Source organism: Rutidosis leptorrhynchoides, chromosome 10 (assembly GCF_046630445.1).
Source record: "Rutidosis leptorrhynchoides isolate AG116_Rl617_1_P2 chromosome 10, CSIRO_AGI_Rlap_v1, whole genome shotgun sequence".
Classification (NCBI taxonomy): domain Eukaryota; kingdom Viridiplantae; phylum Streptophyta; class Magnoliopsida; order Asterales; family Asteraceae; genus Rutidosis; species Rutidosis leptorrhynchoides.
The window spans coordinates 213,836,164-213,908,252 of NC_092342.1; the positions used below are offsets into that span (position 1 = coordinate 213,836,164).

Here is a 72,089-nt window from a genome sequence, read left to right on the forward strand (position 1 = left end):
CTTCAAATACAGTCATGCTAACTTCTCCATCTTGTCATCTTCTCTTATTGGCAGGAAGTGTGCTGATTTGGTGAGACGATCAACTATTACCCAAATTGTATCAAAACCACTTACAGTCCTTGGCAATTTAGTGATGAAATCTATGGTAATATTTTCCCATTTCCATTCCGGGATTTTGGGTTGTTGAAGTAGACCTGATGGTTTCTGATGCTCAGCTTTGACCTTAGAACACGTCAAACATTCTCCTACGTATTTAGCAACATCGGCTTTCATACCCGGCCACCAAAAATGTTTCTTGAGATCCTTGTACATCTTCCCCGTTCCAGGATGTATTGAGTATCTGGTTTTATGAACTTCTCTAAGTACCATTTCTCTCATATCTCCAAATTTTGGTACCCAAATCCTTTCAGCCCTATACCGGGTTCCATCTTCCCGAATATTAAGATGCTTCTCCGATCCTTTGGGTATTTCATCCTTTAAATTTCCGTCTTTTAAAACTCCTTGTTGCGCCTCCTTTATTTGAGTAGTAAGGTTATTATGAATCATTATATTCATAGATTTTACTCGAATGGGTTCTCTGTCCTTCCTGCTCAAGGCATCGGCTACCACATTTGCCTTCCCCGGGTGGTAACGAATCTCAAAGTCGTAATCATTCAACAATTCAATCCACCTACGCTGCCTCATATTCAGTTGTTTCTGATTAAATATGTGTTGAAGACTTTTGTGGTCGGTATATATAATACTTTTGACCCCATATAAGTAGTGCCTCCAAGTCTTTAATGCAAAAACAACCGCGCCTAATTCCAAATCATGCGTCGTATAATTTTGTTCGTGAATCTTCAATTGTCTAGACGCATAAGCAATCACCTTCGTTCGTTGCATTAATACACAACCGAGACCTTGCTTTGATGCGTCACAATAAATCACAAAATCATCATTCCCTTCAGGCAATGACAATATAGGTGCCGTAGTTAGCTTTTTCTTCAATAACTGAAACGCTTTCTCTTGTTCATCATTCCATTCAAATTTCTTCCCTTTATGCGTTAATGCAGTCAAGGGTTTTGCTATTCTGGAAAAGTCTTGGATGAACCTTCTATAGTAACCAGCTAGTCCTAAAAACTGGCGTATGTGTTTCGGAGTTTTCGGGGTTTCCCACTTTTCAACAGTTTCTATCTTTGCCGGATCCACCTTAATACCTTCTTTGTTCACTATGTGACCGAGGAATTGAACTTCTTCCAACCAAAATGCACACTTTGAAAACTTAGCGTACAATTCTTCCTTCCTCAATACTTCTAACACCTTTCTCAAATGTTCACAGTGTTTTTGGTCATTCTTTGAGTAAATAAGTATGTCATCAATGAAAACAATGACAAACTTGTCAAGGTATGGTCCACACACTCGGTTCATAAGGTCCATGAACACAGCTGGTGCATTAGTTAAACCAAACGGCATGACCATAAACTCGTAATGACCGTAACGTGTTCTGAAAGCAGTCTTTGGAATATCATCTTCTTTCACCCGCATTTGATGATACCCGGAACGTAAGTCAATCTTTGAATAAACAGACGAGCCTTGTAGTTGATCAAATAAGTCGTCGATTCTCGGTAGTGGGTAGCGGTTCTCTATGGTAAGTTTGTTCAACTCTCGGTAGTCGATACACAACCTGAATGTACCATCTTTCTTCTTGACAAACAAAACAGGAGCTCCCCACGGTGATGTGCTTGGTCGAATGAAACCACGCTCTAAAAGTTCTTGTAATTGGCTTTGCAGTTCTTTCATCTCGCTGGGTGCGAGTCTCTAAGGAGCACGAGCTATTGGTGCAGCTCCTGGTACAAGATCTATTTGAAATTCAACGGATCGATGTGGGGGAAATCCCGGTAATTCTTTCGGAAATACATCGGGAAATTCTTTTGCAATGGGAACATCATTGATGCTCTTTTCTTCAGATTGTACTTTCTCGACGTGTGCTAGAACAGCATAGCAACCTTTTCTTATTAGTTTTTGTGCCTTCAAATTACTAATAAGATGTAGCTTCGTGTTGCCTTTTTCTCCGTACACCATTAAGGGTTTTCCTTTTTCTCGTATAATGCGAATTGCATTTTTGTAACAAACGATCTCTGCTTTCACTTCTTTCAACCAGTCTATACCGATTATCACATCAAAACTCCCTAACTCTACTGGTATCAAATCAATCTTAAATGTTTCGCTAACCAGTTTAATTTCTCGATTCCGACATATATTATCTGTTGAAATTAATTTACCATTTGCTAATTCGAGTAAAAATTTACTATCCAAAGGCGTCAATGGACAACTTAATTTAGCACAAAAATCTCTACTCATATAGCTTCTATCCGCAACCGAATCAAATAAAACGTAAGCAGATTTATTGTCAATAAGAAACGTACCCGTAACAAGCTCCGGGTCTTCCTGTGCCTCTGCCGCATTAATATTGAAAACTCTTCCGCGGCCTTGTCCATTCGTGTTCTCCTGGTTCGGGCAATTTCTAATAATGTGGCCCGATTTTCCACATTTATAACAAACTACATTGGCATAACTTGCTCCGACACTACTTGCTCCGCCATTACTCGTTCCGACACCATTTGTTCCTTTCGTTCTATTAACCCCTGGTCCATAGACCTCACACTTCGCCGCGCTATGACCATTTCTTTTACACTTGTTGCAAAATTTGGTGCAAAACCCCGAGTGATACTTTTCACACCTTTGGCATAGCTGCTTCTGATTGTTGTTGTTGTTGTTGCGGTTGTTATTGTTGTTGGGATGATTGTTGTAGTTGCTGTTGTTGTTGTTGTTGTTGTTGTTGGGCCGTTTGTTGTAGTTGCGATTGATGTTGTGATTGTTGGTATAATTGTTGCGATTATTGTTGTAATTGCTGCTGTTGTTGTATTGGTGATTCTTATCACCGTTTTCCTCCCACTTTTTTTTTGACTTGCTTCACATTGGTCTCTTCAGCAGTCTGTTCTTTAATTTTTACTTCAATCTGGTTCACTAGTTTGTGAGCCATTCTACATGCCTGTTGTATGGAGGCAGGCTCGTGTGAACTTATATCTTCTTGGATTCTTTCCGGTAATCCTTTCACAAATGCGTCGATCTTCTCTTCCTCATCTCCGAATGCTCCCGGACACAATAGGCACAATTCTGTGAATCGTCTTTCATACGTGGTAATATCAAATCCTTGGGTTCGTAACCCTCTAAGTTCTGTCTTGAGCTTATTGACCTCGGTTCTGGGATGGTATTTCTCGTTCATCAAGTGCTTGAATGCTGACCACGGTAGTGCGTACGCATCGTCTTGTCCCACTTGCTCTAGATAGGTATTCCACCATGTTAACGCAGAACCTGTGAAGGTATGCGTAGCGTACTTCACTTTGTCCTCTTCAGTAAACTTACATATGGCAAACACCGATTCGACCTTCTCGGTCCACCGTTTCAATCCAATCGGTCCTTCGGTTCCATCAAATTCCAAAGGTTTGCAGGCAGTGAATTCTTTGTAGGTGCATCCTACACGATTTCCTGTACTGCTAGATCCAAGGTTATTGTTGGTATGTAGCGCAGCCTGTACTGCGGCTATGTTTGAAGCTAGAAAAGTACGGAATTCCTCTTCATTCATATTCACGGTGTGTCGAGTAGTCGGTGCCATTTCTTTCAAAATAGTCAAATGGAACAAGTTAATCATACAGAATATTAAGAGTAGTTAATAGTATTTCGTAGCATAATATGAACTCATTTATAAAAGCTTTTTCTTCATATTAGCGTTTTATAAGTTTAAATTCGGGTAGTACCTACCCGTTAAGTTCATACTTAGTAGCTAATATACTATTCAACTACTACAATTCTATATGAAAAACTGATTATAATAATATTTCGCGTTCAAACTTTTACACAATATTTTACAAACTTACAATACCACTTATTTTACATATAGCATGAAATATAGCACACAATAAATTTGATACAAGATGGTTGTGAAGATAATTCTAGCTAGTACACAAGTCGTTCAGCAAAGGCAATAAAGACACGTAATTCATACGTCCAGAAACAAGTCATGCATTCTGGTTTTACTAGGATTACTTCCCATCCTTGGTCTTGTGGAACATAACCGTTATGGCCGTTGATAAGACATCGTGTTGTAACGTCGTCAAAGGGACGAGGGTTACGTAATGTCCAACAGTCCCGTAACAATCTAAAAACCACATTTCTTACCCCAATTACCGACTCCGTCACTTGTGGGAACGTTTTGTTTAATAGTTGTAGCCCGATGTTCTTGTTCTCACTTTGGTGAGAAGCGAACATTACTAATCCGTAAGCATAACATGCTTCTTTATGTTACATGTTAGCCGCTTTTTCTAAATCACGAAGTCCAATATTCGGATATATTGAGTCAAAATAATTTCTTAACCCATTGCGTAAAATAGCATTTGGGTTCCCCGCAATATATGCGTCAAAGTAAACACATCGTAACTTATGGATTTCCCAATGTGATATCCCCCATCTTTCGAACGAAAGCCTTTTATAAACCAAGGCATTCTTGGAACGTTCTTCGAATGTCTTACAAACTGATCTCGCCTTAAATAGTTGTGTCGAAGAATTCTGACCGACTCTAGACAAGATTTCATCAATCATGTCTCCGGATAGGTCTCTTAAAATATTGGGTTGTCTATCCATTTTGTGTTTTTATACTGCAAAATAGACAAGAGTTAGATTCATAAAAAAAACTTATTAATACAAGCAATTTTTACATATATCATAAAGCATAAGCACACTATATTACATATATTACACCACACGAATACAACTATCTTATTCTGACTCGCTTGTTTCTTCTTCTTCGGTTTTGGTTCGTTTTGCCAAGTTTCTAGGGATATATGATGTTCCCCTAATACGAGCCGTCGTTTTCCACATTGGTTTAGAAAAACCTGGTGGTTTAGAGGTTCCCGGGTCATTGTTACAACTTAAGGACTTCGGGAGTTGACGATACATATAAAGTTCATCGGGGTTGGAATTAGATTTCTCTATTTTTATGCCCTTTCCCTTATTATTTTCTTTTGCTTTTTTAAATTCAGTTGGGGTAATTTCTATGACATCATCGGAATTCTCGTCGGAATCCAATTCATCGGAGAATTGGTAATCCTCCCAATATTTTGCTTCCTTGGCGGAAACACCATTGACCATAATTAACCTTGGTCGGTTGGTTGAGGATTTTCTTTTACTTAACCGTTTTATTATTTCCCCCACCGGTTCTATTTCTTCTTCCGGTTCTGATTCTTCTTCCGGTTCCGATTCTTCTTCCGATTCCGACTCTTCTTCCGGTTCCTCTTCGGGAACTTGTGAATCAGTCCACGAATCATTCCAATTTACATTTGACTCTTCATTATTATTAGGTGAGTCAATGGGACTTGTTCTAGAGGTAGACATCTATCACATAATATCAAACGCGTTAAGAGATTAATATATCACATAATATTCACATGTTAAAAATATATAGTTTCCAACAAAATTTGTTAAGCAATCATTTTTCAAGTAAACACGGTCGAAGTCCAGACTCACTAATGCATCCTAACAAACTCGATAAGACACACTAATGCAAAATTCTGGTTCTCTAAGACCAACGCTCGGATACCAACTGAAATGTCCCGTTCTTATTGATTAAAAACGTTCCATATTAAATGATTTCGTTGCGAGGTTTTGACCTATATATGAGACTTTTTTCAAAGACTGCATTCATTTTAAAACATCAATAAAGGTTTAAAAAGCTTTACGTAGATTATCAAATAATGATAATCTAAAATATCCTGTTTACACACGACCATTACATAATGGTTTACAATACAAATATGTTACAACAAAATAAGTTTCTTGAATGCAGTTTTTACACAATATCATACAAGCATGGACTCCAAATCTCGTCCTTATTTAAGTATGCGACAGCGGAAGCTCTTAATAATCACCTGAGAATAAACATGCTTAAAACGTCAACAAAAAATGTTGGTGAGTTATAGGTTTAACCTATATATATCAAATCATAATAATAGACCACAAGATTTCATATTTCAATACACATCCCATACATAGAGATAAAAATCATTCATATGGTGAACACCTGGTAACCGACATTAACAAGATGCATATATAAGAATATCCCCTATCATTCCGGAAAATCCTTCGGACATGATAAAAACGAATTCGAAGTACTAAAGCATCCGGTACTTTGGATGGGGTTTGTTAGGCCCAATAGATCTATCTTTAGGATTCGCGTCAATTAGGGTGTCTGTTCCCTAATTCTTAGATTACCAGACTTAATAAAAAGGGGCATATTCGATTTCGATAATTCAACCATAGAATGTAGTTTCACGTACTTGTGTCTATTTTGTAAATCATTTATAAAACCTGCATGTATTCTCATCCCAAAAATATTAGATTTTAAAAGTGGGACTATAACTCACTTTCAAAGATTTTTACTTCGTCGGGAAGTAAGACTTGGCCACTGGTTGATTCACGAACCTATAACAATATATACATATATATCAAAGTATGTTCAAAATATATTTACAACACTTTTAATACATTTTGATGTTTTAAGTTTATTAAGTCAGCTGTCCTCGTTAGTAACCTACAACTAGTTGTCCACAGTTAGATGTACATAAATAAATCGATAAATATTATCTTGAATCAATCCACGACCCAGTGTATACGTATCTCAGTATTGATCACAACTCAAACTATATACATTTTGGAATCAACCTCAACCCTGTATAGCTAACTCCAACATTCACATATAGAGTGTCTATGGTTGTTCCGAAATATATATAGATGTGTTGACATGATAGGTCGAAACATTGTATACGTGTCTATGGTATCTCAAGATTACATAATATACAATACAAGTTGATTAAATTATGGTTGGAATAGATTTGTTACCAATTTTCACGTAGCTAAAATGAGAAAAATTATCCAATCTTGTTTTACCCATAACTTCTTCATTTTAAATCCGTTTTGAGTGAATCAAATTGCTATAGTTTCATATTGAACTCTATTTTATGAATCTAAACAGAAAAAGTATAGGTTTATAGTCAGAAAAATAAGTTACAAGTCGCTTTTATAAAGGTAGTCATTTCAGTCGAAAGAACGACGTCTAGATGACCATTTTAGAAAACATACTTCCACTTTGAGTTTAACCATGATTTTTGGATATAGTTTCATGTTCATAATAAAAATCATTTTCTCCGAATAACAACTTTTAAATCAAAGTTTATCATAGTTTTTAATTAACTAACCCAAAACAGCCCGCGGTGTTACTACGACGGCGTAAATCCGGTTTTACGGCGTTTTTCGTATTTACAGGTTTTAAATCATTAAGTTAGAATATCATATAGATATATAACATGTGTTTAGTTTATTTTAAAAGTCAAGTTAGAAGGATTAACTTTTGTTTGCGAACAAGTTTAGAATTAACTAAACTATGTTCTAGTGATTACAAGTTTAAACCTTCGAATAAGATAGCTTTATATGTATGAATCGAATGATGTTATGAACATCATTACTACCTTAAGTTCCTTGGATAAACCTACTGGAAAAGAGGAAAATGGATCTAGCTTCAACGGATCCTTGGATGGCTCGAAGTTCTTGAAGCAGAATCATGACACGAAAACAAGTTCAAGTAAGATCATCACTTGAAATAAGATTGTTATAGTTATAGAAATTGAACCAAAGTTTGAATATAATTATTACCTTATATTAGAATGATAACCTACTGTAAGAAACAAAGATTTCTTGAGGTTGGATGGTTACCTTACAAGATTGGAAGTGAGCTAGCAAACTTGAAAGTATTCTTGATTTTATGTAACTAGAACTTGTAGAATATATGAAGAACACTTAGAACTTGAAGATAGAACTTGAGAGAGATCAATTAGATGAATAAAATTGAAGAATGAAAGTGTTTGTAGGTGTTTTTGGTCGTTGGTGTATGGATTAGATATAAAGGATATGTAATTTTGTTTTCATGTAAATAAGTCATGAATGATTACTCATATTTTTGTAATTTTATGAGATATTTCATGCTAGTTGCCAAATGATGGTTCCCACATGTGTTAGGTGACTCACATGGGCTGCTAAGAGCTGATCATTGGAGTGTATATACCAATAGTACATACATCTAAAAGCTGTGTATTGTACGAGTACGAATACGGGTGCATACGCGTAGAATTGTTGATGAAACTGAACGAGGATGTAATTGTAAGCATTTTTGTTAAGTAGAAGTATTTTGATAAGTGTATTGAAGTCTTTCAAAAGTGTATAAATACATATTAAAACACTACATGTATATACATTTTAACTGAGTCGTTAAGTCATCGTTAGTCGTTACATGTAAGTGTTGTTTTGAAACCTTTAGGTTAACGATCTTGTTAAATGTTGTTAACCCAATGTTTATAATATCAAATGAGATTTTAAATTATTATATTATCATGATATTATCATGTATGAATATCTCTTAATATGATATATATACATTAAATGTCTTTACAACGATAATCGTTACATATATGTCTCGTTTAAAAATCATTAAGTTAGTAGTCTTGTTTTTACATATGTAGTTCATTGTTAATATACTTAATGATATGTTTACTTATCATAGTATCATGTTAACTATATATATATATATATATATCCATATATATGTCATCATATAGTTTTTACAAGTTTTAACGTTCGTGAATCACCGGTCAACTTGGGTGGTCAATTGTCTATATGAAACATATTTCAATTAATCAAGTCTTAAAAAGTTTGATTGCTTAACATGTTGGAAACATTTAATCAAGTAAATATCAATCTCAATTAATATATATAAACATGGAAAAGTTCGGGTCACTACAGTACCTACCCGTTAAATAAATTTCGTTCCGAAATTTTAAGCTGTTGAAGGTGTTGACGAATCTTCAGGAAATAGATGCGGGTATTTCTTCTTCATCTGATCTTCACGCTCCCAGGTGAACTCGGGTCCTCTACGAGCATTCCATCGAACCTTAACAATTGGTATCTTGTTTTGCTTAAGTCTTTTAACCTCACGATCCATTATTTCGACGGGTTCTTCGATGAATTGAAGTTTTTCGTTGATTTGGATTTCATCTAATGGAATAGTGAGATCTTCTTTAGCAAAACATTTCTTCAAATTCGAGACGCGGAAAGTGTTATGTACAGCCACGAGTTGTTGAGGTAACTCAAGTCGGTAAGCTACTGGTCCGACACGATCAATAATCTTGAATGGTCCAATATACCTTGGATTTAATTTCCCTCATTTACCAAATCGAACAACGCCTTTCCAAGGTGCAACTTTAAGCATGACCATCTCTCCAATTTCAAATTCTATATCTTTTCTTTTAATGTCAGCGTAGCTCTTTTGTCGACTTTGGGAGGTTTTCAACCGTTGTTGAATTTGGATGATCTTCTCGGTAGTTTCTTGTATAATCTTCGGACCCGTAATCTGTCTATCCCCCACTTCACTCCAACAAATCGGAGACCTGCACTTTCTACCATAAAGTGCTTCAAACGGCGCCATCTCAATGCTTGAATGGTAGCTGTTGTTGTAGGAAAATTCTGCTAACGGTAGATGTCGATCCCAACTGTTTCCGAAATCAATAACACATGCTCGTAGCATGTCTTCAAGCGTTTGTATCGTCCTTTCGCTCTGCCCATCAGTTTGTGGATGATAGGCAGTACTCATGTCTAGACGAGTTCCTAATGCTTGCTGTAATGTCTGCCAGAATCTTGAAATAAATCTGCCATCCCTATCAGAGATAATAGAGATTGGTATTCCATGTCTGGAGACGACTTCCTTCAAATACAGTCGTGCTAACTTCTCCATCTTGTCATCTTCTCTTATTGGCAGGAAGTGTGCTGATTTGGTGAGACGATCAACTATTACCCAAATTTTATCAAAACCACTTGCAGTCCTTGGCAATTTAGTGATGAAATCTATGGTAATATTTTCCCATTTCCATTCCGGGATTTCGGGTTGTTGAAGTAGACCTGATGGTTTCTGATGCTCAGCTTTGACTTTAGAACACGTCAAACATTCTCCTACGTATTTAGCAACATCGGCTTTCATACCCGGCCACCAAAAATGTTTCTTGAGATCCTTGTACATCTTCCCCGTTCCAGGATGTATTGAGTATCTGGTTTTATGAGCTTCTCTAAGTACCATTTCTCTCATATCTCCAAATTTTGGTACCCAAATCCTTTCAGCCCTATACCGGGTTCCGTCTTCCCGAATATTAAGATGCTTCTCCGATCCTTTGGGTATTTCATCCTTTAAATTTCCCTCTTTTAAAACTCCTTGTTGCGCCTCCTTTATTTGAGTAGTAAGGTTATTATGAATCATTATATTCATAGATTTTACTCGAATGGGTTCTCTGTCCTTCCTGCTCAAGGCATCGGCTACCACATTTGCCTTCCCCGGATGGTAACGAATCTCAAAGTCGTAATCATTCAACAATTCAATCCACCTACGCTGCCGGATGCTTTAGTACTTCGAAATTTATATCATATCCGAAGGGTGTCCCGGAATGATAGGGATATTCTTATATATGCATCTTGTTAATGTCGGTTACCAGGTATTCACCATATGAATGATTTTTATCTCTATGTATGGGATGTGTATTGAAATATGAAATCTTGTGGTCTATTATTATGATTTGATATATATAGGTTAAACCTATAACTCACCAACATTTTTGTTGACGTTTTAAGCATGTTTATTCTCAAGTGATTATTAAGAGCTTCCGCTGTCGCATACTTAAATAAGGACGAGATTTGGAGTCCATGCTTGTATGATATTGTGTAAAAACTGCATTCAAGAAACTTATTTTGTTGTAACATATTTGTATTGTAAACCATTATGTAATAGTCGTGTGTAAACAGGATATTTTAGATTATCATTATTTGATAATCTACGTAAAGCTTTTTAAACCTTTATTGATGAAATAAAGGTTATGGTTTGTTTTAAAATTACATTCGTTTTTAAAAGACAAACTTTCTTTACATCGAAAATTGACAGGCATGCATACCATTTCATAATATCCACTATGCAACTATAAATTGATTTAATAATAATCTTTGATGAACTCAATGACTCGAATGCAACGTTCTTCGAAATATGCTATGAAAGACTCCAAGTAATATCTTTAAAATGAGCAAATGCACAGCGGAAGATTTCTTTAACACCTGAGAATAAACATGCTTTAAAGTGTCAACCAAAAGGTTGGTGAGTTCATTAGTTTATCATAATCATTTATTTCCATCATTTTAATAGACCACAAGAATTTCATTTCCAGTTCTCATAAATATACGTCCCATGCATAGAGACAAAAATAATCATTCATATGGTGAACACCTGGTAACCGACATTAACTAGATACATATAAGAATATCCCCTATCATTCCGGGATCCTCCTTCGGACATGATTTAAATTTCGAAGTACTAAAGCATCCGGTACTTTGGATGGGGTTTGTTAGGCCCAATAGATCTATCTTTAGAGTTCGCGTCAATTAGGGTGTCTGTTCTCTAATTCTTAGATTACCAGACTTAATAAAAATGGCATATTCGATTTCGATAATCCAACCATAGAATGTAGTTTCGATCACTTGTGTCTATTTCGTAAAGCATTTATAAAAGCAGCGCATGTATTCTCAGTCCCAAAAATATGTATTGCAAAAGCATTTAAAAAGGGAGCAAATGAAAACTCACGCATATAAATATTGTAAAATAGTTAATAAAGTATTTGCATGTATTCTCAGCCCAAAAATGTAATGAGTAAAAAGGGAGCAAATGAAACTCACGCATATAAATATTGTAAAACAGTTAATAAAGCATTTGCATGTATTCTCAGCCCAAAAATGTAATGAGTAAAAAGGGAGCAAATGAAACTCACACATATAATTATTGTAAAATAGTTAATAAAGCATTTGCATGTATTCTCAGCCCAAAAATGTAAAGAGTAAAAGGGAGCAAATGAAACTCACCATACTGTATTTCGTAGTAAAAATACATATAACGTCATTGAACAAGTGCAAGGTTAGCCTCGGATACACGAACCTAAATTAATTATATATATTTATGTGTTGGTCAATATTTGTCTAACAAATTAGGTCAAGTCATAGTGTACCACAATCCTAATGCTCGAGACTAATATGCAAAAGTCAACAAAAGTAAATTTGACTCAAAATAATTTCTAAAAATCTATACATGATTAATATATAGTTTAAATATCGTCGTTTTATATTTTTTAATATTTTTAAAAGATTTATTAGAGTAAATAATATAATTTATTTATTAATAAATAAAATTTTATATTAAATTTATATAATAAAATATACTTTTATATATATTAAGTAATAAAATTTATAGGGTTCATTTAATATCATAAAGATAATATGATAAGTATTATTAAAGTAAGTTATTACACGTAGTAAAATATGTTTGTATCACATATTTATTTGATAAAATAATATCTATAATGATAGTAAGTAAAAGTTGTATTATTTTGTAATAATAATTATTATTATAAAAATATCAATATTTATAATTACTAAGATGACATTATGATAAAACGATAATTCTAATTATGATAACTTTAATATTTACGATAATTTTTAATATTATATATAAAATAATAATTCTATTTAAAATAATAATAATAATGATATTTTATAGTAACAATGACATTTCTATTAAAATGATAATTTTTGTTAAAATAATAGTTTTAATACTAACGATACTTTTAATAATAATAGTAATGATAAAAATAATAAGAACGATAATTTTATCTAAATCAATATCTTATAATATTTTAATTTCATCATGATACTCTTACTCATTATTTCCTAATCGTTTCGTTTAATAGCTTTTTATCGTCTTTTATATCGTGTTCATAATAATGATAATAATAGTAAGCAAAATAATTAGGTGTTACAAATATTTGTTTTAATTACACTAATATTAATAATGATAGTTACTATAACATTATTAACGATAATACTAATAATTATCTTAATGATAATATAGTAATAATAATAATAACAATAACAATAACCATTTTTAAATAATGATATATATATTAATAATGATAATAATAATAATAATAATAATACTAATAATAATAATAATAATAATTGGATAATAATAATAATACTAATTATAACTTTAACGATAATAACGATAGTAATAATAATAAAAAAAAAACAATTTTTAATGATAAATCCCTTTTATTGATAAAGATAATAATAATGATAATAATAAGATAAAACTAGAACGACGATAAAAACGACGATAATAATAATCATTTTTAATAAAAATATCGAAAATTCAATTGATTATAAATTCTAATCCGTTCATCGAAACCATTCGATATCTAAAGGAAAAGTTCTTAATTTTTCGCTAGCTTTCCAAGGACATGCATATCTTATACCTTATCTCAACCGCAAGTGTAACTAATTCAAGATTCAACCTAACCTGTCTAAGGGCAATATCAAAAGTACAAGCATGCATAATCCTAAATACTCGAGCACTAGTCAGGGATACACTATTAGTATGTAAAAGTTAAATTATGAGTACTCACGTATCAATATTGAGATTCAATATTTCATGAAAGGTACGTAGAAGCAACGGAAATGATAAACACTATATTGACCTCACGAGCATACCTATGTACCATACTCAATCACCTCCATAGCTATAACCCATAATTTCCTTAATCCTATCCTACTCGAAAAACAATTTCGAAATCACTCGGACAGCACTCCGTCGTAATATTTTATGTATACTAATAATATCTTGAAATAATACAGAGTAAATATATATATGTAAATCGATTGAGAGAGTTTAGAGAAAAATCTTTTCAAGTTTCTATGAAATAATGAAACCTATTGAATTCTATTTATAATAGATTTTTGAATTATTAAAGTGAATTATTAAAGTATGAATTATTAAAGTGAATTATTAAAGTATGAATTATTAAAGTGAATTATTAAAGTATGCTAACTTAATGATTTAAAACCTGGAAATACGAAAAACACCGTAAAACCGAATTTACGCCGTCGTAGTAACACCGCGGGCTGTTTTGGGTTAGTTAATTAAAAACTATGATAAACTTTGATTTAAAAGTTTTTATTATGAGAAAATGATTTTTATTATGAACATGAAACTATATCCAAAAATCATGGTTAAACTCAAAGTGGAAGTATGTTTTCTAAAATGGTCATCTAGACGTCGTTCTTTCGACTGAAATGACTACCTTTACAAAAACGACTTGTAACTTATTTTTCTGACTATAAACCTATACATTTTCTGTTTAGATTCATAAAATAGAGTTCAATATGAAACCATAGCAATTTGATTCACTCAAAACGGATTTAAAATGAAGAAGTTATGGGTAAAACAAGATTGGATAATTTTTCTCATTTTAGCTACGTGAAAATTGGTAACAAATCTATTCCAACCATAACTTAATCAACTTGTATTGTATATTATGTAATCTTGAGATACCATAGACACGTATACAATGTTTCGACCTATCATGTCGACACATCTATATATATTTCGGAACAACCATAGACACTCTATATGTGAATGTTGGAGTTAGCTATACAGGGTTGAGGTTGATTCCAAAATGTATATAGTTTGAGTTGTGATCAATACTGAGATACGTATACACTAGGTCGTGGATTGATTCAAGATAATATTTATCGATTTATTTATGTACATCTAACTGTGGACAACTAGTTGTAGGTTACTAACGAGGACAGCTGACTTAATAAACTTAAAACATCAAAATGTATTAAAAGTGTTGTAAATATATTTTGAACATACTTTGATATATATGTATATATTGTTATAGGTTCGTGAATCAACCAGTGGCCAAGTCTTACTTCCGGACGAAGTAAAAATCTGTGAAAGTGAGTTATAGTCCCACTTTTAAAATCTAATATTTTTGGGATGAGAATACATGCAGGTTTTATAAATGATTTACAAAATAGACACAAGTACGTGAAACTACATTCTATGGTTGAATTATCGAAATCGAATATGCCCCTTTTTATTAAGTCTGGTAATCTAAGAATTAGGGAACAGACACCCTAATTGACGCGAATCCTAAAGATAGATCTATTGGGCCTAACAAACCCCATCCAAAGTACCGGATGCTTTAGTACTTCGAAATTTATATCATATCCGAAGGGTGTCCCGGAATGATGGGGATATTCTTATATATGCATCTTGTTAATGTCGGTTACCAGGTGTTCACCATATGAATGATTTTTATCTCTATGTATCGGATGTGTATTGAAATATGAAATCTTGTGGTCTATTATTATGATTTGATATATATAGGTTAAACCTATAACTCACCAACATTTTTGTTGACGTTTTAAGCATGTTTATTCTCAGGTGATTATTAAGAGCTTCCGCTGTCGCATACTTAAATAAGGACGAGATTTGGAGTCCATGCTTGTATGATATTGTGTAAAAACTGCATTCAAGAAACTTATTTTGTTGTAACATATTTGTATTGTAAACCATTATGTAATGGTCGTGTGTAAACGGGATATTTTAGATTATCGTTATTTGATAATCTACGTAAAGCTTTTTAAACCATTATTGATGAAATAAATGTTATGGTTTGTTTTAAAATGAATGCAGTCTTTGAAAAACGTCTCATATAGAGGTCAAAACCTCGCAACGAAATTAATTAATATGGAACGTTTTTAATCAATAAGAACGGGACATTTCAACTACAGGGCTGTTGGCTGGAAGAGCAAGCGTACAGGATCTTTGTGAGTGAAGATAAACTTAAAAACTTGCCAGTAGCTGAAAGGTTCAAGCCAACCGGGTGCTATGATTTTCTTAATGACAAGGACAAGTTGACAATGTACCGTTATCAAAGGCGGGTTTATAAGAACTGGGATGAGTTTGACATGGAAGACCAGAAAGAGAATCCGATTATTGTCATAAACAGTGTGTTCTGCAGGTCATTGTCAAAGAGACAGTTTTCCCCATTTTTTAGAGTGATTCGTTCGAACGACCAAGAGTACACGTTCTCGGAGTTTGATCTGATTGAACTCAATCCGGTTGATGTGTTATTCCTATACAATTGGTTGAGGGACAAAATAAGAAAGACTTGGGTTATCGAAACAACAATCGAAAGGGTGAGAAGGTTCATGAAAGACAGAATTAACTTGCCTCCCAATATGATCTTCAGCTAGGTGTCGAATCGATTCGAAAGAAGATCCTGCTCTCCGCGCCTAATCAAACCATCGACACTCTGGATTTGTCTCAATTTAAGATATGCTATTGCTTGGACACCCCTGAAGAAGGCTTCATTTTTCGCAACAAAATCAAAAAGCCCATATTCATTCGCAAATCCGAGCTGCCAAAATACTCTGATGGAACCCTCAAGCGTGCCCTAAAGTTCTTCGACATTTGCAAATGAACAGAGAACGTAGGGAACTATCAAAAGCTGATGACGAACGAGATGGCTAATCACATCAATGAACTTCTTGAATTCAGGCTATACATGAGGCAATTTGATACTTCATTGGGGATTAACAGGAATAAGAACTACTTCACAGGTTCTCAATATGTACCACGATTTGAATACAAAATCACCAATCTCAAACAGTTCATCATTCCCAAACACTATGAAAGGAACTACACACCGGGAAGTGACGTGATTAAGGCGATGAAAGCTGAGGAAGAAGCAAAGAAGAAGGCCTCAGAAGGTGCAAGCCAAAGCTGATGATTGGGAGGTGATATTTTTTGAAAACCGCACTCCAAGGGGGAGATTGTTGACATATATTTATGTAATATTTTAGTGGCGCACGGTTTTAACTTTAGTTTGTAATGTATTTGTTTGTATTTATCATGGTAACAATGTAACTTATGTAACTTGGGAGGTTGTCATATATAAACAACCTCACCACATCTTTTATTACTAGTTATCCATTTTGCACCTAAATATCCTATCTTGTTTCTCTCAAGTGTTCTTGAATAACTAATACCTCTAACCCACTAATAACTACACAAACCGGTCGATCTAGGCATCATTAGGGACTAACAAGTAGTATCGTACTTACAATTTACAACGTAGTGGGGTATTTTCCTTATCGGAGTTTGCTAACGACAGCTGAAATGTCCCGTTCTTATTGATTAAAAACGTTCCATATTAATTGATTTCGTTGCGAGGTTTTGACCTCTATATGAGACGTTTTTCAAAGACTGCATTCATTTTTAAAACAAACCATAACCTTTATTTCATAAATAAAGGTTTAAAAAGCTTTACGTAGATTATCAAATAATGATAATCTAAAATATCCTGTTTACACACGACCATTACATAATGGTTTACAATACAAATATGTTACATCGAAATCAGTTTCTTGAATGCAGTTTTTACACAATATCATACAAACATGGACTCCAAATCTTGTCCTTATTTTAGTATGCAACAGCGGAAGCTCTTAATATTCACCTGAGAATAAACATGCTTTAAACGTCAACAAAAATGTTGGTGAGTTATAGGTTTAACCTATATATATCAAATCGTAACAATAGACCACAAGATTTCATATTTCAATACACATCCCATACATAGAGATAAAAATCATTCATATGGTGAACACCTGGTAACCGACAATAACAAGATGCATATATAAGAATATCCCCATCATTCCGGGACACCCTTCGGATATGATATAAATTTCGAAGTACTAAAGCATCCGGTACTTTGGATGGGGTTTGTTAGGCCCAATAGATCTATCTTTAGGATTCGCGTCAATTAGGGTGTCTGTTCCCTAATTCTTAGATTACCAGACTTAATAAAAAGGGGCATATTCGATTTCGATAATTCAACCATAGAATGTAGTTTCACGTACTTGTGTCTATTTTGTAAATCATTTATAAAACCTGCATGTATTCTCATCCCAAAAATATTAGATTTTAAAAGTGGGACTATAACTCACTTTCACAGATTTTTACTTCGTCGGGAAGTAAGACTTGGCCACTGGTTGATTCACGAACCTATAACAATATATACATATATATCAAAGTATGTTCAAAATATATTTACAACACTTTTAATATATTTTGATGTTTTAAGTTTATTAAGTCAGCTGTCCTCGTTAGTAACCTACAACTAGTTGTCCACAGTTAGATGTACAGAAATAAATCGATAAATATTATCTTGAATCAATCCACGACCCAGTGTATACGTATCTCAGTATTGATCACAACTCAAACTATATATATTTTGGAATCAACCTCAACCCTGTATAGCTAACTCCAACATTCACATATAGAGTGTCTATGGTTGTTCCGAAATATATATAGATGTGTCGACATGATAGGTCGAAACATTGTATACGTGTCTATGGTATCTCAAGATTACATAATATATAATACAAGTTGATTAAGTTATGGTTGGAATAGATTTGTTACCAATTTTCACGTAGCTAAAATGAGAAAAATTATCCAATCTTGTTTTACCCATAACTTCTTCATTTTAAATCCGTTTTGAGTGAATCAAATTGCTATGGTTTCATATTGAACTCTATTTTATGAATCTAAACCAAAAAAGTATAGGTTTCTAGTCGGAAAAATAAGTTACAAGTCGTTTTTGTAAAGGTAGTCATTTCAGTCGAAAGAACGACGTCTAGATGACCATTTTAGAAAACATACTTTCACTTTGAGTTTAACCATAATTTTTGGATATAGTTTCATGTTCATAATAAAAATCATTTTCTCAGAATAACAACTTTTAAATCAAAGTTTATCATAGTTTTTAATTAACTAACCCAAAACAGCCCGCGGTGTTACTACGACGGCGTAAATCCGGTTTTACGGTGTTTTTCGTGTTTCTAGGTTTTAAATCATTAAGTTAGCATATCATATAGATATAGAACATGTGTTTAGTTGATTTTAAAAGTCAAGTTAGAAGGATTAACTTTTGTTTGCGAACAAGTTTAGAATTAACTAAACTATGTTCTAGTGATTACAAGTTTAAACCTTCGAATAAGATAGCTTTATATGTATGAATCGAATGATGTTATGAACATCATTACTACCTTAAGTTCCTTGGATGAACCTACTGGAAAAGAGAAAAATGGATCTAGCTTCAATGGATCCTTGGATGGCTCAAAGTTCTTGAAGCAAAATCATGACACGAAAACAAGTTCAAGTAAGATCATCACTTGAAATAAGATTGTTATAGTTATAGAAATTGAACCAAAGTTTGAATATGATTATTACCTTGTATTAGAATGATAACCTACTGTAAGAAACAAAGATTTCTTGAGGTTGGATGATCACCTTACAAGATTGGAAGTGAGCTAGCAAACTTGAAAGTATTCTTGATTTTATGAAACTAGAACTTTTGGAATTTATGAAGAACACTTAGAACTTGAAGATAGAACTTGAGAGAGTTCAATTAGATGAAGAAAATTGAAGAATGAAAGTGTTTGTAGGTGTTTTTGGTCGTTGGTGTATGGATTAGATATAAAGGATATGTAATTTTGTTTTCATGTAAATAAGTCATGAATGATTACTCATATTTTTGTAATCTTATGAGATATTTCATGCTAGTTGCCAAATGATGGTTCCCACATGTGTTAGGTGACTCACATGGGCTGCTAAGAGCTGATCATTGGAGTGTATATACCAATAGTACATACATCTAAAAGCTGTGTATTGTACGAGTACGAATACGGGTGCATACGAGTAGAATTGTTGATGAAACTGAACGAGAATGTAATTGTAAGCATTTTTGTTAAGTAGAAGTATTTTGATAAGTGTATTGAAGTCTTTCAAAAGTGTATAAATACATATTAAAACACTACATGTATATACATTTTAACTGAGTCGTTAAGTCATCGTTAGTCGTTACATGTAAGTGTTGTTTTGAAACCTTTAGGTTAACGATCTTGTTAAATGTTGTTAACCCAATGTTTATAATATCAAAAGAGATTTTAAATTATTATATTATCATGATATTATGATGTACGAATATCTCTTAATATGATATATATACATTAAATGTCGTTACAACGATAAACGTTACATATATGTCTCGTTTCAAAATCATTAAGTTAGTAGTCTTGTTTTTACATATGTAGTTCATTGTTAATATAATTAATGATATGTTTACTTATCATAATATCATGTTAACTATATATATAACCATATATATGTCATCATATAGTTTTTTTTTTTACAAGTTTTAACGTTCGTGAATCACCGGTCAACTTGGGTGGTCAATTGTCTATATGAAACCTATTTCAATTAATCAAGTCTTAACAAGTTTGATTGCTTAACATGTTGGAAACATTTAATCATGTAAACATCAATCTCAATTAATATATATAAACATGGAAAAGTTCGGGTCACTACAGTACCTACCCGTTAAATAAATTTCGTCCCGAAATTTTAAGCTGTTGAAGGTGTTGACGAATCTTCTGGAAATAGATGCGGGTATTTCTTCTTCATCTGATCTTCACGCTCCCAGGTGAACTCGGGTCCTCTACGAGCATTCCATCGAACCTTAACAATTGGTATCTTGTTTTGCTTAAGTCTTTTAACCTCACGATCCATTATTTCGACGGGTTCTTCGATGAATTGAAGTTTTTCGTTGATTTGGATTTCATCTAACGGAATAGTGAGATCTTCTTTAGCAAAACATTTCTTCAAATTCGAGACGTGGAAAGTGTTATGTACAGCCGCGAGTTGTTGAGGTAACTCAAGTCGGTAAGCTACTGGTCCGACACGATCAATAATCTTGAATGGTCCAATATACCTTGGATTTAATTTCCCTCGTTTACCAAATCGAACAACGCCTTTCCAAGGTGAAACTTTAAGCATGACCATCTCTCCAATTTCAAATTCTATATCTTTTCTTTTAATGTCAGCGTAGCTCTTTTGTCGACTTTGGGCGGTTTTCAACCGTTGTTGAATTTGGATGATCTTCTCGGTAGTTTCTTGTATAATCTCCGGACCCGTAATCTGTCTATCCCCCACCTCACTCCAACAAATCGGAGACCTGCACTTTCTACCATAAAGTGCTTCAAACGGCGCCATCTCAATGCTTGAATGGTAGCTGTTGTTGTAGGAAAATTCTGCTAACGGTAGATGTCGATCCCAACTGTTTCCGAAATCAATAACACATGCTCGTAGCATGTCTTCAAGCGTTTGTATCGTCCTTTCGCTCTGCCCATCAGTTTGTGGATGATAGGCAGTACTCATGTCTAGACGAGTTCCTAATGCTTGCTGTAATGTCTGCCAGAATCTTGAAATAAATCTGCCATCCCTATCAGAGATAATAGAGATTGGTATTCCATGTCTGGAGATGACTTCCTTCAAATACAGTCGTGCTAACTTCTCCATCTTGTCATCTTCTCTTATTGGTAGGAAGTGTGCTGATTTGGTGAGACGATCAACTATTACCCAAATAGTATCAAAACCACTTGCAGTCCTTGGCAATTTAGTGATGAAATCCATGGTAATGTTTTCCCATTTCCATTCCGGGATTTCGGGTTGTTGAAGTAGACCTGATGGTTTCTGATGCTCAGCTTTGACCTTAGAACACGTCAAACATTCTCCTACGTATTTAGCAACATCGGCTTTCATACCCGGCCACCAAAAATGTTTCTTGAGATCCTTGTACATCTTCCCCGTTCCAGGATGTATTGAGTATCTGGTTTTATGAGCTTCTCTAAGTACCATTTCTCTCATATCTCCAAATTTTGGTACCCAAATCCTTTCAGCCCTATACCGGGTTCCATCTTCCCGAATATTAAGATGCTTCTCCGATCCTTTGGGTATTTCATCCTTTAAATTTCCCTCTTTTAAAACTCCTTGTTGCGCCTCCTTTATTTGAGTAGTAATGTTATTATGAATCATTATATTCATAGATTTTACTCGAATGGGTTCTCTGTCCTTCCTGCTCAAGGCATCGGCTACCACATTTGCCTTCCCCGGGTGGTAACGAATCTCAAAATCGTAATCATTCAATAATTCAATCCACCTACGCTGCCTCATATTCAGTTGTTTCTGATTAAATATGTGTTGAAGACTTTTGTGGTCGGTATATATAATACTTTTGACCCCATATAAGTAGTGCCTCCAAGTCTTTAATGCAAAAACAACCGCGCCTAATTCCAAATCATGCGTCGTATAATTTTGTTCGTGAATCTTCAATTGTCTAGACGCATAAGCAATCACCTTCGTTCGTTGCATTAATACACAACCGAGACCTTGCTTTGATGCGTCACAATAAATCACAAAATCATCATTCCCTTCAGGCAATGACAATATAGGTGCCGTAGTTAGCTTTTTTTTCAATAGCTGAAACGCTTTCTCTTGTTCATCATTCCATTCAAATTTCTTCCCTTTATGCGTTAATGCAGTCAAGGGTTTTGCTATTCTGGAAAAGTCTTGGATGAACCTTCTGTAGTAACCAGCTAGTCCTAAAAACTGGCGTATGTGTTTCGGAGTTTTTGGGGTTTCCCACTTTTCAACAGTTTCTATCTTTGCCGGATCCACCTTAATACCTTCTTTGTTCACTATGTGACCGAGGAATTGAACTTCTTCCAACCAAAATGCACACTTTGAAAACTTAGCGTACAATTCTTCCTTCCTCAATACTTCTAACACCTTTCTCAAATGTTCACCGTGTTCTTGGTCATTCTTTGAGTAAATAAGTATGTCATCAATGAAAACAATGACAAACTTGTCAAGGTATGGTCCACACACTCGGTTCATAAGGTCCATGAACACAGCTGGTGCATTAGTTAAACCAAACGGCATGACCATAAACTCGTAATGACCGTAACGTGTTCTGAAAGCAGTCTTTGGAATATCATCTTCTTTCACCCGCATTTGATGATACCCGGAACGTAAGTCAATCTTTGAATAAACCGACGAGCCTTGTAGTTGATCAAATAAGTCATCGATTCTCGGTAGTGGGTAGCGGTTCTTGATGGTAAGTTTGTTCAACTCTCGGTAGTCGATACACAACCTGAATGTACCATCTTTCTTCTTGACAAACAAAACAGGAGCTCCCCACGGTGATGTGCTTGGTCGAATGAAACCACGCTCTAAAAGTTCTTGTAATTGGCTTTGCAGTTCTTTCATCTCGCTGGGTGCGAGTCTGTAAGGAGCACGAGCTATTGGTGCAGCTCCTGGTACAAGATCTATTTGAAATTCAACGGATCGATGTGGGGGTAATCCCGGTAATTCTTTCGGAAATACATCGGGAAATTCTTTTGCAATGGGAACATCATTGATGCTCTTTTCTTCAGTTTGTACTTTCTCGACGTGTGCTAGAACAGCATAGCAACCTTTTCTTATTAGTTTTTGTGCCTTCAAATTACTAATAAGATGTAGCTTCGTGTTGCCCTTTTCTCCGTACACCATTAAGGGTTTTCCTTTTTCTCGTATAATGCGAATTGCATTTTTGTAACAAACGATCTCCGCTTTCACTTCTTTCAACCAGTCCATACCGATTATCACATCAAAACTCCCTAACTCTACTGGTATCAAATCAATCTTAAATGTTTCGCTAACCAGTTTAATTTCTCGATTCCGACATATATTATCTGCTGAAATTAATTTACCATTTGCTAATTCGAGTAAAAATTTACTATCCAAAGGCGTCAATGGACAACTTAATTTAGCACAAAAATCTCTACTCATATAGCTTCTATCCGCACCCGAATCAAATAAAACGTAAGCAGATTTATTGTCAATAAGAAACGTACCCGTAACAAGCTCCGGGTCTTCCTGTGCCTCTACCGCATTAATATTGAAAACTCTTCCACGGCCTTGTCCATTCGTGTTCTCCTGGTTCGGGCAATTTCTAATAATGTGGCCTGGTTTTCCACATTTATAACAAACTACATTGGCATAACTTGCTCCGACACTACTTGCTCCGCCATTACTCATTCCGACACCATTTGTTCCTTTCGTTCTATTAACCCCTGGTCCGTAGACCTCACACTTCGCCGCGCTATGACCATTTCTTTTACACTTGTTGCAAAATTTGGTGCAGAACCCCGAGTGATTCTTTTCACACCTTTGGCATAGTTGCTTCTGATTGTTGTTGTTGTTGCGGTTATTATTGTTGTTGGGATGATTGTTGTAGTTGCTGTTGTTGTTGTTGTTGTTGTTGTTGTTGTTGGGCCGTTTGTTGTAGTTGCGATTGATGTTGCGATTGTTGGGATAATTGTTGCGATTATTGTTGTAATTGCTGTTGTTGTTGTATTGGTGATTCTTATCACCGTTTTCCTCCCACTTTCTTTTGACTTGCTTCACATTGGCCTCTTCAGCAGTCTGTTCTTTAATTCTTTCTTCAATCTGGTTCACTAGTTTGTGAGCCATTCTACATGCCTGTTGTATGGAGGCGGGCTCGTGTGAACTTATATCTTCTTGGATTCTTTCCGGTAATCCTTTCACAAACGCGTCGATCTTCTCTTCCTCATCTTCGAATGCTCCCGGACACAATAGGCACAATTCTGTGAATCGTCTTTCGTACGTGGTAATATCAAATCCTTGGGTTCGTAACCCTCTAAGTTCTGTCTTGAGCTTATTGACTTCGGTTCTGGGACGGTACTTCTCGTTCATCAAGTGCTTGAATGCTGACCACGGTAGTGCGTACGCATCATCTTGTCCCACTTGCTCTAGATAGGTATTCCACCATGTTAACGCAGAACCTGTGAAGGTATGCGTAGCGTACTTCACTTTGTCCTCTTCAGTACACTTACTTATGGCAAACACCGATTCAACCTTCTCGGTCCACCGTTTCAATCCGATCGGTCCTTCGGTTCCATCAAATTCCAAAGGTTTGCAGGCAGTGAATTCTTTGTAGGTGCATCCTACACGATTTCCTGTACTGCTAGATCCAAGGTTATTGTTGGTATGTAGCGCAGCCTGTACTGCGGCTATGTTTCAAGCTAAAAAAGTACGGAATTCCTCTTCATTCATATTCACGGTGTGTCGAGTAGTCGGTGCCATTTCCTTCAAAATAGTTAAATGGAACAAGTTAATCATACAGAATATTAAGAGTAGTTAATAGTATTTCGTAGCATAATATGAACTCATTTATAAAAGCTTTTTCTTCATATTAGCTTTTTATAAGTTTAAATTCGGGTAGTACCTACCCGTTAAGTTCATACTTAGTAGCTAATATACAATTCAACTACTACAATTCTATATGAAAAACTGATTGTAATAATATTTCGCGTTCAAATTTTTATACAATATTTTACAAACTTACAATACCGCTTATTTTACATAAAGCATGAAATATAGCACACAATAACTTTGATACAAGATAGTTGTGAAGACAATTCTAGCTAGTACACAAGTCGTTCGGCAAAGGCAATAAAGACACGTAATTCATACGTCCAGAAACAAGTCATGCATTCTGGTTTTACTAGGACTACTTCCCATCCTTGGTCTTGTGCAACATAACCGTTATGGCCGTTGATAAGACAGCGTGTTGTAACGTCATCAAAGGGACGAGGGTTACGTAATGTCCAACAGTCCCGTAATAATCTAAAAACCTCATTTCTTACCCCAATTACCGACTCCGTCACTTGTGGAAACGTTTTGTTTAATAGTTGTAGCCCGATGTTCTTGTTCTCACTTTGGTGAGAAGCGAACATTACTAATCCGTAAGCATAACATGCTTCTTTATGTTGCATGTTAGCCGCTTTTTCTAAATCACGAAGTCCAATATTCGGATATATTGAGTCAAAATAATTTCTTAACCCGTTGCGTAAAATAGCATTTGGGTTCCCCGCAATATATGCGTCAAAGTAAACACATCGTAACTTATGGGTTTCCCAATGTGATATCCCCCATCTTTCAAACGAAAGTCTCTTATAAACCAAGACATTCTTGGAACGTTCTTCGAATGTCTTACAAACTGATCTCGCCTTAAATAGTTGTGCCGAAGAATTCTGGCCGACTCTAGACAAGATTTCATCAATCATGTCTCCGGGTAGGTCTCTTAAAATATTGGGTTGTCTATCCATTTTGTGTTTTTAAACTGTAAAATAGACAAAAGTTAGATTCATAAAAAAAATACTTATTAATACAAGCAATTTTTACATATATCATAAAGCATAAGAACACTATATTCCATATATTACACCACACGAATACAACTATCTTATTCCGACTCGCTCATTTCTTCTTCTTCGGTTTTGGTTCGTTTTGCCAAGTTTCTAGGGATATATGATGTTCCCCTAATACGAGCCGTCGTTGTCCACATTGGTTTAGAAAAACCTGGTGGTTTAGAGGTTCCCGGGTCATTGTTACAACTTAAGGACTTCGGGGGTTGACGATACATATAAAGTTCATCGGGGTTGGAATTAGATTTCTCTATTTTTATGCCCTTTCCCTTATTATTTTCTTTTGCCTTTTTAAATTCAGTTGGGGTAATTTCTATAACATCATCGGAATTCTCGTCGGAATCCGATTCATCGGAGAATTGGTAATCCTCCCAATATTTTGCTTCCTTGGCGGAAACACCATTGACCATAATTAACTTTGGTCGGTTGGTTGAGGATTTTCTTTTACTTAACCGTTTTATTATTTCCCCCACCGGTTCTATTTCTTCATCCGGTTCCGATTCTTCTTCCGGTTCCGATTCTTCTTCCGGTTCCGACTCTTCTTCCGGTTCCTCTTCGGGAACTTGTGAATCAGTCCACAAATCATTCCAATTTACATTTGACTCTTTATTATTATTAGGTGAGTCAATGGGACTTATTCTAGAGGTAGACATCTATCACATAATATCAAACACGTTAAGAGATTAATATATCACATAATATTCATATGTTAAAAATATATAGTTTCCAACAAAAATGTTAAGCAATCATTTTTAAAGAAAACACGGTCGAAGTCCAGACTCACTAATGCATCCTAACAAACTCGATAAGACACACTAATGCAAATTTTCTGGTTCTCTAAGACCAACGCTCGGATACCAACTGAAATGTCCCGTTCTTATTGATTAAAAACGTTCCATATTAATTGATTTCGTTGCGAGGTTTTGACCTCTATATGAGACGTTTTTCAAAGACTGCATTCATTTTTAAAACAAACCATAACCTTTATTTCATAAATAAAGGTTTAAAAAGCTTTACGTAGATTATCAAATAATGATAATCTAAAATATCCTGTTTACACACGACCATTACATAATGGTTTACAATACAAATATGTTACATCGAAATCAGTTTCTTGAATGCAGTTTTTACACAATATCATACAAACATGGACTCCAAATCTTGTCCTTATTTTAGTATGCAACAGCGGAAGCTCTTAATATTCACCTGAGAATAAACATGCTTTAAACGTCAACAAAAATGTTGGTGAGTTATAGGTTTAACCTATATATATCAAATCGTAACAATAGACCACAAGATTTCATATTTCAATACACATCCCATACATAGAGATAAAAATCATTCATATGGTGAACACCTGGTAACCGACAATAACAAGATGCATATATAAGAATATCCCCATCATTCCGGGACACCCTTCGGATATGATATAAATTTCGAAGTACTAAAGCATCCGGTACTTTGGATGGGGTTTGTTAGGCCCAATAGATCTATCTTTAGGATTCGCGTCAATTAGGGTGTCTGTTCCCTAATTCTTAGATTACCAGACTTAATAAAAAGGGGCATATTCGATTTCGATAATTCAACCATAGAATGTAGTTTCACGTACTTGTGTCTATTTTGTAAATCATTTATAAAACCTGCATGTATTCTCATCCCAAAAATATTAGATTTTAAAAGTGGGACTATAACTCACTTTCACAGATTTTTACTTCGTCGGGAAGTAAGACTTGGCCACTGGTTGATTCACGAACCTATAACAATATATACATATATATCAAAGTATGTTCAAAATATATTTACAACACTTTTAATATATTTTGATGTTTTAAGTTTATTAAGTCAGCTGTCCTCGTTAGTAACCTACAACTAGTTGTCCACAGTTAGATGTACAGAAATAAATCGATAAATATTATCTTGAATCAATCCACGACCCAGTGTATACGTATCTCAGTATTGATCACAACTCAAACTATATATATTTTGGAATCAACCTCAACCCTGTATAGCTAACTCCAACATTCACATATAGAGTGTCTATGGTTGTTCCGAAATATATATAGATGTGTCGACATGATAGGTCGAAACATTGTATACGTGTCTATGGTATCTCAAGATTACATAATATATAATACAAGTTGATTAAGTTATGGTTGGAATAGATTTGTTACCAATTTTCACGTAGCTAAAATGAGAAAAATTATCCAATCTTGTTTTACCCATAACTTCTTCATTTTAAATCCGTTTTGAGTGAATCAAATTGCTATGGTTTCATATTGAACTCTATTTTATGAATCTAAACCAAAAAAGTATAGGTTTCTAGTCGGAAAAATAAGTTACAAGTCGTTTTTGTAAAGGTAGTCATTTCAGTCGAAAGAACGACGTCTAGATGACCATTTTAGAAAACATACTTTCACTTTGAGTTTAACCATAATTTTTGGATATAGTTTCATGTTCATAATAAAAATCATTTTCTCAGAATAACAACTTTTAAATCAAAGTTTATCATAGTTTTTAATTAACTAACCCAAAACAGCCCGCGGTGTTACTACGACGGCGTAAATCCGGTTTTACGGTGTTTTTCGTGTTTCTAGGTTTTAAATCATTAAGTTAGCATATCATATAGATATAGAACATGTGTTTAGTTGATTTTAAAAGTCAAGTTAGAAGGATTAACTTTTGTTTGCGAACAAGTTTAGAATTAACTAAACTATGTTCTAGTGATTACAAGTTTAAACCTTCGAATAAGATAGCTTTATATGTATGAATCGAATGATGTTATGAACATCATTACTACCTTAAGTTCCTTGGATGAACCTACTGGAAAAGAGAAAAATGGATCTAGCTTCAATGGATCCTTGGATGGCTCAAAGTTCTTGAAGCAAAATCATGACACGAAAACAAGTTCAAGTAAGATCATCACTTGAAATAAGATTGTTATAGTTATAGAAATTGAACCAAAGTTTGAATATGATTATTACCTTGTATTAGAATGATAACCTACTGTAAGAAACAAAGATTTCTTGAGGTTGGATGATCACCTTACAAGATTGGAAGTGAGCTAGCAAACTTGAAAGTATTCTTGATTTTATGAAACTAGAACTTTTGGAATTTATGAAGAACACTTAGAACTTGAAGATAGAACTTGAGAGAGTTCAATTAGATGAAGAAAATTGAAGAATGAAAGTGTTTGTAGGTGTTTTTGGTCGTTGGTGTATGGATTAGATATAAAGGATATGTAATTTTGTTTTCATGTAAATAAGTCATGAATGATTACTCATATTTTTGTAATCTTATGAGATATTTCATGCTAGTTGCCAAATGATGGTTCCCACATGTGTTAGGTGACTCACATGGGCTGCTAAGAGCTGATCATTGGAGTGTATATACCAATAGTACATACATCTAAAAGCTGTGTATTGTACGAGTACGAATACGGGTGCATACGAGTAGAATTGTTGATGAAACTGAACGAGAATGTAATTGTAAGCATTTTTGTTAAGTAGAAGTATTTTGATAAGTGTATTGAAGTCTTTCAAAAGTGTATAAATACATATTAAAACACTACATGTATATACATTTTAACTGAGTCGTTAAGTCATCGTTAGTCGTTACATGTAAGTGTTGTTTTGAAACCTTTAGGTTAACGATCTTGTTAAATGTTGTTAACCCAATGTTTATAATATCAAAAGAGATTTTAAATTATTATATTATCATGATATTATGATGTACGAATATCTCTTAATATGATATATATACATTAAATGTCGTTACAACGATAAACGTTACATATATGTCTCGTTTCAAAATCATTAAGTTAGTAGTCTTGTTTTTACATATGTAGTTCATTGTTAATATAATTAATGATATGTTTACTTATCATAATATCATGTTAACTATATATATAACCATATATATGTCATCATATAGTTTTTTTTTTTACAAGTTTTAACGTTCGTGAATCACCGGTCAACTTGGGTGGTCAATTGTCTATATGAAACCTATTTCAATTAATCAAGTCTTAACAAGTTTGATTGCTTAACATGTTGGAAACATTTAATCATGTAAACATCAATCTCAATTAATATATATAAACATGGAAAAGTTCGGGTCACTACAACAGCCCTTAGGGCCGTCGTTAAGAATTAAATTTGTGCATAAAACAGTAGTACATAAAAAGTAGTTTTTCACAGGAGTGGGTGGTTACTTTAAAGGTACAAATATTTCAAACGTGTCTGAATGGCTTAAAGACAGCCCTAAGGCTGTCATTAGTATTTTTCTTATCTTAATTAACCAAGACATAATATTTCGTTAATTTATACGGATTCTAAACTTTATGTCCAAGTTATAAACACACTCGATATGTTTATTTATTTTATTACTTTTCCGTATAAACCCAACAACCAGATCTACCCCAAACTAAACTAAACTAAACTAAACTAATCACATCAAAATCATGACAACAAAGAAACCCCATCACTAAAAATCCCTTTGAGTAGGGTTTGTGTAAGATTCTGTTTATATTCAAGAAAAAAAAAAAAAAAAACAGGGGAAAAATGGCTGGTAAAGAAGAAATACCAGAAGGAACAATACAGAATGTATTGGAACAAGATAGTTTAAAATGGGTATTTGTAGGTGGTAAAGGTGGTGTTGGTAAAACTACTTGTAGTTCTATTTTATCAATCTTATTGGCTTCTGTTAGATCCTCTGTTCTTATTATTTCAACTGACCCTGCTCATAATTTAAGTGATGCTTTTCAACAAAGATTCACAAAGTCTCCTACTTTGGTTAATGGCTTCTCTAATTTGTATGCCATGGTTAGTCTTTCCATACTTTTTTTTTTTTTTTTTTATATATATAATATTACAATTATGGATTTTAGACTTGTTTCAATTATTTTATCAATTAGGTTGTTGAATGGTGGTTATTTACATGTAAATAAAGTTATGATCTTGGGTGATGGGTCTTAATCTTGAATTTCTGTTTTTTTGGTTGACTTTAGGAGTTATGCGAATTGGGTGAGATTTAGGTTTTATTGTGAACTTAGTCAATTTTCAGATAAGAAAAAAATTGAAGTTTGCTTACAGTTATTAATATATCAAAGACTCCTCATTAGGGTGTCATTATGACATTATCCCTAAATAACTAGAAAATATGAATTTTAGTTAGTTCTTGCTTGAGCACCAATGACCTAATAGCTTAGTGTCAGCCGTTGCCTTAGAAGCTTGGGCCCACCATGTGGAAGCCTTTACCAAAATGGGTGCAGGTTCGAGTTCTACTCTTGGCAAAGATTTACAACCTTTGACCAAGTGGGATGATACTCTTCCTGCCACATGGGAGTATTCGGTGGAGGTATTTTACAGGCATTTGACTCTTATGCGTTGGGTTTGGTGGGTTTCCAAAGGTAACACAGGGTTTGGGTGTCGCTGACGATCTACACCTTTTGCCAACTCTTTCTTTTTTTTTGGAAAAAGGGGACGGTACCCCGGAGAATTTTAAATCAACAAAAAACGAAGAGTACATGGGGGGATGATTTTTAGTGAACCATCCGAAACACTTTTACACTTTTCAACCAAACTAGAAAGCATAGAAATCTATACATTCACCATAAATCATCCCTAAACCAATAAAAGACAAAGTCTATACAATCACCAATTCCATTCCTATATGACCTATGACTCATAACCAATTGAAGAACCACCTGCAAGAAATGACATTTTAAATTCAAATCACAATGCATACCTTTATACTTCAAAGTGATCCATATCCTTGGACATGACTCTAAAGTATCCTGCTCTTGATCTTTCAAATCTTTTAAACCTTTAATCTTTGACTCAAGAAAGACTTTGCTCCAAAAGACACACCAACATTTCCAGAATGGGATACCTACAAAATTTAACAAACAAAAATACCAAGTAACCATATAATGTTCTAATTTTACACATATTCCTTAAAATTCCTAACCAATGACCACGAACAGTTTGACTAATATAAGTCAAACCTGCATATAACCAAAAAACCCTATACCACAAGATCCACCTACATATCCAGCAGTAAATTGACTCAACCATTTAAACTAGTATTTATTTGAACCATGACACTCTCCATACCAAAATTCCAAATACCAGCTGCATTTCTGACCTGATCTGAGTTGTTTATTTTAAGACCCTCTAGCCTTAACCTAATCACTTCTTGAATAACACTACAAACGACATCAACTGTTCTTCGTTCACCTTTAAAAATTCTGAAATTTCTTTCCTGCCAAATGAAGTATATCAGCTACCACCAATCTCCCAATAATACTCCATATGGACTTGTTACATGGGATTTTAGCCAACTCTTTCTTTAGCTAACAAGTTTACCAACTTTTATGCTACAATGAGTGTTTTGTAACTGATATAACATTAAGAATTGATTAAAGCATTTTGGCGTTATGTTAACTTATGGTTTACATGATCTGGATTAAGAGTAATCGATTTACCAATTGATAAAAACATGTTAATTTTCCGTTCTGTCTTGCAGGAGGTGGATCCCACAGTGGAGAATGAAGATACGGGTAGTTCGGATGGAATGGATGGTTTCCTGTCAGATTTAGCAAATTCAATTCCTGGTATTGATGAGGCTATGAGCTTTGCTGAGATGCTAAAGTGAGTGTCGGTTTTCAATAAATTTCAAAAGGACAAAAATAACTAACTAAGCTTCAAAAAGCTGTTAAATAGTTACTTACTGTCTTATATCAATCCAAGTTATCCTGTTATTTAAGGTTGCAATAATCGCTCTCCGTGGAGTATTCGGTCGGGACTTTTTAGGGAGTGTTCGGCAACTCGAGGAGTACTTGTATGCTGACCAAGTTTGAATTTGACCGATTTTGACTATTTCCTGAGCAATCCCGAGTTTTAGCCGGCTTTGTCCGAGTACCCTCGCCGAGTTGAAAAACCAAGTACTTTGAGTTCCACAACTCTGGAAATTAATCCTCTTTTCGTTTTATAAAAGGTTTGAAACCTTGGATCTTTTAAAAAGTTAGAGGATAGGAACCTTTTAAGCCTTCAGATGTTACGTTTTCCCTAATAGCATTGCTGAAATGTGAAAGAAAGTACTATTTTAGGTATGAGTTGTATTTAGCAGAAATATTCGGATGTTATTAAGATGTCTCAAGTACCCTTCGATGAAGGTGGAAGAAAAGATTTGTTTTACCAAAAGCGATATCATGTTTTATTTTCAGATAGGCTAAGGGTAACTAGGTATCCTGCCTTTGAAATTTACTAGCCGAATATTTAGGTGACATTGTTGGTGCAAATATATTTCCCTCGAAATGCCTAATGTTTTATAATCAGGTAAAGATTTGTACAATTCTAGTCTTTATCTTAAATATTTATTGATTGTGTTTTTAGGTTGGTGCAGACCATGGATTACTCGGTAATTGTTTTCGATACTGCTCCCACTGGTCATACACTTCGTTTACTGCAGTTTCCGTCAACATTAGAGAAAGGTCTTTCCAAAATGATGTCTTTAAAGAGTAAATTTGGTGGCTTGATTGGTCAGGTATATCTTTTGCCTTCCACAAAAATATATAAAAATAATTAATAAAAATAATTTACAGGACAAAGTAAGATGTTCAACACATGTGAGAATTTCAATTTTGCACTAGCCAAATTACTAGTTGAACTTATACCTACTTGTGTTGGGATTTCCTTTAACAATTTAAATTTGTCGATCACATGTTTATGGTGTGATAAGAAACGAAGATGTGATTACATGTCCCATTTGTATGATGTTGGTTGACATTAAGATCTGATTGTGGGTCCCACTTAACTATTAAATGAGTAGAACCTCTAAATACTCCGTATTTACGATCCTTTGTCCTAAGAACAAGCACTGGGTAGTTGGGTACCAACAGTCAAATCTTTATTTTTCCTCGGGGTGGTGATTTGTATACCAAAGTTATAGTATGTTGTAATTGTACCATCAGCTTTAACTCTTGTACATTTTGGTGTATCAATCACGTTTGTTGTTCTGCAACCCACTTCTTGGTTTTGGAAGTTCTCGCGATAATTCTTGTTTTCTTAAGTGCTCTTAAATGGGATTATAAAAGACATAATTCTTGTTTTCTTAAGTGCTCTTAAATGGGATTATAAAAGACTTGATATATGTAGTTTTGTTAATGCAACTCAACTTTTGCATATTGATAACAATTAATGGCAGATGACTCGTATGTTTGGTGTTGGAGAAGAGTTTGGCGAGGATGCAATCTTGGGAAGACTCGAGGGTATGAAAGACGTTATAGAACAAGTGAACAAGCAATTCAAAGATCCGGTACTCTTTTATCGGTTAAATCCTATAATACCCTTAAGTTGCAACAAGTCGAAATGAATCTTGTAACAATAAACATGGACAAATAAGCTAATTTTAACATATAAAATAATTCCTCTCTAATGCAGGATTTGACGACTTTCGTGTGCGTGTGTATCCCTGAATTCCTCTCGTTATATGAGACGGAGAGACTAGTGCAAGAACTCACAAAATTTGAGATCGACACACATAATATTATTATAAACCAAGTGCTTTTCGATGAAGAAGGTACAGCCTCTCAATTTCTCATGTTTTTTGTGAGGTTAGATTTAGGGATTGAGTTCTTGATTTTGTAGGTGTCTTTTTTATATGAATGCAATATGTTAATTGAGATTTGAAATATAATGCGTACACGAATCTTTTTATGGCTTTTAATTCAAGGTGTTGAATCGAAGCTGCTCAAAGCTCGGATGAAAATGCAACAAAAATATCTAGACCAGTTCTATATGTTGTATGATGATTTCAATATTACAAAGTTACCATTGCTGCCACAAGAGGTACATGATTCATTACTAGTTACGAGTTAGCATTTTCTTGATTAACTATATCTGTAAATGACTAAATGGTACTTTCTGTTTCAAAAAGTCAAAAGTTTGACTTTTGAGAGTCAATTGACACTTTTTTTTTTTTTTTTTTTTTCATTTTGGTCATTAATTATGCATGAGGGTCTTTCTTTTTCATTTTGAGCAATGTTTATTTACATTAAATCGTAACTACCTTTAAAATATCTAGATTTTGAAACTAAAAGCAATAGCTCCAAGAGCAACCATTGTTGCTGAACCCGGAATTACTCGGCGAGTACTCGGTTTTTGCAAGTCTGGAGTACTCTGCGAGTACTCGGTTAAACTCAGCCAAAACCCGGGATTACTCGGAAAATGGTTCAATATTCGGCCAAAACTCATTCAAAATCGGTCAAAGTCAAGCTTGGTCAACATCCGAGTACCTCCAGTTTCCGAGCATTCCCTAAAAGGTCCGGACCCCGAGTAGCGTTTTTTGCAACCTTGGCTTTAATTTGGTTTTAGAAATTCCAAATGTAAAAGGTTTGACTCCCAAAAGTGGACTTCCTTCTTGGAGTTAATCAAACATCAAAAGGATTTTGTTTTTCATAATCCAAGATGGAACCTTTTTAAAGTAAATGGACTAATCTACCCTCAGAAACTTCTCGGTGTTTTCTTCTGATTGTATCAAGCATTTTACTTTGTTTCCTTTGTTGATTGCTAGTAGCAGTCAGTTGTTCTTTCTCTTAAAAGCTTTGTATTTATCCGTATGGAATTTCCTATTTTCAGTCTGTTTCTCAGCACATTTTTTTAGTTACCTTTCGGGCCCCACGTGATCCAAATCGCTATGCGTATGGAATTTCCTAATCTCGAGACGACAACTCGTTTTGCGAGTTGCATGGAGTCGTGCATGGTGAACCTCCGTGGCCGCAAGGTGGCAATTCACTTTGCGAATAAATTGACACGACCTGTTGAGTAGTCAACCCTATTGGCAACCTAGGAATGCCACTCCGCAACCCCTTACGGTTTAATTTCTCAGCACATATGGTGAACCCGAAAATTGAATTTTTTGTAATGATGGGCTAATGAACATCTGTTTTAACTAACAGGTTTGTGGAGTTGAAGCATTAAAAGCATTTTCACAACATTTTTTGAAACCGTATCAACCGTTGGTTACTCGAGGTACAGTAGAAGAGTTAGAAGTAAGAATTTTGAGACTCCGAGAACAACTTAAAGAAGCTGAGTCTGAACTAGAAAAGGCAAGGAAAGGGAAACAACCCATTAATTAATTAATTAATTAATGATTGGAATGTTATGCCCTACTAGAGTTTCGTACATCAAAATTATGATAAATTATGTATAATTCCTATTTTTGTTTGGTCTATTTCTGTCATGGAAAATCGTTTTGATGATGATAATGAATTAAACACATAACGTGCTCAAATTAACAAGTTGTTTATATGAGAAGAGTTGAATAATCAAGTGTTTAAAGTTTCCTATTTCCGAAAAGAACTATATTAAACAAAGGAGACTTTCATCACATGATAAAAGAAACCCAGAAACATATGAGACACGGACGAACCGAAACACAACAAAAACAAAAACACAAACCAACAACAATCAAGACAACGAGAGAAAACAAGGCGCGGACGAAACTAACCAACACAACAAACCAACAAACAAACAAAAAGAGAAAAAAAGAAGAAAGTAACCTCACCCACTTTAGCCTTCTTTTTTTGACCAAATCCGACAAAGCTTAAACGGACATGTAAACATCTTGAGCCTTTTCCACTGAGATTTGAACATTTTCGTTGATCGAATCACCTTTAGATGCATCCACAAAACCCACATTACGTCCCGCCACATAAAATCTCATAAAGTGTTTAAAGTGGAAACATTGTTTATCGAAAATCTTAATCATTTTAGGGTGCGTTTGATAAAACTGAATGATTTAGTGCTGAATGGTTCAGAACCTCTGAATAAAGTTTGCTCTGAATGAAAATAAGCTGTTTGATAATTATTTAGAATAAACGATATAAAATGAGTAAAACTACCTTATTAACGTGTTACATTAATAAAAAATTTAATATACTTATTAGTTAAGTGATCAGGATATGATTTCAGGACAACATTACAGAAAATTTAGGCTCTTAATGGTTAAGAGAGTGTTTCTGCTCTGAATTCTGAATCATTCAGCACCATATGTCATTCAGATGTCAGAAACAAACGCACTGAATGTTGAATGGTTCAGCATTCAGTGCTGAACCATTCCATTAAGAGGTAAACAAACGCACCCTTAGTTCGTGTTATAAGTTATGAAACACAACTTTTGTATGTAATAGAATATTTTTTTTTTTTTTTTTTTTGAAAGGCAATGTTAGTGGTTAGAAGTTAATTCACGAAAATCCCCCCCCCCCCCCCCCCCGAGACTCGAACCCTGGTCTCCTCGAACACCATGTTAACATGGTGACCAATGAGGCAAAGCCCCATTGGCGTATGTAATAGAATATGCAAGTAGGATAAACTAGTTTGATGCTTTTGAATGAAAAGAGTTAGAATATTCATATTTATAGATTGTTGTTGTTCAATCTTCAATTGAAGTCGATATTAATAACATATATCCAGGGACGGGCCTAGGGTAGGGTGGCGTGGCATGTGCAACTGCACTGGGCATCACAAATTCAGGGACATCAAATTTTCAAGATCCGTTATTCTGAAATTTTGAAATAAACATTAGAATTTTTGAAAGAAAAACTCGAATTTTTGAGTAAGTTTAATTTAACTCGCAGGAGGTGAGATGAAAAAGATGGTAAGATGGAAAGTAATGGTAATCGGGGATGATAGAAACGTGGGCCCTGACTACTATTGCCTTTTCTTTGATTATTTTATTTTTATTTTATAATATAATAATAAAGGCTAGGGGAGTATATCGATGCGATGAGTTCACGCACTCATCAACGTAATAAATTATTTTTTTTCTTCATATTTTATTGTTATTTATCTATAAAAAAGAAAATTAATATATTGCTTATCGCTAAAATGTTACGGTCTTACGGAGTAGTACCTAATAAGCTGTGAGACTTTTATTCAAAATACATTTTTATTAATTTTTTCTTAATTCATAATTCGTAATCTTATTAACGATTAGTATTAGAATTACATGTTATAGTTATTTTTTAATCAATACGATTCATCTATCTATTGAAATTTAATAATAAAAGCAAAGCTAGTGAATTCATTTTAACTCAATAAACATATAAAGTTAACATTTAAATACAGATAGATTGGATTGCATTTCTCTCTACAAATTGTATTGTATATATTCATTAAAAATCGACTAATTTGACTAGGTTCCAAACACTTAAAAATATTGTGTTTTTGTTGGATAAAACTTTTGTCAAAGGGCATATTTTCGACAATCCTGCACTGTAATCCAAATTCTTAGGACCAGCCATGCATATACGATATGAGCATATTGATTATTACTGGTACAGAATAAAACTGTTGCTATTGTTCAAATATTTTATTTTCAAAAATAGTTGATAAAACGTTGAGATGGCCGAGTTGGTCTAAGGCGCCAGATTAAGGTTCTGGTCCGAAAGGGCGTGGGTTCAAATCCCACTCTCAACAAAATACTTTTTTTAGTTTTTTCTGTTTTCAAGACCTCTTGAAACAACCGAAATCTAGCCTTTCCCCCTCATGTTTCAGCACATATAATGGAACTTTTAGTAGGATACAAGTGCCCATTTGACTCTTGACATACTAATGACTGAACTTTTCGGTTGTGTTTACAGGTCGGTTCAAATGTTTTACAAGTCCTAAATCTTGGAATTTGATTGATGGAGATCAATATATAAACGGAAATATACAACTTCAAACAGGACATAAAGATCTCTATTTGCAACAAACAACCGAAAATAACACTATACACCAAAATTCGTTCTGCAGACGCAAGCTGTTAATCTAGAAAAAACCTGAATATCTCAAGAACCCTAATCCTAACAAGTAAAATACTATCCAAAAACGGATCCACTCATCAAATAGTCAAATTCTCTTGAATGCCAAGGAACGACCCGATGATTTGACCGCCCACATCTGGGAAATTTACATGTCCTGGAAGAGATTTAACCTTCCCCTTTTGATCGACTTCGACGGGATATTTCAAAAGATGGCCCCTCATTTCAGTTACCTCATCAGCTGCAAATTGTTTCCAGTTAGCTTCGGATAACGCTCTCACATGTCGTACACACTCGATAGATTCTGGTTGTGTAAAACGGTCATCAACAAGACCAAGATGCTCCGCCCAAAGAGACATTCGGTACCCATATACCTAGAAAAGAAAATCATAATAAATTTTTTATAAGATTTTAGAATTTCGATGCCAACTTTCAGCGTGGGATAATAAGTTCTACTAATAATAAAAAAAATAAAATAAATGGTTACCTGTCCTCGCGGACTGGAGAGTTTGGTCCCCCATGTATGATTTGGTTGGTAAGCTCCCATTGCAATCTCCGTGTCTCGAGTTCCCTCCATAGAGCGTTGATTTATGTTAGCGGATCCGATTATTACATATTCGTCATCAACTATCATACCTTTTGAATGAACGTAAATCATGAATCTCCGGTTCTTACGAGCAAGACCCTGCAATAAAAATAATAACAACTTTGTTAGCTTTAATGAAGTTCAAGGATATGAGTAAAGGGTCGTTAAAAATCAATATTTTTTTTGAGAATTAATGATGAATATAATGTGATGCTAGAGGTTACAACACAGACACAATCGTTATTTATATTTTTTTCGCAGTTTGATAATTTAATCAAATATTAATGTAGCCTAATAGTGCTTCATAGATGATATCGGTTTCACGTGGTGTCGACTTGTAGCATGACGTTTAAAAAGGTCAAAGAGACTAATTACAAATCAAGATGGTATGATAAATACTAATCACAATAATCACTATAAAAATGCACATCCAAACATCCATGATATATATGTCTACAAAAGCAGATAAATACTCGCTCCGTCCAAAATAACTGTCAGTGTCAGTTTCCAACTTTGACTTTAAATATTTTCTTTGTGATATATATTCGATGAACTTTATATAATATTTAAATTTAAATATAATAATAGACAAAAAGTTATAGTAGAAAAATAGGTCAAACCTGCGGTGAATTTCCGGTACCGGGGCTCTCCACAGCGATATTAACCTGTGGAACAGTGTCTTCACGGTTCCCAAGACAAAAAAAATTCAAATAATCTTGCGGTGAAAATGCTCCCTCGAGCCCTACTTCTACTAACGCCTTATGTATGGTCTCATACATCATTGTCATCGTCTTGTTCTGCAAAGTAAAAAGGATTTTCAACATTTCATATTAGCATTTCATAAACAAACAATGCTAATTGACCATTTGAAGTCAAACATACCAATTTTCAACATCAAGATTATATCTATTCTTTAGTGTTTTCATCAAGAAAAATTATATAAATTGAAATTTTAGAAATTTATAGCATTATAGAGAACAAAAAAGTTGCATAATATTGGTATTAATTTAGTCAAAGCTATATATGTGTGTATACCTGCCAAAATAGAATACGTTGTGTAGCAGAGCCTGTAGGGACACCCTCAGGCCACATAGGGATAACGACATATACAGCGAACCTTTCATGTGCTCTAATTTTACTAGCGATTTTAAGCGCAATTTCCATAGGAATCAAATTGTTGGCACCTAAGACACAAAATATTATGGCAAAGAGTGATTAATAATACTCATGAGTTCATATGCAATGAGTATAATTTAAAAGAAATTTTTCTTACCCACGTCTTTATATGAACTCCAATTGTATGACGATCCAATGAAATATTGATTTTCAATATAAATGAAATGTTGGGCAGAACGGATAGCCTTTACGTATGCCGAATGTATGCTCATATCAATCATCACATTCTTCCCACAAACCAAATTCTGTTTATACAAGTTTAATTTCAGGAATTTATTCATTGCTGAAGACAATATCTATCTATAAATAGAGAAAAGCACACTATATATTACATATATTAAATGGGGGCTAATCAAGAGGGAAGTGAATTTTAGAAGGGAAGAGGGAAGTAATTTTTTCTTAATTTTAAAAAAAAAAGTTAGTTATGAACGTTAAGATATGGAGAAAATATCAACATTTAAAAAAGACACTTAGTGATTAATGTTATTATTTTGACCGGAAAATGCTCGAAAAATAACATTCATCGTTATTCCTGATGACGTATGGTATAATATTCATCGTGATGAATGTTATTCTTCGAGCGTTTAGTGGTCAAAATAATAACATTCATCACAAAGTAAGTGTCTTTTTTAAATGTTCATATTTTCACCTGATCTTAACGTTCGTGAAATTTTTCTAAAAACAATAAAAAAAATTACTTCCCACTTCCCTCCTAAAATCTTTTATTCTTCGAGTGTTTTCTGGTCAAAATAATAACATTCATCACGTCTTTTTTAAATGTTCATATTTTCACCTGATCTTAACGTTTGTGAAATTTTCTAAAAACAATAAAAAAGAATTACTTCCCACTTCCCTCCTAAAATCTACTTCCCTCTTGATTAAAACACATATATTATATTATATTTATATTTTATATTTTATATACTACTTAATAGTAAAGCAAAAATAGAAGACACAAAATAGTACTACAAGTAAATCCGACGATTTCGACCCATAACTATATGAATGAGTCAATTCGGGTTATGTGTTAGTTATGATGGATCAAACATGTCAAATAAAAATTAAAGAATCTTAAAAGAAAGTGAGTCGAAAGTCACTAAAAGTGTATTACAAAGCGAAACAGCTCCTAAATCACTTAAAACATATTGTGTGATTAGAAGAATATTATAAAAAAGAACTACTTCCCACTTCCCTCCTAAAATCTACTTCCCTCTTGATTAAAACACATATATTATATTATATTTATATTTTATATACTACTTAAAAGTAAAGCAAAAATAGAAGACACAAAATAGTACTACAAGTAAATCTGACGATTTCGACCCATAACTATATGAATGAGTCAATTCGGGTTATGTGTTAGTTATGATGGATCAAACATGTCAAATAAAAATTAAAGAATCTTAAAAGAAAGTGAGTCGAAAGTCACTAAAAGTGTATTACAAAGCGAAACAGCTCCTAAATCACTTAAAACATATTGTGTGATTAGAAGATCTATTTTTGTAAAGATATTTGACACACTAATTATTTATTACAGAAAAAACTAAATAATTTGGACAAAAAAAGATTTTCAGGTCATCATGTCCCATTAGAACCTCGTAAATTACCCATTACAAACTCAACTGGTTTTATCCCGGTAGCCTGTTACCCAACGGCATAACCCGCCTATTTTTACTTCTATACTATTTAATTTTTTGAAAAGACTTAAAATTCCAAATAAAATGTTCATAACTCGCACCTTGGTGGTAGCTTCGATTGGATCCTTCGGAAAGCCTTTAACAGAGTTTGAATCAATTGACCGAAAAATCTGCATTGGGTAACAACAAATTATATCATTCGAAAAATATTAATGACAAAAAATAATAATGAAGAAAAATGTCGTCTAAGATGATATCGATTGATTCACCTGTACATGCCACCCTTCGGGATCATGGTCATTAACGTAAGGTAGCTCATTTATACCCAATAGTTCTGGCACCCTTTCTATTCTAAGTAATGCATCATCATATGAAGTCTTTAGTTTTTTCAGACCATGAGGTTTTGAAGCCTTTAACCATCGCTCTTCAAAGTTGGTTAAGACGTCGTAGGCAGCTGGACCATCAATTTTACTATGCATATCATGCCATGGTTCTCTTGGACAGCCCGTAAGATTCGTCTATTCAAAAAAATAATGTTATGTCCTCAATAAAAATCTATCTTTATATAGTCTAACTTGAATTAATCAAACTAGAAGTTAGAAAGAATAAAAATGAAAAAGAAAATAGAGTTATCACCGTGAAAGTAGGATTATGAAAGTCATCTGCATGCACTGTTTGTAGTGTTCTAAATAGCGGATGTTGTGGAGAGTCGTATCGGCCATCACATAGGTCAAGTCCTCCAACAAAAGCTATAATTCTTTTTTTACCATTTCCGGCATCAGTATCAACAATTACGGTTTTCTGGTGATGAGTATAGATAGCTCCAACTTCCTAAAAACAAAATAGAAGAAGAAATTATTAGCAGTCCCATTTAAAATATTTGGAAACAAATGAATAATTAAGACCTATCATTAATGATAAAATGCTTGCTTAATCATACTTGAATATTTTTATATGCCCATATGGTTGATACAGTTTAAGAAATGATGGTCTATGTCATGAGTTAGTTAATACACGTGCAGAACATGTGCAAAGTAGTTAACTGGTGTGCAAGTCACGAGAGAATAACATAATGTAATTGACTAACAGCATTAGTTACAGTTAGCTGGTTAACGATTGGATCTATAAATACCTAATGATCATGTTATAGTAGTTATCTTATGAATTGTGCAGTGTGTAAACACTCGTTCCCCCTCCTACTCTGTAATCTTTTGTGATTATCTTGATTCTCAATTAAGTATTCATTTTGTATCAATACTCAAGGCCTGATTCTGATTTCTAAGGCTTTCGATTTGATTACAACAACTCGATTTGTATGAATTCAGGAAGTTCATATCAGCCCATTATAAAAGGTGTAACCTTCTCATATCCATAAGAAGATTTCTAGTTATTACGTTATTAAAGATGTATAATTGATGCCTAATAGGCTAATATATACATTTTTTAAGTATAAAAAAACACACTAAGATTTTATTCAGTTCTTGCGTACCTGCTTTTTCATCCAACTAAGTCTTTTACCGGCCATACGAGTAACAAGCAATACTTGCACTGAAGAGTGCTTGAAAAACTGCCGAGTTTCTTCATCATGGGTAGCCATGAGTCCATCCTGAAGATAATATTATAATAACAACTATTATCTAACTTGAATTTAATTATCACGTCTGTTAAAATAATAAACAACAATACAACTTACTATTTTGTAGCCCAAAATTTTTCGGGAAGTAGGATCATCCCAAACAAGAAGCAAAACTCTCACACCTTCTTGTGATTTCAATTTCAAAAGTTCACCAAGAGAATATTCAGGTTTATTAGCCCTACGGACTAATTTCACTTGATGCCACACCGACCATCCCGTTATATAAATTAGATGTCGGGCCTTACTTATTGCATCAAATATGTCATTCCAACAAGACCCGTGAACATAGTGTGCACCTTGATCAAGCTTAAAATCCGGAAGACTCCCATCGTGCACACGTGCATCTTGATATAACGTCACCTTCCCACCTTGCCTTAATGGAAAATAAGTCCCGGGAACTGCGAAAAATTGAGGATCGGATCCAACCCCGTTATGATATAATCGTAATTTTTCCATTGAGAAGTATTGAATTGTGAGTCCCAAACCCGCCCCATTCTTACATGGTTTTCCATTTGTGCCGATTAACGGATAAAATCCTTCAACTCTATTTCCTGAGTATATTTGTTCAACGGGAATTGCAACAATTCCTATAAGTTGAGACCCAACAACATCACTATCTTTAACAAGAAAATGAACTTCAGCAGCATGATGAGCAACGGGGACGTTAAAATGTTGTTTCCAAACAGGATTTTCGCTGTTACTAATCACATAAGTCCTTCCAATCACCGCAGTTGTTACAGCAATAGAAACATACGGGTCACTAGTAATCTTATTTTTACTACCAGGTAATCTATTGAAAACTTCCCCCATTGTTTTATGAAACATATCCATATTTGGAAGATTTTTCGCTTCGTGAATCCATATATCTAAATTCCCGTGCAAAAGTAGAACTTTTAACGCCTTTTTAGAAGGCGTTAATGGAACCATTTGATACTGTTGATTGTTATTTGGATCAATAAATGAAGGCGCGTGCCCAAAATTTGGTTGTTGAGACAAATCAAGCGAACCACTATGAGAAAGAGACCCTCCATAGCCCGGTGAAGGCCCAAAAAAACTATTCGTATTCTCATATTTTGCACTCACACTTTGATAATTTGGGGCGGAGGGTGGTAATGCAGCCGCCGTAGATGCTGCTGGTGCAGGTGGAGATGCGGGGGCAGATGGTAAATTTTCCGACACAGATAAGTTCCCAAACTGATAATCTAAATGAGGGTACAATGGAGTCGAGCTACTTGACGAATAACCGTCATCGCTTAGTGAAGGGCGGTTGCTTGAAGCATTGGAACCACTAACACCATAGCTCGGGGTGGGCCCACCACTACCGCTTTCCGGGTAGTATTGATGGTAATTAGATTGGATTTCGGCAGGTGGTAATGGTGGGGCAGAGCTTTCTTGATGGTGTGGTGGGGGTGATTGATAGCCATATCCCTGAGGGTATTGATATGGTGGTGGTACACCGGGAAATGGTTGTTGAGGAGGGTAACCGTATCCCGGCGGGGCGGAATGCGGTGGTGGCGGCGATTGGTACGGATATGGTGAATATTGAGCTGAATTTGGAGGTGGATATTGGGGATAGTTTGAAGGTGGTGGATATGGAGATGAATTAGGAGGTGGGTATTGGGGATAATTAGCAGGTGGTGGATATGGAGCTGAATTTGGGTGGTAACCATAAGGGTATGGATTATAAGGAGATGAAGGATTATAGTTATTATCCATTCTACAACACTTAATGTATATATATAATACAGCAACAAATAAACCTAGGCTTGTTTCAAGTCCTACCGATCTCCAAAATGAATACCTTATCAAACTTAATGATCAAAATCAATACTTTTATCAAACACAATCATAAAAATCTATACTTTTATCAAACCCAATCATCAAAATCAAAACTTTTATGAAACCCAATCATCAAAATCAAAACTTTTATCAAACCCAAGCTTCAAAATCAAACTTTAACTACACCTACTGTATTAATTGGGATTTCTACAATAGATTTGAAATTCAAGAAATACCTTGAAAAGGAAGGATCTTGACGCGTGAAATGTGAAAAAGATACAGAATTGGGAAAAAGGGGTGATTTTGATTATAAATTAGGAGAAGAAATCAATGAAAATGATATGGAAATTGGTGTTGTTTCTTGTGTATTGATTTCGTAGGAAGGCGTCTAACCTATTAATTGCATCGTGGGTCATTAGCGTATTATTTAATGGTATTGAGGGTGACATCAGTCAAACATGATTAATTCAAGAATATTGAATCTTTGAGAACCACCTTTCAACTCGTATGTATTTTTAAGACTTTCAGCGCCATTAAACTGCCTAACCATAACAGCTTTGTTTTGGAGTTCATAAAGTGTATTAAGGTCATCCAAGCCATAAAAGTGTAAACTGACTCCCGAAAATAAATTTAAAGAAAAGGAGACACTCAAGCTTATAAATTACATTTTGATGTGCAACCCATCAAAGTGTTAACAAGCGTAAGTGATTTTCTCCGGTCAAAAACAAACGTCCGATTAGCAATGATTGTTCCGTGAGAATGTTCCCGTTTATTTACTCTTTGATATTCCTAAATTATTCAAATTTATCCTACACTTTTTAGAGCAATATCTATCAATTTGGCCAATAAACGTGACTTTTTCTCGCCCTAACACTAAGTGTGCTTTTTGGTTTTGGATAGTGTTACACCCGAAAACTGCTACAAAAGAAGATTTATTGAAGTGAATTTAGAAAAGAGATTAAAAGATAAAGATTTGGTGATTTTGGAAGCCCCGCCGCCGGCCAAGATATCTCAGCCACATGTTGAACGACTGGATAAAGAGAAGAAAGGAAGACAAATGGCGATGTCGCTGTTTTGGCCATAACTTACTCATCCAGACTCTGATTAAGGTGATTCAGAAGGCAAGACGACCACAATACAGAGTTCTACAACTTCCAAATTGTGGTTTGATGAGAAGACATTCCTAGTCGGTGGTTGAGCCATTTCAGGCGGCAGCAGAGGTCATTCCGGGTCAACAACATAGTCAAACCTTCTAAAATTTCAACCAAGTTAGTTACTTAGCCTCTAAGGTCAAAGTCACCTCATTTGCAAAAGACTTTAACATTCAAAACTGTAACTCATGAATGTAATGGCTTTTATGCCATTTTAATGTCATTTACACACTTGTTGACCACCACCTCCATACTTCTCCTATAACTTAAAGGCTTCGTCCCCATTTTCACCATCCGATTTTTATTTTCCTCTCAAAGAGTAACAGAATCCGACAATTTATCTAGCTCAGTTTGTGCAATGTCAAGTTGCTTATGCAAGTCAATAACTCTATCATGAAGATTCCCCTTCCTCAATGTAAGCTTACGAAGAGGTTTTTTCAATGCACGTAATTTCTTTACTACTTGAAACATTTTAACCCCAGAACCTCCATATTCCACCCATCCTTAACCGTTTCACGAAAAGTAACAAAATTAGCAAACTTAAAAGATTTCGGCCTAGTACTACCTTGCGATGGAATCCTCAAAATAACCGGGCTATGGTCTGAAATCCGGTACGGATAAAACACTGCATACGCATTGATGAATAAGTCAATGAACACGTCTTAGCCATAACCTAATCAATCTTTTTCAAAGTTCGTGAGATAGCATTAGACTTTTTGTGACGCCCCGTACTAAATCAACATGTACGGACCATCAACAACAGGATCATTACAAGGTCAAATACTATATGCGTTTTCAAAACAAGTTTGCATTCATGATAAAAGGTGACGTCATAACTAACGTCGAATGTTTTACATCAAAAGTATGCTTCTATGAATAGAAGCAAAGATAATAGTGCGTGACCCTTAGGTCGTTACAAATCATTGTTTCAAAAGTATTATGGTTTGAATGCAAGATAAAGTGTTTCATGCGGTGACATCTCTAGTAAAGCACAGCGGAAGTCTACGAGGCATGACTAGTACAACAGCGGAAGCGGCTAACCTTAAGCACCTGAGAAAAACATGCTTAAAAACGTCAACACAAAGGTTGGTGAGCTATAGTTTAAGTATAACAGTAATGTAAGGTAGGCCACGAGATTTCAGTGCTACAAAGAGCATTTTAAAACACTATGTAAAGTATATGTTTAACCGTGGGCACTTGGTAACTAACTTAACGTTTATAACCCCCTGAAAGTACACTTGGCGAGTGCGTATGTTTACAAAGTATTAAACACCCGTTAAATGCTAGCGTTACTAGCCCGAGTGGGGATGTCAAACCCTATGGATCCATATCTAAGATCCGCGTTCACCGGTTCAAAGACCAATGACTAAACGTTACCGAGCTAAGGGGAAAGTTTATGCCGTTGTATAACCCACACATATAATAAGTTTAAGTACTCGTGCCTAATATGTAAAACGTAAAACGCGCATGTATTCTCAGTTCCCAAAATAGTTAAAGTAAAAAGGGATGCTATAACTCACAGTGGTAAAGTAGTAGTAAAGTTGAGTCGGGAAGTAAACAAGTATGTAGGTCCGAAAAGTCCTCAACCTAAGTCAAATATTACTAAGTCAGTAAATCGTTCCAATAGGTTTAAATGTATGTAAATTAGGTCTTAAGTATCATCATCATTCATCATTAAGTCAAAAGGGTAAAGTAAGTTTTCAATCAAGTAAAGAGTTTAAAACAAAGGCTGACTTCGATCAGTCACCACGGCCTCTATACCTACTAAAATAAGGTGAGACTAGTGGCCATGGCTCCGTATATGAGTCCTTTAGTTGTGGTAAAAATTCCAGAAGCAAACTCGTCTTTGTTTGACCGTGGAGACGGTTTAAGTGCGAGTAGGTCAGAATTTTCAGCACAACGTTAAAAGGACATAGTGACGTTCGGAGGGCCATAGATCCTAAACCGTAACTCGGATTAAGACGAGTCTTGAACGGAAAATTATCTACTCGAACAGAGATAACTGAAAATCAACTTTACAGTAGCTCAGGTATTCTGATCAGTTCCAAAAAATAGTAAACAGTGTGTTCCAGTGGGTTCTTGGTGCTTGACGTTCATCACGGTTCTCATCCTTGATGAATATAGCTTCAAGTGTACAACTCGTTGATGTGTTTACATCATCTTTACCAAGTTTTGACCATCATAAAACAAGTGTAAGTCTAAAATAAGTAGCATAACTTAATTAAGTGTTGCAAGTAGTTTGATGAACCAAAGTTACATCAAGATCTTAGATCCGACACATACATGAACTCTAAAAGTAATATTAAGCTACAAACTTGAAAGTAAACTAAATAATCAAGATCTTAAGTTGTAGAACATAGTTCTTAGTTAGATCTTGAAGATCCAAGACCCAAAAGTCTAGATCTAAAGTTACTAAGTTAAATCCTAAGTTATAATACTTGAATCTTTACTTTCATGAAACCATAAGTTATGTAACTTAGATTTTCATCTTGTAAAGTGTATGTAAGCTCATAAGCTCTTGATTATGACAAAATAAGTAGACCATAAGCTATAGAAACTTAGATCTTTCATAAGTATGTGAAGTTATAGCTAGAAAGTTATACTTCCATGTTCTTGAAATTATAAAGTTAACTTTAGTTCAAGAAAGTATGAGATCAAGATTAACTTGTAATACTTGACCATTTAACCAACAATTGATACATGTACAAAATGAAGAAATAAATTATATCTACAAGTACTAAGTTTATGGTTGTTCATACTTGGAAAGATTCAAGCCAAGGTTTTTGATCCTTAAGAAAGTAAACTTTAAGTTTACAAACATGAACACAAGTAATGATTTACAACTCATGAACTTTCAATCTTTCAAAACCTTAAATGTAGAACATAAACTAGAAAGTTTATGTTCTTGTAGGTTCTTGTATGAACAAGATAAAGTGAAAAACAAACTAGAGAGTTTGATTCTTAATAACTAGTAAGTAACAACTACAATAACAAGTAAGTAAACCACAAACAAGAACAAGTAATTAAACAAGCACATGATGATGATGAGGGTTGTATGTGCTACGGTTTTTCAAAGAAAAGAGGGAGAAAGAGAAGCCTTGTTACTTACAATATTTTGAGAGAAAAGAAATGAGAGAAAGTTGAGAGAAAAAGTAAGTAAGTGTGTGTGAAGAAATGAGATGGAATACTAGTAAATAAGTCACCAAAATTTGAAAACAAAACTCTCCCCATCCTCTACAAAATCCGACGGTTTCCAAGGGGCCAAGGGAGGGAAATGTCTACTAGTTTCTTGCATGCATTTGGCTCAAAATAGTAATAAAGTGAGTTGTTATGGGAAAGTGTTGTAATGGAACAAGTAACTAGTCTTTCCTTTACCAACTAAACTAGTTTAAGCCTAAATGTAATACTTGCATAATAAGATGGGCTAACTAGTCCATTAAGGAAGTAGGGTGGGCTTCTAAGTCCATTAACATTAATAAAAGCCCAAGTTCAAGTAAGTATGCAATTAATCAAATAAAGCCCAAGTAATTAACTAGTAACCTTAGTTAATTAAAATGACTAATAATAATTAGTCATGAATGTAAATAATATTCGAAAATATTATTCGCGCAAAGTACGTGTGTCACAAAGACAAGTCGGGATATGTAAAGTTAAATACGGTAACAAGTAACACGTATAAGAACACGTTTATTAAAACGCAAGCATTAAAAAAATGAATTATTAATAATAAAACGTTGGAAAATCCAGGGTCGTTACATTACCCACCTGTTAAAGAAAATTTCGTCCCGAAATTTTAAGCTGAGGTAGATGGAGGAGTTGGGAAAAGGTGAGGATACTTCTGCATCATTTGATCCTCTCGCTCCTAGGTAAACTCAGGTCCTCGTTTGGCATTCCATCGTACTCGGACGTTCGGAATTTTGTTGCGTTTCAAAGTTTTGACCTCACGGTCCATAATCTCGACAGGTTCTTCCACAAAGTGGAGTTTGTCATCAATTGTAAGTTCTTCCAGTGGTATGACAAGTTCCGGTGCAGCAAGACACTTCTTCAAGTTTGACACGTGGAAGGTAGGATGAACTGAGCTCAATTGAGTTGGAAGATCCAAACGGTAAGCAACGGGTCCCACACGCTCCAAATTTCAAAAGGACCAATGTATCTTGGGTTTAACTTTCCACGTTTTCCAAAACGGATCACACCTTTCCAAGGTGCAACCTTCAACATTACACGGTTACCCACGTTGAATTTAAAGTCTTTACGTTTGAGGTCTGCATAACTCTTTTGACGATCACGGGCCGTCTTAAGTCTCGCTTGAATTTGAGCAATCTTCTCCGTTGTTTCATGGACTACCTCGGGTCCGGTGATTTACTTTTCGCCTACTTCGGCCCAACAAATAGGAGATCGGCATTTGCGACCATACAACGCTTCAAAAGGTGCGGCATTAATACTCGAATAATAACTGTTGTTGTAAGAGAATTCGGCTAGCGGCAAATGCCTTTCCCAAGCCTTTCCAAAATCAATGACACAAGCACGCAACATGTCCTCCAAAGTCTGAATTGTGCGTTCACTCTGACCATCGGTCTGTGGGTGATAAGCAGTACTCATGTCGAGACGAGTTCCCAAGGCTTCTTGCAAAGAACGCCAAAATCTAGAAGCAAAACGGGGATCGCGATCTGAGATGATCGATAAAGGTACACCATGACGAGATACAACCTCTTTGATGTATAATTGAGCGAGTCTCTCCATCGTATCCGTTTCCTTCATAACTAGAAAGTGTGCAGACTTGGTAAGACGGTCAACGATAACCCAAATGGTATTTTATCCGCCCACCGTCTTTGGTAGCTTGGTAATGAAATCCATTGTTATCCTTTCCCACTTCCATTGTGGGATTTCTGGTTGTTAGAGTAACCCAGAAGGTCTTTGATGTTCGGCCTTAACTTTCGAACAAGTCAAACACTTACCAACATAAGTTGCAACGTCCTTCTTAAGATTAGGCCACCAATACTGTTCCTTAAGATCGTGGTACATTTTGCCGGCTCCTGGATGAATCGAATATCTCGACTTGTGGGCTTCATCAAGTATAAGGTTTCGTAGATCTCCATAACGAGGTACCCATATTCTTCCGGCAAAATATCGAAGTCCCGTCTCCTTAACTTCGAATCGAGAGACGAGAATGTTCAAGTGTTCATGAGATATATTTTCCTCCTTGAGAGCCTTATCTTGGGCTACTCGGATCTGGCTGTTGAGATTCGAATGAATGGTGATGTTCAGTGCCCGAACACGAAGAGGTGCCATCCTCTCCTTTCGGCTCAAAGAGTCAGCTACAACATTGGCCTTACCAGGATGGTAACGAAGTTCACAATCATAGTCATTCAGCGTCTCGATCCATCGACGCTGTCTCATATTCAGTTGCTTCTGATCGAAGATGTGTTGGATGTAGTGACCCGAAATTTTCCATGTTTATATATATTAAATGAAATTGATATTTACATGATTAAGTGTTTCCAACATGTTAAACAATCAAACTTGTTAAGACTTGATTAATTGAAATAGGTTTCATATAGACAATTGACCACCCAAGTTGACCGGTGATTCACGAACGTTAAAACTTGTAAAAACTATATGATGACATATATATGATTATATATATAGTTAACATAATATTATGATAAGTAAGTATCTCATTAGGTATTTTCACAATGAGTTATATACATAAAATTGAGTTTATTGAATTAAGAAACTCGAAACGATATATATAACGATTATCGTTATAACAACGTCTTACTAAATACATATGAATCATATTAAGATATTAATACACTATGTTTAATCATGATAAATGATAAGTAAACATGTCATTAAGTGTATTAACAATGAACCACATATGTAAAAACAAGACTACTAACTTAATGATTTCGAAACGAGACATATATGTAACGATTATCGTTGTAACAACATTGAACTGTATATATATCATACTAAGATATATTAATATATCATAATATCATGATAATGTAATAATTTAACATCTCATTAGATATAATAAACATTGGGTTAACAACATTTAACATGATCGTTAACTTAAAGGTTTCAAATCAACATTTACATGTAACGACTAACGATGACCTAACGACTCAGTTAAAATGTATATACATGTAGTGTTTTAATATGTATTCATACACTTTTGAAAGACTTCAAGACATTTATCAAAATACTTCTACTTTACAAAAATGCTTACAATTACAACCTCGTTCAGTTTCATCAACAATTCTACTCGTATGCACCCGTATTCGTACTCGTACAATACACAGCTTTTAGATGTATGTACTATTGGTATATACACTCCAATGATCAGCTCTTAGCAGCCCATGTGAGTCACCTAACACATGTGGGAACTATCATTTGGCAACTAGCATGAAATATCTCATAAAATTACAATAATATTAGTAATCATTCATGACTTATTTACATGAAAACAAAATTACATATCCTTTATATCTAATCCATATACCAACAACCAAAAACACCTACAAACACTTTTATTCTTCAATTTTATTCATCTAATTGATCTCTCTCAAGTTCCATCTTCAAGTTCTAAGTGTTCTTTATAAATTCTACAAGTTCTAGTTTCATAAAATCAAGAATACTTCCAAGTTTACTAGCCCACTTCCAATCTTATAAAGTGATCATCCAACCTCAAGAAATTCTTGCTGTTTACAGTAAGATATCATTCTAAATCAAGGTAATACTCATATACAAACTTTAATTCAATTCCTATAACTATAACTATCTTAATTCGAGTGATAATCTTACTTGAACTTGTTTTCGTGTCATGATTCTACTTCAAGAACTTTCAAGCCATCCAAGATCTTTTGAAGCTAGATCATTTCTTGTCACTTCCAGTAGGTTTACCTACTAAACTTGAGGTAGTAATGATGTTCATAACATCATTTGATTCATACATATAAAACTATCTTATTCGAAGATTTGAACATGTAATCACTAGAACATAGTTTAGTTAATTCTAAACTTGTTCGCAAATAAAAGTTAATCCTTCTAAATTGACTTTTAAAATCAACTAAACACATGTTTTATATCTATATGATATGCTAACTTAATGATTTAAAACCGGAAAACACGAAAAACACCGTAAAACCAGATATACGCCGTCGTAGTAACACCGCGGGCTGTTTTGGGTTAGTTAATTAAAAACTATAATAAAATTTGATTTAAAAGTTGTTCTTCTGGGAAAATTATTTTTCTTATGAACATGAAACTATATCCAAAAATCATGGTTAAACTCAAAGTGGAAGTATGTTTTCCAAAATGGTCATCTAGACGTCGTTCTTTCGACTGAAATGACTACCTTTACAAAAATGACTTGTAACTTATATTTCCAACTATAAACCTATACTTTTTATGTTTCGATTCATAAAATAGAGTTCAATATGAAACCATAGCAATTTGATTCACTTAAATCGGATTTAAAACGAAGAAGTTATGGGTAAAACAAGATTGGATATTTTTTTTTATTGTTGTAGCTACGGGAAATATTGTAATAATTCTATACAAATCATATCCTAGCTAACTTATATTGTATTATACTTGTATTCTAATATATTATGTAATCTTGAGATACCATAGACACGTATGCAAATGTTTTGACATATCATATCGACCCATGTATATATATTATTTGGAACAACCATAGACACTCTATATGCAGTAATGTTGGAGTTAGCTATACAGGATTGAGTTGATTCCAAAAATATATATACTTTGAGTTGTGATCTAGCCTGAGACATGTACATACTGGGTCGTGGATTGATTCAAGATAATATATATCGATTTATTTCTGTACATCTAACTGTGGACAACTAGTTGTAGGTTACTAACGAGGACAGCTGACTTAATAAATTTAAAACAGTAAAACGTATTAAAAATATTGTAAATATATTTTGAACATACTTTGATATATATGTACATATTTGTTATAGGTTCGTGAATCGACCAGCGGCCAAGTCTTACTTCTCGACGAAGTAAAAATTTGTGAAAGTGAGTTATAGTCCCACTTTTAAAATCTAATATTTTGGGATGAGAATACATGCATTTTTATAAATGTTTTACGAAATAGACACAAGCAATTGAAACTACATTATATGGGTAAATGATCGAAGCCGAATATGCCCCTTTTGCTTGGTAACCTAAGAATTAGTAAACCGATCTACTAATTAACGCGAATCCTAAAGATAGATCTATTGGGCCTAACGAACCCCATCCTAAGTACCGGATGCTTTAGTACTTCGATGTTATTTTTATCATGTCCGAAGGATTTCCTGAAATGATAGGGGATATTCTTATATGCATCTTTTTAATGTCGGTTACCAGGTGTTCACCATATGAATGAATTTTATCTCTATGTATGGGATGTATATTGAAATATGAAATCTTGTGGTCTATTATTATGATTTGTTAATATATAGGTTAAACCTATAACTCACCAACATTTTTGTTGACGTTTTAAGCATGTTTATTCTCAGGTGATTATTAAGAGCTTCCGTTGTTGCATACTAAAATAAGGACAAGATTTGGAGTCCATGCTTGTATGATATTATGTTAAAACTGCATTCAAGAAACTTATTTTTGATGTAATATATTCTTATTGTAAACCATTATGTAATGGTCGTGTGTAAACGGTATATTTTAGATTATCATTACTTGATAATCTACGTAATGCTTTTTAAACCTTTATCGATAAAATAAAGGTTATGGTTGTTTTAAAAATGAATACAGTCTTTGAAAAACGTCTCATATAGAGGTCAAAACCTCGCGACGAAATCAATTAATATGGAACGTTTATAATCAATATGAACGGGACATTTCAGTTGGTATCCGAACGTTAGTCTTAGAGAACCAGAAATTTGCATTAGTGTGTCTTATCGAGTTTCTTAGGATACATTAGTGAGTCTGGACTTCGACCGTGTTTTCTTTAAAAACGATTGCTTAACACTTTTGTTGGAAACTATATATTATTAACATGTAAATATTATGTGATATATTAACCTCTTAATGTGTTTGATATTGTGTGATAGATGTCTACCTCTAGTACAAATCCCATTGATTCATCTAATAATAATGAAGAGTCGAATATATTTTGGGAAGATTCACAAATTCCCGAAGAGGAATCGGAAGAGGAGGAACCGGAAGAGGAGGAACCGAAAGAGGAGGAATCAGAAGAGGAGGAACCAGAAGAAGAAGAGGTTCCGGAGGAAGAAATATTGATACCTATAGTAAATCGATTAAATAAAAGAAAATCCTCAACCAGCGGACCAAAGTTAATAATGGTCAATGGTGTTTCCGCCGAGGAAGCAAAATATTGGGAAGATTACCAATTTTCCGATGAATCGGATCCCGATGAGGATTCCGATGATGTTATAGAAATTACCTCGACCTAATTTAATAAAGCGAAAGAAAATAATAAGGAAAAAGGTATAAAAATAGAGAAACCCGATTCCAACCCCGATGAACTTTATATGTATCGGCAACATCCGTATTTCCTAAAATGTAACAATGACCCGGGAACCTCTAAACCACCAGGTTTTTCTAAACCATTATGGAAAATGACGGCTCGTATTAGAGGAACACCATATATTCCTAGAAAATTAGGAAAACGAACCAAGTCCGAAGAAGAAGAAACCAGTGATTCAGATTAGAGGGTTGTAATCATGTTGTGTATTATATGTATTGTAGTGTGCTTGTACTTTTATGTTCTATGTAAAAATTGCTTGTATTGTTTGTTATTACGAATCTAATCCTTGTCTATTTTACAGTATAAAAACAAAATGGACGTTATGGGTAGACAACCGAATATTTTAGAAGACCTACAAGAGGATATGATTGAGGAAATCTTTTTTAGAGTCGGTCAGAATTCATCAGCACATTTAGTTATGGCAAAATTAACTTGTCAAACATTTGAAAGACTTTCCAGAAATGCCTTAGTTTATAAAAGGCTTTCCTTTGATAGGTGGGGTATATCACATTGGGGAGACCGTAAGTTACGCCGTGTTTTCTGTAAAGCATTAAATACGGGGAACCTAAATGCAATTTTACGCTACGGGTTAAGAACCTATTTTGACTCAACATATCCCAACATAGGATTTCGTGAATTAGAAAGAGCTTCTAACATGCAACATAAAGAAGCATGTTATGCTTACGGGTTAGTGATGTTCGCTTCTTACCAAAGTGATAAAAAGAACTTTGGATTGCAACTTTTAAATAAAACCTTCCCACAAGTGACGGATTCAGTAGTTGGGGTGAGAAACAAGGTTTTTAGATTATTACGGGGCTGTTGGACATTACGAAACCCTCGTCCTTTTGACGACATTACAACATGATACCTAGCCAATGGTCATAACGGTTATTTTCCACAAGACCAAGGATGGAAAGTCATCTTAGTAAAACCAGAATGCATGACTTGTTTCTGCACTTATGAACTACGTGTCTTTATTTCCTTTGCTGAACAACTTGCGTATTAACTAGGTTTATCTTCAAAAACTGTCCTGTATCAAAGTGTACTATATTTCATGAAGTTGTAAGTTTGAAGAATATTTGTATGTGATATATTATTATAATCAGTTTTTCATATGGAATTGTAGTAGTTGAATTGTATATTAGCTACTAAGTATGAACTTAACGGGTAGGTAGTACCCGAATTTAAACTTATAAAACGCTAATATGAAGAAAAAGCTTTTATAAATGAGTTCATATTATGCTACGAAATACTGTTGACTACTCTTAATATTCTGTATGATTAACTCGATTCAGTTGGCTATTTTGAAGGAAATGGCACCGACTACTCGACATACCATGAATATGAGCGAAGAGGAATTTCGTACCTTTCTTGCTGCAAACATAGCAGCAGTACAGGCTGCGCTACATACCAACAATAACTCTGAATCTAGCAATGCAGCTAACGGCGCAAGAAATTATGTAGGATGCTCCTACAAAGAATTCACTGCCTGCAAACCTTTGGAATTTGATGGAACTGAAGGACCAATTGGATTGAAACGGTGGACCGAGAAAGTCGAATCGGTGTTTGCCATAAGTAAGTGTACTTTAGAGGACAAAGTTAAGTACGCTACGCATACCTTCACAGGTACTGCGTTAACATGGTGGAACACCTATCTTGAACAGGTAGGACAAAATGCTGCTTACGCACTACCGTGGTCGGCATTCAAGCAATTGATGAACGAGCAGTACCGTCCTAGAAACGAAGTCAATAAACTCAAGGCAGAACTTAGAGAGTTACGAACACAAGGGTTCGACGTTACCACATATGAATGACGATTCACAGAGTTGTGCCTATTGTGTCCGGGAGCATTCGAAGATGAAGAAGAGAAGATCGACGCGTTTGTAAAAGGGTTACCAGTAAGGATTCAAGAAGATGTGAGTTCACACGAGCCCGCTTCTATACAGAAGGCAAGTCGAATGGCTCATAAACTCATAAATCAAATTGAGGGAAGAATTAAAGAGCAGGCGGTCAAAGAAGCCAACACGAAACAACTCAAGAGGAAGTGGGAGGAAAACGGTGACAAGAGTCACCAGTACAACAACAACAACAATTACAACCACAATCGCAACAACTAGCCCAACAACCGTAACAACAATTGCAACAATAACCGCAATCCTAACAATAACTACAACAAACATCCCAACAACAACAACAACAACAACTACAACAACCGTTTCAACAACAATAACAACCTCAACAACAACCTCAATAACAACAACGGTAAAAAAAACCAAAAACAACCATGTCATAGGTGTGAAGAAAATCATCAGGGGTTCTGCACGACATTTTGCAACAGGTGTAAAAGAAATGGTCATAGCACGACAAAGTGTGAGGTCTACGGACCAAAGTTTAACAGAACTAAAGGAACAAATAATGTCGGAACAAGTAATGCCGAAACGAATAGTGTCGGAGCAAGTAATACCAATGCTGTTTGTTATAAATGTGGAAAACCGGGCCACATTATTAGAAATTGCCCGAATAAGGGGAATACTAATGGGCAGGGCCGTGGAAGAGTTTTCAATATTAATGCGGCAGAAGCACAGGAAGACCCGGAGCTTGTTACGGGTACGTTTCTTATTGACGATAAATCTGCTTATGTTTTATTTGATTCGGGTGCGGATAGAAGCTATATGAGTAGAGAATTTTGTGCTAAATTAAGTTGCCCATTGACGCCTTTGGATAATAAATTTTTACTCGAATTAGCAAACGGTAAATTAATTTCAGCAGATAATATATGTCGGGAGAGAGAAATTAAACTGGGGGATGAAACGTTTAAAATTGATTTAATACCAGTCGAGTTAGGGAGTTTTGATGTAATAATTGGCATGGACTGGTTGAAAAAGGTGAGAACAGAGGTTGTTTGTTACAAAAATGCGATTCGCATTATGCGTGAAAAAGGAAAACCTTTAATGGTGTACGGAGAAAAGAACAACGCGAAATTAAATCTTATTAGTAGTTTGAAGGCGCAAAAACTAATAAGAAAAGGTTGTTACATCATTCTAGCACACATCGAGGAAGTTAAACCTGAAGGAAAGAACATCAGTGATGTTCCCGTCGCAAAAGAATTTCCCAATGTATTTCCGAAAGAATTACCGAGATTACCCCCACATCGATCCGCTGAATTTCAAATAGACCTTGTACCAGGAGCTGCACCAATAGCTCGTGCTCCATACAGACTCGCACCCAGCGAAATGAAAGGATTACAAAGTCAGTTACAGGAACTTTTAGAGCGTGGTTTCATTCGACCAAGCACATCACCATGGGAAGCTCCTGTTTTGTTTGTCAAGAAGAAAGATGGTACATTTAGGTTGTGTATCGACTACCGAGAGTTGAACAAACTTACCATCAAGAACCGCTACCCACTACCGAGAATCGACGATTTATTTGATCAACTACAAGGCTCGTCTGTTTATTTAAAGATCGATTTACGTTCTGGATATCATCAAATGCGGGTGAAGGAGGATGATATTCCGAAGACTGCTTTTAGGACGCGTTACGGTCATTACGAGTTTATGGTTATGCCGTTTGGATTGACTAACGCACCAGCTGTGTTTATGGACCTCATGAACCGAGTGTATGGGCCATATCTTGACAAGTTTGTCATTGTTTTCATTGATGACATACTTATTTACTCGAAGAATGATCAAGAGCACGAAGAACATTTGAGAAAAGTGCTAAAGTTGCTGAGAGAAGAAAAACTATACGCTAATTTTTCAAAGTGTGCATTTTGGTTAGAAGAAGTTCAATTCCTTGGTCATATAGTGAACAAAGAAGGTACGCAGGTGGATCCAGCAAAGATTGAAACCGTTGAAAAGTGGAAAACCCCGAAAACTCCGAAAACTCCGAAACACATACGCCAATTTTTAGGGCTAGCTAGTTATTACAGGAGATTCATCCAAGATTTTTCCAAAATAGCAAAACCCTTGACTGCATTAACGCATAAAGGGAGGAAATTTGAATGGAAGGATGAACAAGAAAAAGCGTTTCAATTGTTGAAGAAAAAGTTAACTACGGCACCTATATTGTCATTACCTGAAGGGAATGACGATTTTATGATATATTGTGACGCCTCAAAGCAAGGTCTCGGTTGTGTATTAATGCAACGAACGAAAGTAATTGCTTATGCGTCTAGACAATTGAAGATTCAAGAGCATAATTATACGACGCATGATTTGGAATTAGGCGCGGTTGTTTTTGCATTAAAGACTTGGAGGAACTACTTATATGGGGACAAAAGTATTATATATACCGACCATAAAAGTCTTCAACACATATTTAATCAGAAACAACTGAACATGAGGCAGCGCAGATGGATTGAATTGTTGAATGATTACGACTTTGAGATTCGCTATCACCCGGGGAAGGCAAATGTGATAGCCGACGCCTTGAGCAGAAAGGACAGAGAACCCATTCGAGTAAAATCTATGAATATAATGATTCACACTAACCTTACTACTCAAATAAAGGAGGTGCAACAAGGAGTTTTAAAAAAGGGAAACTTAAAGGATGAAATATCCAAAGGATCGGAGAAGCATCTTAATATTCGAGAAGACGGAACCCGGTATAGGGTTGAAAGAATTTGGGTACCAAAATTTGGAGATATGAGAGAAATGGTACTTAGAGAAGCTCATAAAACCAGATACTCAATACATCCTGGAACGGGGAAGATGTACAAGGATCTCAAGAAACATTTTTGGTGGCCGAGTATGAAAGCTGATATTGCTAAATATGTAGGAGAATGTTTGACGTGTTCTAAGGTCAAAGCGGAGCATCAGAAACCATCAGGTCTACTTCAACAACCTGAAATCCCAGAATAGAAATGGGAAAACATTACCATGGATTTCATCACTAAATTGCCAAGGACTGCAAGTGGTTTTGATACTATTTGGGTAATAGTTGATCGTCTCACCAAATCAGCACACTTCCTGCCAATAAGAGAAGATGACAAGATGGAGAAGTTAGCACGACTGTATTTGAAGGAAGTCGTCTCCAGACATAGAATACCAATCTCTATTATCTCTGATAGGGATGGCAGATTTATTTCAAGATTCTGGCAGACATTACAGCAAGGATTAGGAACGCGTCTAGACATGAGTACTGCCTATCATCCACAAACAAATGGGCAGAGCGAAAGGATGATACAAACGCTTGAAGACATGCTACGACATGTGTTATTGATTTCGGAAATAGTTGGGATCGACATCTACTGTTAGCAGAATTTTCCTACAACAACAGCTACCATTCAAGCATTGAGATGGCGCCGTTTGAAGCACTTTATGGTAGAAAGTGTAGGTCTCCGATTTTTTGGAGTGAAGTGGGGGATAGACAGATTACGGGTCCGGAGATAATACAAGAAACTACCAAGAAGATCATCCAAATTCAACAATGGTTGAAAACCGCCCAAAGTCGACAAAAGAGCTACGCTGACATTAAAAGAAAATATATAGAATTTGAAATTGGAGAGATGGTCATGCTTAAGGTTGCACCTTGGAAAGGCGTTGTTCAATTTGGTAAACGAGGGAAATTAAATCCAAGGTATATAGGACCATTCAAGATTATTGATCGTGTCGGACCAGTAGCTTACCGACTTGAATTACCACAACAACTTGCGGCTGTACATAACACTTTCCACGTCTCAAATTTGAAGAAATATTTTGCTAAAGAAGATCTCACTATTTCGTTAGACGAAATCCAAATCAACGAAAAACTTCAATTCGTCGAGGAACCCGTCGAAATAATGGATCGTGAGGTTAAAAGACTTAAGCAAAACAAGATACCAATTGTTAAAGTTCGATGGAATGCTCGTAGAGGACCCGAGTTTACCTGGGAACGAGAAGATTAGATGAAGAAGAAATACCCGCACTTATTTCCCGAAGATACGTCAACACCTCCAACTGCTTAAAATTTCAGAAATTTATTTAACGGGTAGGTACTGTAGTGACCCGAACTTTTCCATGTTTATATATATTAAATGAAATTGATATTTATATGATTAAGTGTTTCCAACATGTTAAGCAATCAAACTTGTTAAGACTTGATGTATTGAAATAGGTTTCATATAGACAATTGACCACCCAAGTTGACCGGTGATTCACGAACGTTAAAACTTGTAAAAACTATATGATGACATATATATGATTATATATATAGTTAACATGATATTATGATAAGTAAGTATCTCATTAGGCATTTTCACAATGAGTTATATACATAAAATTGAGTTTATTGAATTAAGAAACTTGAAACGATATATATAACGATTATCGTTATAACAACGTCTTACTAAATACATATGAATCTTATTAAGATATTAATACACTATGTTTAATCATTATAAATGATAAGTAAACATGTCATTAAGTGTATTAACAATGAACCACATATGTAAAAACAAGACTACTAACTTAATGATTTCGAAACGAGACATATATGTAACGATTATCGTTGTAACAACATTTAACTGTATATATATCATACTAAGATATATTAATATATCATAATATCATGATAATGTAATAATTTAACATCTCATTAGATATAATAAATATTGGGTTAACAACATTTAACATGATCGTTAACTTAAAGGTTTCAAATCAACATTTACATGTAACGACTAACGATGACTTAACGACTCAGTTAAAATGTATATACATGTAGTGTTTTAATATGTATTCATACACTTTTTAAAGACTTCAATACACTTATCAAAATACTTCTACTTAACAAAAATGCTTACAATTACAACCTCGTTCAGTTTCATCAACAATTCTACTCGTATGCACCCGTATTCGTACTCGTACAATACACAACTTTTAGATGTATGTACTATTGGTATATACACTCCAATGATCAGCTCTTAGCAGCCCATGTGAGTCACCTAACACATGTGGGAACCATCATTTGGCAACTAGCATGAAATATCTCATAAAATTACAAAAATATTAGTAATCATTCATGACTTATTTACATGAAAACAAAATTACATATCCTTTATATCTAATCCATATACCAACGACCAAAAACACCTACAAACACTTTTATTCTTCAATTTTATTCATCTAATTGATCTCTCTCAAGTTCCATCTTCAAGTTCTAAGTGTTCTTCATAAATTCTACAAGTTCTAGTTTCATAAAATCAAGAATACTTCCAAGTTTACTAGCTCACTTCCAATCTTGTAAAGTGATCATCCAACCTCAAGAAATTCTTGTTGTTTACAGTAAGATATCATTCTAAATCAAGGTAATACTCATATACAAAATTTGATTCAATTCCTATAACTATAACTATCTTAATTCGAGTGATAATCTTACTTGAACTTATTTTCGTGTCATGATTCTACTTCAAGAACTTTCAAGCCATCCAAGATCCTTTGATGCTAGATCATTTCTTGTCACTTTCAGTAGGTTTACCTACTAAACTTGAGTTAGTAATGATGTTCATAACATCATTCGATTCATACATATAAAACTATCTTATTCGAAGATTTGAACATGTAATCACTAGAACATAGTTTAGTTAATTCTAAACTTGTTCGCAAATAAAAGTTAATCCTTCTAACTTGACTTTTAAAATCAACTAAACACATGTTCTATATCTATATTATATGCTAACTTAATGATTTAAAATCGGTAAATGTAGTGACCCGAACTTTTCCATGTTTATATATATTAATTGAGATTGATATTTACATGATTAAATGTTTCCAACATGTTAAGCAATCAAACTTGTTAAGACTTGATTAATTGAAATATGTTTCATATAGACAATTGACCACCCAAGTTGACCGGCGATTCACGAACGTTAAAACTTGTAAAAACGACATGACGATATATATATGGATATACATATGGTTAACATGAGATTATGATAAGTAAGTATCTCTATAAGTATATTAACAATGAGTTATATACATATAAACAAGACTACTAACTTAAGGATTTCGAAACGAGACATATATGTAACGATTATCGTTGTAACGACATTTAAATGTATATATATCATATTAAGATATATTAATATATCATAATATCATGATAATATAATAATTTAACATCTCATTAGATATAATAAACAATGGGTTAACAACATTAATTGAGATCGTTAACTTAAAGGTTTCAAAACAACACTTACATGTAATGACTAACGATGACTTAACGACTCAGTTAAAATATATATACATGTAGTGTATTTAGATGTATTAAAATACTTTTGGAAGACTTCAAGACATATATCAAAACACTCATACTTAACGAAAATGGTTACAGTTACTTTCCCATTCTTTTCTTTCATCAAGAATTCTAGTCGTATTCTTACCCGTATTATACACAGCTTCAAAACGTACTTACTATGGGTATATACCAATAGGAACTAGCATGGGATTCCACTCTTGATTATGTCATGTATGACTAATCAATTTTAACTTCTACCATGAGCTAGTCAACTAACTAGAACTCCTTTTAACCCCACTCACCACTCACCAATTACCACTCATCATTCACTCCATTTCACTTCCAATTCTCTTTCTAATTCTCTCTCAACACACACACACTATTATGAACATATTTTACCAGTAGTTAATCATCATCTTCATCAAAAATCACTTCAAGAATCAAGCTATAATCATCATAGGAAGAACACTTCAAGAACACTTCAAAAATCCCTTCAAGTTTACTAATTTACTTCCAAGCTTTCTAATCCATTCCAAGTAATCATCTAAGATCAAGAAACCTTTGTTATATACAGTAGGTTATCTTTCTTATTCAAGGTAATATTCATATTCAAACTTTGATTCAATTTCTATAACTATAAACTATCTTAATTCGAGTAAAAATCTTACTTGAACTTGTTTTTGTGTCATGATCCTACTTCAAGAACTTTCAACCCATCCAAGATCCTTTGAAGCTAGATCATTTCTTGTCACTTCCAGTAGGTTTACCTACTAAACTTGAGGTAGTAATGATGTTCATAACATCATTCGATTCATATATATAAAACTATCTTATTCGAAGGTTTAAACTCGTAATCACTAGAACATAGTTTAGTTAATTCTAAACTTGTTCACAAACAAAAGTTAATCCTTCTAAATTGACTTTTAAAATTAACTACACACATGTTCTATATCTATATGATATGCTAACTTAATGATTTAAAACCTGGAAACACGAAAAACACCGTAAAACCGGATTTACGCCGTCGTAGTAACACCGCGGGCTGTTTTGGGTTAGTTAATTAAAAACTATGATAAACTTTGATTTAAAAGTTGTTATTCTGAGAAAATGATTTTTATTATGAACATGAAACTATATCCAAAAATTATGGTTAAACTCAAAGTGGAAGTATGTTTTCTAAAATGGTCATCTAGACGTCGTTCTTTCGACTGAAATGACTACCTTTACAAAAACGACTTGTAACTTATTTTTCCGACTATAAACCTATACTTTTTCTGTTTAGATTCATAAAATAGAGTTCAATATGAAACCATAGCAATTTGATTCACTCAAAACGGATTTAAAATGAAGAAGTTATGGGTAAAACAAGATTGGATAATTTTTCTCATTTTAGCTACGTGAAAATTGGTAACAAATCTATTCCAACCATAACTTAATCAACTTGTATAGTATATTATGTAATCTTGAGATACCATAGACACGTATACAATGTTTCGACCTATCATGTCGACACATCTATATATATTTCGGAACAACCATATACACTCTATATGTGAATGTTGGAGTTAGCTATACAGGGTTGAGGTTGATTCCAAAATATATATAGTTTGAGTTGTGATCAATACTGAGATACGTATACACTGGGTCGTGGATTGATTCAAGATAATATTTATCGATTTATTTCTGTACATCTAACTGTGGACAACTAGTTGTAGGTTACTAACGAGGACAGCTGACTTAATAAACTTAAAACATCAAAATATATTAAAAGTGTTGTAAATATATTTTGAACATACTTTAATATATATGTATATATTGTTATAGGTTCGTGAATCAACAGTGGCCAAGTCTTACTTCTCGACGAAGTAAAAATCTGTGAAAGTGAGTTATAGTCCCACTTTTAAAATCTAATATTTTTGGGATGAGAATACATGCAGGTTTTATAAATGATTTACAAAATAGACACAAGTACGTGAAACTACATTCTATGGTTGAATTATCGAAATCGAATATGCCCCTTTTTATTAAGTCTGGTAATCTAAGAATTAGGGAACAGACACCCTAATTGACGCGAATCCTAAAGATAGATCTATTGGGCCTAACAAACCCCATCCAAAGTACAGGATGCTTTAGTACTTCGAAATTTATATCATATCCGAAGGGTGTCCCGGAATAATGGGGATATTCTTATATATGCATCTTGTTAATGTCGGTTACCAGGTGTTCACCATATGAATGATTTTTATCTCTATGTATGGGATGTGTATTGAAATATGAAATCTTGTGGTCTATTATTATGATTTGATATATAGAGGTTAAACCTATAACTCACCAACATTTTTGTTGACGTTTTAAGCATGTTTATTCTCAGGTGATTATTAAGAGCTTCCGCTGTCGCATACTTAAATAAGGACGAGATTTGGAGTCCATGCTTGTATGATATTGTGTAAAAACTGCATTCAAGAAACTTATTTTGTTGTAACATATTTGTATTGTAAACCATTATGTAATGGTCGTGTGTAAACAGGATATTTTAGATTATCATTATTTGATAATCTACGTAAAGCTTTTTAAACCTTTATTGATGAAATAAAGGTTATGGTTTGTTTTAAAATGAATGCAGTCTTTGAAAAACGTCTCATATAGAGGTCAAAATCTCGCAACGAAATCAATTAATATGGAACGTTTTTAATCAATAAGAACGGGACATTTCAGTTGGTATCAGAGCGTTGGTCTTAGAGAACCAGAAAATTTTCATTAGTGTGTCTTATCGAGTTTGTTAGGATGCATTAGTGAGTCTGGACTTCGACCGTGTTTTATTTAAAAATGATTGCTTAACATTTTTGTTGGAAACTATATATTTTTAACATATGAATATTATGTGATATATTAATCTCTTAACGTGTTTGATATTATGTGATAGATGTCTACCTCTAGAACAAGTCCCATTGACTCACCTAATAATAATGAAGAGTCAAATGTAAATTGGAATGATTCGTGGACTGATTCACAAGTTCCCGAAGAGGAACCGGAAGAAGAGTCGGAACCGGAAGAAGAATCGGAACCGGAAGAAGAAATAGAACCGGTGGGGGAAATAATAAAATGGTTAAGTAAAAGAGAATCCTCAACCAACCGACCAAGGTTAATTATGGTCAATGGTGTTTCCGCCAAGGAAGCAAAATATTGGGAGGATTACCAATTCTCCGATGAATCGGATTCCGACGAGAATTCCGATGATGTTATAGAAATTACCCCAACTGAATTTAAAAAGGCAAAAGAAAATAATAAGGGAAAGGGCATAAAAATAGAGAAATCTAATTCCAACCCCGATGAACTTTATATGTATCGTCAACCCCCGAAGTCCTAAAGTTGTAACAATGACCCGGGAACCTCTAAACCACCAGGTTTTTCTAAACCAATGTGGACAACGACGGCTCGTATTAGGGGAACATCATATATCCCTAGAAACTTGGCAAAAAGAACCAAAACCGAACAAGAAGAAACGAGCGAGTCGGAATAAGATAGTTGTATTCTTGTCTATTTTACAGTATAAAAACACAAAATGGATAGACAACCCAATATTTTAAGAGACCTACCCGGAGACATGATTGATGAAATCTTGTCTAGAGTCGGTCTGAATTCCTCGGCACAACTATTTAAGGCGAGATCAGTTTGTAAGACATTCGAAGAACGTTCCAAGAATGCCTTGGTTTATAAAAGGCTTTCGTTCGAAAGATGGGGGATATCACATTGGGAAATCCATAAGTTACGATGTGTTTACTTTGACGCATATATTGCGGGGAACCCAAATGCTATTTTACGCAATGGGTTAAGAAATTATTTTGACTCAATATATCCGAATATTGGACTTCGTGATTTAGAAAAAGCGGCTAACATGCAACATAAAGAAGCATGTTATGCTTACGGATTAGTAATGTCCGCTTCTCACCAAAGTGAGAACAAGAACATCGGGCTACAACTATTAAACAAAACATTCCCACAAGTGACAGAGTCGGTAATTGGGGTAAGAAATGAGGTTTTTAGATTGTTACGGGACTGTTGGACATTACGTAACCCTCGTCCCTTTGACGACGTTACAACAGGCTGTCTTATCAACGGCCATAATGGTTATGTTCCACAAGACCAAGGATGGGAAGTAGTCCTAGTAAAACCAGAATGCATGACTTGTTTCTGGACGTATGAATTACGTGTCTTTATTGCCTTTGCTGAACGACTTGTGTACTAGCTAGAATTATCTTCACAACTATCTTGTATCAAAGTTATTGTGTGCTATATTTCATGCTTTATGTAAAATAAGCGGTATTGTAAGTTTGTAAAATATTGTATAAAAGTTTGAACGCGAAATATTATTACAATCAGTTTTTCATATAGAATTGTAGTAGTTGAATTGTATATTAGCTACTAAGTATGAACTTAACGAGTAGGTACTACCCGAATTTAAACTTATAAAACGCTAATATGAAGAAAAAGCTTTTATAAATGAGTTCATATTATGCTACGAAATACTATTAACTACTCTTAATATTCTGTATGATTAACTTGTTCCATTTGACTATTTTGAAGGAAATGGCACCGACTACTCGACACACCGTGAATATGAATGAAGAGGAATTCCGTACTTTTCTAGCTTCAAACATAGCCGCAGTACAGGCTGCGCTACATACCAACAATAACCTTGGATCTGGCAGTACAGGAAATCGTGTAGGATGCACCTACAAAGAATTCACTGCCTGCAAACCTTTGGAATTTGATGGAACCGAAGGACTGATCGGATTGAAACGGTGGACCGAGAAGGTCGAATCAGTGTTTGCCATAAGTAAGTGTACTGAAGAGGACAAAGTGAAGTATGCTACGCATACCTTCACAGGTTCTACGTTAACATGGTGGAATACCTATCTAGAGCAAGTGGGACAAGACGATGCGTACGCACTACCATGGTCAGCATTCAAGCACTTGATGAACGAGAAGTACCGTCCCAGAACTGAGGTCAATAAGCTCAAGATAGAACTTAGAGGGTTACGAACCCAAGGATTTGATATTACCACGTACTAAAGACGATTCACAGAATTGTGCCTATTGTGTCCGGGAGCATTCGAAGATGAGGAAGAGAAGATCGACGCGTTTGTGAAAGGATTACCGGAAAGAATCCAAGAAGATATAAGTTCACACGAGCCCGCCTCCATACAACAGGCATGTAGAATGGCTCACAAACTAGTGAACCAGATTGAAGAAAGAATTAAAGAACAGACTGCTGAAGAGGCCAATGTGAAGCAAGTCAAAAGAAAGTGGGAGGAAAATGGTGATAAGAATCACCAATACAACAACAACAGCAATTACAACAATAATCGCAACAATTATCCCAACAATCGCAACATCAATCGCAACTACAACAAACGGCCCAACAACAACAACAACAACAACAGCAGCAACTACAACAATCATCCCAACAACAATAATAACCGCAACAACAACAACAATCAGAAGCAGCTATGCCAAAGGTGTGAAAAGTATCACTCGGGGTTCTGCACCAAATTTTGCAACAAGTGTAAAAGAAATGGTCATAGCGCTGCGAAGTGTGAGGTCTACGGACCAGGGGTTAATAGAACGAAAGGAACAAATGGTGTCGGAACGAGTAATGGCGGAGCAAGTAGTGTCGGAGCAAGTTATGCCAATGCAGTTTGTTATAAATATGGAAAACTGGGCCACATTATTAGAAATTGCCCGAACCAGGAGAACACGAATGGACAAGGTCGCGGAAGAGTTTTCAATATTAATGCGGCAGAGGCACAGGAAGACCCGGAGCTTGTTACGGGTAGGTTTCTTATTGACAATAAATCTGCTTACGTTTTATTTGATTCGGGTGCGGATAGAAGCTATATGAGTAGAGATTTTTGTGCTAAATTAAGTTGTCCATTGACGCCTTTGGATAGTAAATTTTTACTCGAATTAGCAAATGGTAAATTAATTTTAGCAGATAATATATGTCGGAATCGAGAAATTAAACTGGTTAGCGAAACATTTAAGATTGATTTGATACCAGTAGAGTTAGGGAGTTTTGATGTGATAATCGGTATGGACTGGTTAAAAGAAGTGAAAGCAGAGATCGTTTGTTACAAAAATGCAATTCGCATTATACGAGAAAAAGGAAAACCCTTAATGGTGTACGGAGAAAAGGGCAACACGAAGCTACATCTTATTAGTAATTTGAAGGCACAAAAACTAATAAGAAAAGGTTGCTATGCTGTTCTAGCACACGACGAGAAAGTACAAACTGAAGAAAAGAGCATCAATGATGTTCCCGTCGCAAAAGAATTTTCCGATGTATTTCTGAAAGAATTACCGGGATTACCCCCACATCGATCCGTTGAATTTCAAATAGATCTTGTACCAGGAGCTGCACCAATAGCTCGTGCTCCTTACAGACTCGCACCCAGCGAGATGAAAGAACTGCAAAGCCAATTACAAGAACTTTTAGAGCGTGGTTTCATTTGACCAAGCACATCACCGTGGGGAGCTCCTGTTTTGTTTGTCAAGAAGAAAGATGGTACATTCAGGTTGTGTATCGACTACCGAGAGTTGAACAAACTTACCATCAAGAACCGCTACCCACTACCGAGAATCGACGACTTATTTGATCAACTACAAGGCTCGTCTATTTATTCAAAGATTGACTTACGTTCCGGGTATCATCAAATGCGGGTGAAAGAAGATGATATTCCAAAGACTGCTTTCAGAACACGTTACGGTCATTACGAGTTTATGGTCATGCCATTTGGTTTAACTAATGCACCAGCTGTGTTCATGGACCTTATGAACCGAGTGTGTGGACCATACCTTGACAAGTTTGTCATTGTTTTCATTGATGACATACTTATTTACTCAAAGAATGACCAAGAACACGGTGAACATTTGAGAAAGGTGTTAGAAGTATTGAGGAAGGAAGAATTGTACGCTAAGTTTTCAAAGTGTGCATTTTGGTTGGAAGAAGTTCAATTCCTCGGTCACATAGTGAACAAAGAAGGTATTAAGGTGGATCCGGCAAAGATAGAATCTGTTGAAAAGTGGGAAACCCCGAAAACTCCGAAACACATACGCCAGTTTTTAGGACTAGCTGGTTACTACAGAAGGTTTATCCAAGACTTTTCCAGAATAGCAAAACCCTTGACTGCATTAACGCATAAAGGGAAGAAATTTGAATGGAATGATGAACAAGAGAAAGCGTTTCAGTTATTGAAGAAAAAGCTAACTACGGCACCTATATTGTCATTGCCTGAAGGGAATGATGATTTTGTGATTTATTGTGACGCATCAAAGCAAGGTCTCGGGTGTGTATTAATGCAACGAACGAAGGTGATTGCTTATGCGTCTAGACAATTGAAGATT

The 72,089-nt window shown here is 34.7% G+C and overlaps 2 protein-coding genes and 1 non-coding gene across 4 annotated transcripts; 2 read left to right on the top strand and 1 right to left on the bottom strand.

Moving 5' to 3' along the window:
• Nucleotides 1–30,554: 30,554 nt before the first annotated feature.
• LOC139872260 (ATPase GET3A-like) lies at nt 30,555–36,485 on the top strand. Of its 2 annotated transcripts, XM_071860101.1 has the most exons (7): nt 30,555–31,001; nt 32,707–32,831; nt 33,576–33,726; nt 34,387–34,497; nt 34,623–34,761; nt 34,915–35,030; nt 36,140–36,485. In XM_071860101.1, the coding sequence occupies exons 1-7, from the start codon at nt 30,741–30,743 to the stop codon at nt 36,317–36,319; spliced, it is 1,083 nt and encodes a 360-aa protein (XP_071716202.1). In that variant the 5' UTR covers nt 30,555–30,740; the 3' UTR covers nt 36,320–36,485. The 2 variants fall into 2 exon arrangements, with proteins under 2 accessions (XP_071716202.1, XP_071716203.1); XM_071860102.1 differs by lacking the exon at nt 32,707–32,831 and having other exon boundaries at nt 30,787–31,001.
• A 2,094-nt stretch (nt 36,486–38,579) lies between these two features.
• On the top strand, nt 38,580–38,660 carry TRNAL-AAG (transfer RNA leucine (anticodon AAG)). Its single transcript has one exon. It is a non-coding gene; the product is annotated as a tRNA-Leu (tRNA).
• Nucleotides 38,661–38,835: 175 nt separating this feature from the next.
• On the bottom strand, nt 38,836–45,968 carry LOC139872204 (phospholipase D gamma 1-like). Its single transcript, XM_071860044.1, has 10 exons — nt 44,079–45,968; nt 43,875–43,991; nt 43,022–43,216; nt 42,655–42,903; nt 42,487–42,555; nt 40,846–40,993; nt 40,608–40,756; nt 40,193–40,369; nt 39,474–39,671; nt 38,836–39,360 (listed from the first exon to the last, which is right to left on the bottom strand). The coding sequence occupies exons 1-10, from the start codon at nt 45,735–45,737 to the stop codon at nt 39,067–39,069; spliced, it is 3,255 nt and encodes a 1,084-aa protein (XP_071716145.1). The 5' UTR covers nt 45,738–45,968; the 3' UTR covers nt 38,836–39,066.
• Between the last annotated feature and the right edge of the window lie 26,121 nt (nt 45,969–72,089).

What these genes read in the sequence shown, in the direction of transcription:
- LOC139872260 (XM_071860101.1), top strand. Translation starts at nt 30,741, where the DNA reads ATGGCTGGTAAAGAAGAAATACCAGAAGGAACAATACAGAATGTATTG. An exon ending in TCTCTAATTTGTATGCCATG is followed by an intron (nt 31,002 to 32,706) that starts GTTAGTCTTTCC and finishes TCTGTCTTGCAG; the next exon opens with GAGGTGGATCCCACAGTGGA. An exon ending in AGTGCTTTTCGATGAAGAAG is followed by an intron (nt 34,762 to 34,914) that starts GTACAGCCTCTC and finishes TTTTAATTCAAG; the next exon opens with GTGTTGAATCGAAGCTGCTC.
- LOC139872204 (XM_071860044.1), bottom strand. Translation starts at nt 45,737, where the DNA reads ATGGATAATAACTATAATCCTTCATCTCCTTATAATCCATACCCTTAT. An exon ending in TTAGTTGGATGAAAAAGCAG is followed by an intron (nt 43,217 to 43,874) that starts GTACGCAAGAAC and finishes TTTTGTTTTTAG; the next exon opens with GAAGTTGGAGCTATCTATAC. An exon ending in CAATCGAAGCTACCACCAAG is followed by an intron (nt 40,994 to 42,486) that starts GTGCGAGTTATG and finishes TTGTATAAACAG; the next exon opens with AATTTGGTTTGTGGGAAGAA.